The sequence below is a fragment of the Hypanus sabinus genome, chromosome 2 (assembly GCF_030144855.1).
Source record: "Hypanus sabinus isolate sHypSab1 chromosome 2, sHypSab1.hap1, whole genome shotgun sequence".
In the NCBI taxonomy this organism is placed as follows: domain Eukaryota; kingdom Metazoa; phylum Chordata; class Chondrichthyes; order Myliobatiformes; family Dasyatidae; genus Hypanus; species Hypanus sabinus.
The window spans coordinates 210,169,782-210,241,870 of NC_082707.1; the positions used below are offsets into that span (position 1 = coordinate 210,169,782).

A 72,089-nucleotide genomic window follows, 5' to 3' on the forward strand; every position below is an offset into this window, starting at 1 on the left:
CGGCACTGCCCACCGCCAGGACCCCGTCCGTCACTGGCCACCGCCCCGGCCATGTCCGTCACTGGCCACCGCCCCGACCACGTCCGTCACTGCCCACCGCCAGGACCCCGTCCGTCACTGGCCACCGTCCCGGCCATGTCCGTCACTGGCCACCGTCCCGACCCCGTCCGTCACTGCCCACCGCCCTGACCCCGTCCGTCACTGGCCACCGCCCCGACCCCGTCCGTCACTGCCCACCGTCCCGACCCCGTCCGTCACTGGCCCACCGTCCCGACCCCGTCCGTCACTGGACTCCCTCAGTCACTGGCCACCGTCCTGACTCCATCCGTCACTGGCCACCGTCCCGATCCAGTCCGTCACTGGCCACCGTCCCGACCCCGTCCGTCACTGGCCACCGTCCTCCCACAGTCCGTCACTGGCCACCGTCCTCCCACAGTCCGTCGCTGGCCACCGTCCTCCCACTGTCCGTCGCTGGCCACTGTCCTCCCACTGTCCGTCGCTGGCCACTGTCCTGACTCCCTCAGTCACTGGCCACCGTCCTGACTCCCTCAGTCACTGTCCACCATCCTGACCCCGTCCGTCACTGGCCACCGTCCCGACCCCGTCCGTCACTGGCCACCGTCCTGACTCCCTCAGTCACTGGCCACCGTCCTGACTCCCTCAGTCACTGTCCACCGGCCATCGTCCCGACCCCGTCCTTCACTGGCCACCGTCCCGACCCCGTCCGTCACTGGCCACCGTCCTCCCACAGTCCGTCACTGGCCACCGTCCTGACTCCCTCAGTCACTGGCCACCGTCCTGACTCCCTCAGTCACTGTCCACCATCCTGACCCCGTCCGTCACTGGCCATCGTCCTGACCCCGTCCGTCACTGGCCACCGTCCCGACCCCGTCTGTCACTGGCCACCGTCCCGACCCTGTCCGTCACTGGCCACCGTCCTCCCACAGTCCGTCACTGGCCACCGTCCTCCCACAGTCCGTCGCTGGCCACCGTCCCCCCACTGTCCGTCGCTGGCCACCGTCCTCCCACTGTCCGTCGCTGGCCACCGTCCTGACTCCCTCAGTCACTGGCCACCGTCCTGACTCCCTCAGTCACTGTCCACCATCCTGACCCCGTCCGTCACTGGCCATCGTCCTGACCCCGTCCGTCACTGACCACCGCCCTGACCCTGTCCGTCACTGACCACCGTCCTGGGGGTCTGTCACTGTCCAGAGTTCGGTTCTGACCATCAGTGCTGTCCTGGCTCTCTCCGTCATTGACCATTGTCCTGGTACTGTCCACCACTGACCAACCACAATCTATTCCAGCTACTACCATCCAGGAAGTGGTCCTGCAGCATAAAATCCCAGACCAACAGGCTCCAGGACATCTTCCCTCTGCCTCCCTCTCCCTCTCTTTCCCCCTCCCTTTCACCATTTTCTTCCTCTATCCTTCCCACCTTCCCTCTCCCCCTCTCTTTCCCCTTCCCCTCACCACTCTTTACCCCCACCCCTTTTCCCCTCCCTCTCACCACCCCTATTCCCCCCTTCCATTCTCTTCCCCAGCTCTCTATCCCTCCTTCCTCTCCCCTCTATTCCCACTTCCTCACCCCCTTCCCTCCCTCCCTCTCAATTCCCCTCCTCACCCCACCCCTCCTTCACCACCCTCCACCCCACCGCTCAACCCCACCCCCTCCTTCACCCCGACCCTCAACCCCTCCCCTCTTTCACCTCCACCCCTGAAACCTTACCCTCCTCCCCCTTCCCGTCCCCACTGCCCCTCCTTCACCCCTCCCCTCTCTCTATTCCCCCTCACCTCATTTTTCCTTCCCTCCTCTCTCTCTTACCCCCTCCCTCTGCCCGCTCCATCTCCCTCGTCCCTACTGCCCGGACGTGTTGTTTCCTCTCCGGCCGAGTTATGGAGACGGAGTGACGTGTTTGGGGGCGGACGGGTTCCGCATTCCCCCCGCTGTCGGCCCAGGCCGGACGATGGAGGGAGCGGGTCCGCGGGAGCGACGGCCAAGCGGGAGCCGGGATCGGGACCGGCCGGGAGTCCGTGGGCGGCGGACGGTGGTGGGGAGCGGTCTGGCAGGTATGGAACAAACTTTCTCCAAACTTTTCCGCTGCGTAAGCTTGAGCCGCAGATCAAGGTGTCCGGGCCCCGAGCCGGAGCGGGGTGGGTTCGATCCAGACTCGGACCCTCCGCCCCCTACCCATTTTCTCCCTTTCTCCTTCCTTTTCCCCTCCCCGCAGGGCGCCTCGAACACATTGCTGGGCAGAGAATTCAGGAACCCTCCCTCGGGAATAGGGGATCTCTCCCCATCTCGCTGCTGGTTAGTAATCTCCAGATCCACTGGTGGTCGAGGTGGTGTCATCCGCAGTCGCATGACTGTCCCAGCCGGTGGTGGTGGGGGCAGGTATAAGCGAGATCCCTTAAACCCTGGTGACCGTTGATCTGACCATTTCAATCTCTCCTGACACCCACCGTCTGCAGAACCTACTGGAGAAATCTTGCTGGGACCAGGACATGTACAACCCTCCCCTGATGCCCGGCGTTAGCTCTCTCCTGCAACCGGAGGGTATTCCTCGGAAAACAGGCCATGTCTAGTGGCGTTGGTGCTGGGACCCTTGTGATTTGTCATCCATATGCGATTTTGAAGGATGGCTAAGTGATATCTGTCCTTTTGCAGAAAGACCAAAATTAATTCAATATTCCAAATGCATTTCTATATTTCCCTCTAAATGCCTACAAGAAAATGAATCTGAAAGTTGTATATGATGATATGTAGCTACTTGATAAAAGTTCCCAGTAAATTTATTATCAAAGTGCTTATGTGTCACCTGAGGTAGCTGTTTTGTGGGTATTCACAGTAGAACAACAGAGTCAATGAAAAACTACATACAAGACTGACAAATAACCATTGTGCAAAATAAGACCTGAGGGGGATAGATCGAGTTGATGTGGATAGGCTTTTTCCACTCAGAGTAGGGGAGATTCAAACAAGAGGACATGATTTGAGAGGTGGAGGCAAAAGTTTAAGGGTAACATGAGGGGGAATTTCTTTACTCAGAGAGTGGTAGCTGTGTGGAATGAGCTTCCAGTAGAAGTGGTAGAGGCAGGTTCGGTATTGTCATTTAAAGTAAAATTGGATAGGTATATGGACAGGAAAGGAATGGAGGGTTATGGGCTGAGGGTGGGTCAGTGGGACTAGGTGAGTGTATGCGTTCAGCACAGAGTAGAAGGGCCGAGATGGCCTGTTTCCGTGCTGTGATTGTTATATGGTTAAGACAAAGGGCAAATACAGAAAAATTAAAAATAGTAAATAAATAACACAGAGAACATGAGTGTGGCATCACTCAGTGGTAGGAAGGGCTTTTCCTGTGAGGGACTGGGGTGGCTCAGGATGGTGCTGGGTTCCAGGAGGGGGAATTTCTGAAATGCCTACTAGATGGTTTTAGAACAGCTCGTGGTTGAACCCACTCGGGGATCAGCTGTTCTGGAATGGGTGTTGTACAATGAACCAGAGTTGATTACAGAACTTAAGGGGAAAGTGATCATAATGTTGAATAAGTTAGGCCTTTATTCCCTGGAGCGTAGGAGAATGAGGGGAGATTTGATAGAGGTATATAAAATTATGATGGGTATAGATAGAGTGAATGCAAGCAGGCTTTTTCCACTGAGGCTAGGGGAGAAAAAAGTCAGAGGTCATGGGTTAAGGGTGAAGGGGGAAAAGTTTAAAGGGAACATTGGGGGGGGGGGCTTCTTCACACAGAGAGTGGTGGGAGTGTGGAATGAGCTGCCAGATGAAGTTGTAAATGAGGGCTCACTTTTAACATTTAAGAAAAACTTGGACAGGTTACATGAATGCGAGTTGTATGGAGGGATATGGTCCAGGTGCAGGTCAGTGGTTTGGCACAGCCAAGAAGGACCAAAAGGCCTGTTTCTGTGCTGTAATATTCTATGTTTCTATGTGATCGAATTCACCCTGACATTTGAGAAGGAGAAGCTGAAGTCAGATGTATCAGTATTACAGTGGAGTAAAGGAAATTACAGAGGCATGAGAGAGCAGCTGGCCAGAATTGATTGGAAAAGAACACTGGCAGGGAAAATGGCAGAGCAGCAATGTCTGGAATTTCGGGAAGCAATTCGGAAGGCTCAGGATATACACATCCTGAAGAGGAAGAAGTATTATCAAGGCGAGATGACACAACCATGACTAACGAGAAGTCAAAGCCAACATTAAAGCCAAAGAAATGGCATATAATAGAGCAAGAATTAGTGGAAAGTTAGAGGATTGGGAAGCTTTTAAAAACTAACAGAAGGCAGTTTAAAAAAGTCATTAAGAAGGGAAAGATGGAAATGAAAGTAAGCTAGCCAATGGCCTGGGTACCAGCCTGTTGGGTAAGTGTTACATAAGCTAGCCAATAATATTAAAGACATCAAATGTTTCTTCAGATACATAAAATGTACAAAAGAGGCGAGGATGGATATCGGACCACTGGAAAATGACACTGGAGAGGTAGTAATGGGGGACAAAGAAATAGCAGACAAACTAAATAAGTATTTTGCATCAGTCTTCATGGTGGAAGACACAAGCAGTATGGTGAAGGTTTCAGGTGTCAAGAGTGATGAAGTATGTGACTACGATTGCTAGAGAGAAGGCGCTTGGAGAAACTGAAAGGTCTGAAGGACGATAAGTCACCTGAACCAGATGGTGTTGAGTTGAGGCCTCCATTGGTCAGAGTTGACTGTGATATTGTGTCCTGTCTAGTAACGCAAGTCTGGGCAGGATGTTATGAAGGGCGAGCTGTTGTCCATGTAGCAAGCTCTCTCTCTGCACATTTGATGAACCTAAAGGAACGGCAGAGACCAATACAGTTTGGAATCAGCAGCTTTGCTGTAGTTGCCAGTCAGTGTTGAACTCAATGTAGGGCTGACTGAGGGACTCCAGCTCCGGATTTTTCCCTCAGGGTTTACTCCCGAAGACGTCCTTATGAGTGGGTGTAGCCACAAGGCAGTGGAAGTTTGAGATCAGAGTTTTCCTTCTCCTGGATGAGCTAACAACCACAGCTGACAGGCTCCATCTGCTGAAGTGCCAGTAACCTGCCTTTGCCTCTTCTCCTGTCAGTAAAAACAGTTCTGTTGAGATTAGTAGCTAAACCACACGTGAAGACCAGGAGATGGGCTTGGTTGTCAGAGGCTCTTTTAGGCACACACCATTGGGAACATTTAATTGGAATTGGGAGCTTATTCCCATTACCACCCCCGGTTATAACAACCTTAAGAAATCCCCAGGGGTCTGAAGGAGGTGGCTGAAGAGATCGTGGACGCATTAGCAGTGACCTTTCAAGAATCACTAGATTGTGTAATGGTTCCGGAAGACTGAAAAATTACAAATGTCACTCCACTCTTCAAGAAAGGAGAGCTGCAGGAGAAAGGAAACATCAGGCTAATTAGTGTGATTGCACTGTTTGGGAAGATGTTACCGTTGGTTATTAAGGATGTGGTCCCATGGTACTTGGAGATACATGATAAAATAGGCCATGGTCAGCATGGCTCACGCAGGGAAAAATCTTGCCAGATCAATCTGTTGAAATTCTTTGTAGAAATAACAAGCAGGATAGACAATGGAGAATCCGTTGATGTGGTGTACTTGGATGTTCAGTAGGTCTTTCATGAGGGGCCACACGAGGCTACTTAACAAGCTACAAGCCCATGGTATTATAGGAACAATTCTAGCATGGATAAAGCTTTGGTTGATTAACAAGAGACAAAGAGTGGGAATAAAGGGAGCCTTTTAGAAACAGATAAACTTAGAAAACCTACAGCACAATACAGGCCTTTTGGCCAGCAATGCTGTGATGAACACGTACTTACTTTAGAAGTTACCTCGGGTTACCCACAGCCCTCTATTTTTCTAAGCTCCACGTACCTATCCAGGAGTTCTTAAAAAACCGTATTGTATCCGCTTCCATCACTGTTGCCGGCAGCCTGTTCCACGCACTCACCACTCTCTGTAAAAAACTTACCCCTGACGTCCCCTGTGTACCTACTTCCAAGCACCTGCTTAAAACTGTGCCCTCTCATGCTAGCCATTTCAGACCTGGGAAAAAGCCTCTGACTATCCACATGATCAATACCTCTCATTATCTTGTACACCTCTATCAGGTCACCTCTCATCCTCCATTACTCCAAGGAGAAAAGGCCAAGTTCACTCAACCCATTCTCATAAGGCATTCTTTCCTTGTCTCATTGGAACATACCTATGCAGAACACCTCACAGGTAGATTGGGTAGTTAAGAAAGCTTATGGGGTGTTAGCTTTCATAAGTCGAGGGATAGAGTTTAAGAGATGCGATGTAATGATGCAGCTCTATAAAACTCTAGTTAGGCCACACTTGGAGTACTGTGTCCAGTTCTGGTCGCCTCACTGTAGGAAGGATGTGGAAGCATTGGAAAGGGTACAGAGGAGATTTACCAGGATGCTGCCTGGTTTAGAGAGTATGGATTATGATCAGAGATTAAGGGAGCTAGGGCTTTACTCTTTGGAGAGAAGGAGGATGAGAGGAGACATGATAGAGGTGTACAAGATATTAAGAGGAATAGACAGAGTGGACAGCCAGCGCCTCTTCCCCAGGGCACCACTGCTCAGTACAAGAGCACATTGCTTTAAGGTAAGGGGAGGGAAGTTCAAGGGGGATATTAGAGGAAGGTTTTTCAGTCAGAGAGTGGTTGGTGCGTGGAATGCACTGACTGGGTCAGTGGTGGAGGCAGTTACACTAGTGAAGTTTAAGGGACTACTAGACAGGTATATGGAGGAATTTAAGGTGGGGGGTTATATGGGAGGCAGGGTTTGAGGGTCGGCACAACATTGTGGGCTGAAGGGCCTGTAATGTGCTGTACTATTCTATGTTCTATATACCCTGAACATTTGCCACATTTCTGCCGTACATTTCCCTGAGAACATTTATTCCCGATATATGTTTCCAAGTTCCTGCCTGATGATTTCATATTTCCCCTTACTGTTGGGTGGTCTATAAAAAACACCCAGTAAAGTTATTGACCCCTTCCTGTTCCTAACCTCCACCCACAGAGACTCTGTACACAATCCCTCCATGATTTCCTTCTTTTCTGCAGCTGTGACACTATCTCTGATCAACAGTGCCACACCCCCACCTCTTTTGCCTCCCTCCCTGTCCTTTCTGAAACATCTAAAACCCGGCACTTGAAGTAACCATTCCTGTCCCTGAGCCATCCAAGTCTCTGTAACGGCCGAAACGTCACAGCCCTAAGTACTGATCCATTCCCTAAGCTCATCTGCTTTGTTCACAACACTCCTTGCATTAAAATAAACAGATCTCAAGCCTTCGGTCTGAGCGCATCCCTTCTCTATCACCTGCCTATCCTCCCTCTCACACTGTCTACAAGCTTTCTTTATTTGTGAGCCAACCATCCCTTCCTCCGTCTCTTCAGTTTGGTTCCCATCCCCCAACAATCCTAGTTTAAATTCTCCCCAGTAGCCTTAGCAAACCTCCCTGCCAGGATATTGGTCCCCCGGGTTCAAGTGCAACCCGTCCTTTTTGTACAGGTCACTTGTGCCCCAAAAGAGGTCCCAATGATCCAGAAATCTGAATCCCTGCCCCCTGCTCCAATCCCTCAGCCACGCATTTATCCTCCACCTCACTCTCTTCCTATACTCACTGTTTTCTGGCTGGTTACCTGGCAACTTGTGGTGTTCCACAGGGGTCTGTGTTGGGTCGCTTTTTTAAAAAGTTATATGTCAATGATTTGGATGATGAAATTGATAGCTTTGTTGCAATGTTTGCAGACAAGATGAAGATTTGTGGAGAGGCAGGTAGTTTTGGGGAAGTAGGGAGGCTACAGACAGATTAGGAGAATGGGCAAAGAAATGGCAGATGGAATGTCTGTTGGGAAGTGTCTGGTCATGCACTTTGGTTGAAGAAATGAAAGGGCTGACTGTTTTCTAAATGGAGAGAAAATACAAAAAATTGAAATGCAAAGGGACTTGGGGGCCCTTGTGCAGGATTCCCCAAAGGTTAATTTGCAGATTGAGTCTCTGGTGTGGAAGGCAAATGCAATGTCAGCATTAATTCCAAGAGGACTAGAATATAAAAGCAAGGATGTGATGTTGAAACTTTATAAAGCACTGGTGAGGCCTCACTTGGAGTTTTGTGAGCAGATTTGGGCCCCTGATCTAAGAAAGGATGTGATGGAGCTGAAGAGAGTTCAGAGGAGGTTCATGAAAATAATTCCAGGATTGAATGGCTTGTCACATGAAGTAAGTCTGATGGCTCTGGGCCTCTATTCACTGGAATTCAGAAGAATGAGTGGTGACCTCATTGAAACCTATTGAATGGTGAAAGGCCTTGATAGAGAGGATGCTTCCTGTGGAGGGAGAGTCTAGAATAGAGGGACGTTGTTTTAGAATGGAGATAAGGAATTTCTTTAACCAGAGGGTGGTAAATCCATGGAATTTGTTGCCACAGGTGGCTGTGGAGGTCAAGTCACAGGGTGTATTTAAGGCAGTGATAGATTCTTGATTGATCAGGGCATGAAGGGAATGAGGGCTACAGGGGTGGGTGGGGGGAAGCAGAAAATTTGGGGCTGAGAGGAATTATAGATCAGCCATGACAAAATGGCAGAGCAGACTTGATGGGCTGAATGGTCTTCTTCTGCTCCCATGTCTTATGGTCTTGTGGAGAAGGTGCCACACATGAAACTGTTTAAGAAGATAAGAGCCTGAGGTATTACAGGAAAGTTACTTGCATAGGTAGGACTGACTGACTAACAAGAGGCAAAGGATGTGGGAATGAAGGGAGCCTTTTCTGGCTGGCTGCTGATGACTCATTGTGTTCCACAGGGGTCTGTGTTGGGACCGCTTCTTTTTATGTTATATGTCAATGATTTGGATGATGGAATTGATAGCTTTGGACCAAGTTTGCAGACGATACCAAGTAAGGTGGAGGAGAAGGTAGTGTTGAGGAAGCAGAGAGGCTGCAGAAGGTCTTACACAGATTTGGAGAATGGACAAAGACATGGCGGATGGAATACAATGTTGGGAAGTGTATGATCATACACTTTGGCAGAAAGAATAAAGGTGTGGACTGTTTGCTAAATGGGCATGTGTGGCTTCAGCAGCATCCTGAAAATTGCATCGTGATCTCCAACACTTGCACTCAGACTGACCAAAGCTGCCTTTACCACGTTTTCTACCTGTGAACCCTGAACCCACTTTCAGGGATCCGTGTAATCTCCCCAAAGTCTCCATTTGATAACATTTCCCAGGGCCCTGCCATTCACTGCCAAAATCCCAGCCTCAACTGACTTCACCTTGTATTTATCTGGATTAAAATTGATTTGCCATTCCTTTGCCCACTTACCCAACTGAACAATATCTCTCTTTAATTTGATAACCTTTTCCCTTGTCCACAATACCATTTATCATCTGCAAGCATCTGTAAAGTCAAAGAAAATTTATTATCATTTTGGTGCATTCATTTTAGATGATCTGTCATGGGAACAGCATCTAACTGCCATTTCAAAAAAGGCACAACAGTGCCTCTACTTTTTTAGAAGTTTCTGCACGCCTTCTAAAACTGACAAGCTTCTACAGTAGCGCAGTGGAGAGTACACTGGCTGGTTGCACCACGGCCTAGGATGGAAACAACAATGCTCAAAAAGTGGGGGATGCCATAAGGCCACAAAATATACTCGTAGAAATAGGCCATTTGGCCCATGAGCCTGCTCTGCCATTTCAGAATCAGAATCAGGTTTATTATCACCGGCATGTGTGGTGAAATTTGTGAACCTAGCAGCAGCAGTTCAATGCAGTACATAATATAGTAGAGGAATAATGATAAATAAATAAATAAATAAATCGATTGCAGTATACGTATACTGAATAGATTAAAAATCATGCAAAGAAATAATATATATTTAAAAAGTGAGTTAGTGTCCAAGGCGTCAATGTCCATTTAGGAATTGGATGACAGAGGGGAAGAAGCTGTCCCTGAATCACTGAGTGTGCGCCTTCAGGCTTCTGTACCTCCTTCCTGATGGTAACAGTGAGAAAAGGGCTTGCCCTGGGTGCTGGGGGTCTTTAGTAATGGACGCTGCCTTTCTGAGACACCGCTTCCTGAAGATGTCCTGGGTACTTTGTAAGCTAATGTCCAAGCTGACTGGATTTACAACCCTCTGCAGACTTCTTTGGTCCTGTGCAGTAGCCCCCCGCCCCCCCGCACCCCTATACCGGAGAGTGAGGAAACCTGTCAGAATGTTCTCCACGGTACATCTATAGAAGTTTTTGAGTGTTTTTTGTTGACATAGCAAATCTCTTCAAACTGCTAATGAAGTATAGTTGCTGTCTTGCCTTCTTTATGACTACATCAACATGTTGGGACCACATTAGTTTCTCAGAGATCTTGACACACGGGAACTTGAAGCTGCTCACTCTCTCCACTTCTGATCCCTCTTTGAGGACTGGTATGTATTCCTTCGTCTTACCCTTCCTGAAGTCCACGATCAGCTCTTTCATCTGACTGATGTTGAGTGCCAGGTTGTTGCTGTGACACCACTCCAAGTGTTGGATATCTCGCTCCTGTATGCCCTCTTGTCTCCATCTGAGATTTTAGCAACAATGGTTGTATCATCAACAATCCAATTGCAGAGGTACAGAGGCCCAGGTTCTGTAACTTCTCTATCAGGATTGTGGGAATGATGGTGTTAAAGGCTGAGCTATAGTCGATGAACAGCATCCTGATGTAGGTGTTTGTGTTGTCCAGGTGGTCTAAGATGTGTGGAGAGCCATTGAGATTGTACCTGCCATTGACCTATTGTGGTGATGAGCAAATTGCAGTGGGTCCAGGTCCTTGCGGAGCCCGGAGTTTAGTCTAGTTATGACCAACCTCTCAAAGCATTTCATCACTATATATGTGAGTGCTACTGGGCAAAAGACATTAAGGCAGATCCTATTATTCTTAGAAACATAGAAAACATAACAGCACAATACAGGCCCTTTGGCCCACAAAGCTGTGTTGAACATGTCCCTACCTTAGAATTACCTAAGCTTTACCCATAGCCATAGAACCATAGAACATTACAGCACAGAAACAGGCCTTTTGGCCCTTCTTGACTGTGCCGAACCATTTTTCTGCCTAATCCCACTGACCTGCACCTAGACCATATTGTCCCATACCCCTCTCATCCATGTACCTGTCCAAGTTTTTCTTAAATGTCAAAAGTGAGCCCGCATTCACCACTTCATCTGGCAGCTCATTCCACACTCTCACCACTCTCTGTGTGAAGCAGCCCCCCCATAATGTTCCCTTTAAACTTTTCCCCTTTCACCCTTAACCCATTTCCTCTGGTTTTTTTCTCCCCTAGTCCCAGTGGAAAAAGCCTGCTTGCATTCACTCTATCTATATCCATCATAATTTTATACACCTCTATCAAATCTCCCCTCATTCTTCTATGCTCCAGGGAATAAAGTCCTAACTTATTCAACCTTTCTCTGTAACTCAGTTTCTCAAGTCCTGGCAACATCCTTGTAAACCTTCTCTGCACTCTTTCAACCTTATTAATATCCTTCCTGAAATTTGGTGACATTCGGCCTCACCAATACCTTATACAACCTCACCATAACATTCCAACTCTTATACTCAATACTTTGATTTATAAAGGCCAATGTACCAAAAGCTCTCTTTACTACCCTATCTACTTGTGATGCCACTTTTAGGGAATTATGTATCTGTATTCCCAGATCCCTCTGTTCTACTGCACTCCTCAGTGTCCTACCATTTACCTTGTATGTTCTACCTTGGTTTGTCCTTCCTTAGTGCAATTCCTCACACTTGTCCATATTAAACTCAATCTGCCATTTTCATCCCATTACTCCAGCTGGTCCAAATCCCTCTGCAAGGTTTGAAAACTGTCCACTACACCTCCAATCTTTGTATCATCAGCAAAATTACTGATCCAATTTGCCACATTATCATTCAGATCATTGATATAGATGACAAATAACAATGGATCCAGCACTGACTCCTGTGGCACACCACTAGTCACAGGTCTCCACTCAGAGTAGCAATCCTCCACTACCACTCTCTGGCTTCTCCCATTGAGCCAATGTCTAATCCAATTTACTACCTCACCATGTATACCTAGAGACTGAACCTCCCATGCTGAACCTTAATGAAAATAGCCCTCTGTTTTTCTAAGCTCCATGTAGCCATCCAGGATCACTTAAAAGACCCTATTTTATTGGCCTCCACCACTGTCGCTGACAGCCCATTCCACACACTCACCACTCTGCGTAAAAAACTTACCCCTGACATCTCCTCTGTACCTACTTCCAAGCACCTTAAACCTGTGCCCTCTCATGCTAGCCATTTCAGCCTTGGGGAAAAGCCTCTGACTATCCACACAATCAATGCCTCTCATCATCTTATACACCCCAATCAGGTCAACTCTCATTCTCCGACTTACCCAATTGAACGACAGCTGTTGAGAGATAAAACAATTTTACATTCACGGGGATAGAACTGGTAGTTTATTAGCCAATCGCTTACAATCTTTTACAGTTAATCGTCAAATCACAGAAATTTTTAAAGATAATGGAACTAAGACATCCGACCATTCTGAAATTAACAACGTATTTAAAGACTTTTACCTTAAGTTGTATCAGTCTGACTCTTCTTCAGATGATACCTATATGAATGCTTTTTTCAGTAATATCAACATTCCTACATTGTCTGCTGATAGTCTAACACAGTTAGATCTGCCTATTTCCAATGAAAAAGTGGCTGAGGCTATACGTGCTTTACATTCTGGTAAGACCCCAGGACCTGATGGCTTTCCTGGGGAGTTTTATAAAACTTTCACTACGTTTCTTACACCTTATTTATCCTCTGTTTTATCAGAGTCCTCTAAATCAGGTAAACTCCCTCAATCTTTTTATGAAGCTTTTATTTCTCTTATTCTTAAAAAAAAAATCCAGCTGAATGTTCTTCATACAGACCGATTTCTTTATTAAATGTTGATGCAAAAATTTTAGCCAAAATCTTAGCTCAAAGACTTGAAAATATTCTACCATCTATTATATCACATGACCTGACAGGATTTATTAAAAATCATTACTCACATTTTAATATACGTCAGTTATTGAATGTGATATATTCACCATCCAAAAAAATTCCAGAGTGTATATTATCCTTAGATGCAGAAAAAGCCTTTGATAGGATTGAGTGGATTTATCTTTTTAAGACCTTTTTAAAGTTTAATTTTGGGCCTAATTTTATTCGTTGGGTTAAATTAATCTACTTGTCTCCTACCGCTCAGGTTATTACTAACTCCCAAATTTCTAAGCCCTTTAAATTACAGCGGGGAACTAGACAAGGATGTCCTCTTAGTCTTTTACTTTTTGCTTTAGCTATAGAACTCTTAGCAATAGCATTTCAAGAAGCTAAGGACATTTCTGGTATACTAAGGGAAGGTATGACTCATAAAATTTCATTATACGCTGATGATATTTTACTTTTTATCTCTAACGCTGAAACTTCTTTACCTTCGGTTCTTTCTTTAATCTCCCAGTTTAGTTCTTTTTCAGGACATAAGCTGAACCTACATAAAAGTGAGCTACTTCCTTTAAATGACCTAATGTCATCAAATGCCAAATTTCCGTTCAAAGTTGTTACAAGTCAATTTACATATTTAGGTGTAACAATTACTAAAAACTTCAAGAATTTATTCAAAAAAAAACAAACCCCTTATTGAATTATGTGAAAAAGATGCTTTCTAAATGGTCCCCTCTTTCTTTATCCCTAATTGGCCGAATTAATTCGATTAAAATGAAGATTCTTCCTAAATTTTTATATCTTTTTCAGGCCTTACCTATTTTTATTCCTAAGACGTACCTTGATTCTTTAGATTCAATTTTAACCTCCTATATCTGGAATAATAAACAAGCTCATTTAAGTAAAGTTTATTTACAAAGAAATAAAGAGATGGGTGGACTAGCCCTACCCAATTTTAGGTTTTACTATTGGGCTGCCAATATAAGGAATATTACTTTCTGGTCCTATTATATTTATCGTAAAGATTGCCCATTATGGGTCTCCTTAGAAGTTAATTCTGTAAAAAAATTCCTCTATTGTCTCTCTTCTTGGATCATACTCTTTTTTTTCAGCAAATAAAACAACAGATAACATAATTGTTAAGCAAACTTTAAGGATCTGGTCTCAATTTATAACCATATATAACCATATAAACCATATAACAATCACAGCATGGAAACAGGCCATCTCAGCCCTCCTAGTCCATGCCGAACTCTTAATCTCACCTAGTCCCACCTACCCGCACTCAGCCCATAACCCTCCACTCCTTTCCTGTTCATATACCTATCCAATTTTACCTTAAGTGACACAACTGAACTGGCCTCTACTACTTCTACAGGAAGCTCATTCCACACAGCTATCACTCTCTGAGTAAAGAAATACCCCCTCGTGTTTCCCTTAAACTTCTGCCCCCTTTATGATTTATGTCAACGATTTAGATGAGGGCATTGAAAACTATATCAGCAAGTTTGCTGACGATACTAAACTGGGTGGCAGTGTGACATGCGAAGAGGACGTTAGGAGAATACAGAGAGACTTGGATAGGCTGGGTGAGTGGGCAGATACTTGGCAGATGACATTCAATGTGAATAAATGTGAAGTTATCCACTTTGGAAGCAGGAACAAGAGGGCAGAGTATTGTCTGAACGGTGTAGAGTTAGGTAAGGGAGAAATGCAAAGAGACCTAGGAGTCCTAGTTCACCAGTCAATGAAGGTGAATGAGCAAGTGCAACAGGCAGTGAAGAGGGCAAGTGGAATGTTGGCCTTTGTTACAAGGAGAATTGAGTACAAGAGCAAGGATGTCCTTTTGCATTTGTACAGGGCCCTGGTGAGACCACACCTGGAATATTGTGTACAGTTTTGGTCTCCAGGTTTAAGGAAGGACATTCTGGCAATTGAGGAAGTGCAGCGTAGATTCACTAGGTTGATTCCTGGGATGGCAGGGCTGTCTTATGCAGAGAGATTGGAGAGATTGGGCTTGTACACGCTGGAATTGAGGAGATTGAGAGGGGATCTGATTGAAACATTTAAGATAATTAAAGGATTTGATAGGATTGAGGCAGGAAATATGTTCCAGATGTTGGGAGAGTCCAGTACCAGAGGGCATGGATTGAGAATAAGAGGTCAGTTATTTAAAACAGAGTTGAGGAAGAGCTTCTTCTCCCAGAGAGTTGTGGAGGTATGGAATGCACTGCCTCGGAAGACGGTGGAGGCCAATTCTCTGGATGCTTTCAAGAAGGAGCTAGATAGATATCTGATGGATAGGGGAATCAAGGGATATGGGGACAAGGCAGGGACTGGGTATTGATAGTGAATGATCAGCCATGATCTCAGAATGGCGGTGCAGACACGAGGGGCCGAATGGTCTACTTCTGCACCTATTGTCTATTCTCTATTGTCTAACTCTCAAATCATGTCCTCTCGTTTGAATCTCCCCTACTCTCAATGGAAACAGCCTATTCACGTCAACTCTATCTATCCCTCTCAAAATTTTAAATACCTCGATCAAATCCCCCCTCAACCTTCTACACTCCAATGAATAGAGACCTAACTTGTTCAACCTTTCTCTGTAATTTAAGTGCTGAAACCCAGGTAACATCCTAGTAAATCGTCTCTGCACTCTCTCTAATTTATTGATATCTTTCCTATAATTCGGTGACCAGAACTGTACACAATATTCCAAATTTGGCCTTACCAATGCCTTGTACAATTTTAACATTACATCCCAACTTCTGTACTCAATTCTTTGATTTATAAAGGCCAGTGTTCCAAAAGCCTTCTTCACCACCCTATCTACATGAGACTCCACCTTCAGGGAACTATGCACTGTTATTCCTAGATCTCTCTGTTCCACTGCATTCCTCAATGCCCTACCATTTACCCTGTATGTTCTATTTGGATTATTCCTGCCAAAATGTAGAACCTCACACTTCTCAGCGTTAAACTCCATCTGCCAATGTTCAGCCCATTCTTCTAACCGGCATAAATCTCCCTGCAAGCTTTGAAAACCCACCTCATTATCCACAACACCTCCTACCTTAGTATCATCGGCATACTTACTAATCCAATTTACCACCCCATCATCCAGATCATTTATGTATATTACAAACAACATTGGGCCCAAAACAGATCCCTGAGGCACCCCGCTAGTCACCGGCCTCCATCCCGATAAACAATTATCCACCACTACTCTCTGGCATCTCCCATCTATCCACTGTTGAATCCATTTTATTACTCCAGCATTAATATCTAACGACTGAACCTTCTTAACTAACCTTCCACGTGGAACTTTGTCAAAGGCTTTGCTGAAGTCCAAATAGACTACATCCACTGCCTTACCCTCGTCAACATTCCTCGTAACTTCTTCAAAAAATTCAATAAGGTTTGACAAACATGACCTTCCACCCACAAATCCATGCTGGCTACTTCTAATCAGATCCCGTCTATCCAGATAATTATAAATACTATCTCTAAGAGTACTTTCCATTAATTTACCCACCACTGATGTCAAACTGACAGGTCTATAATTGCTAGGCTTACTTCTAGAACCCTTTTTAAACAATGGAACCACATGAGCAATACGCCAATCCTCCGGCACAATCCCCGTTTCTAATGACATATTAAAGATCTCCGTCAGAGCTCCTGCTATTTAGAAAATTTTGGTTTAGCGAATTTTTCATTATCATCTCCCATTCTCCTTAATTTTTTTTTATGCCTTCCATGACTGATAAAGTCTTCAAAGATTGGGATGAACTAGGTATCAAGTGTTTTTGGGACTTGTTTATCTCAGGACCTCTTGCTTCATTTGACCAATTGTCAGCTACATTTGCACTCCCAAAAACATATTTTTACAGATAGCTTCAAATTAGAGATGTTCTACGTTTCCAATTAGCTACTTTTCCTAAAGGTCCTGATAAAAATTTACTGGACAATCTTTTAAATTTAAAACCTTTTGTTAATGGTTCTATTACTGGTATCTATAACTTGTTGATTGATTCTAGACAAGACTTTTTAGATAAAATAAAAAAATGCTTGGGAGGATGACCTAAATTGTCAGATTTCTGATGATAGATGGAATAAAATTCTTAAACGGGTTAATAAATCATCTTTCTGTGCTTGTCATTCTCTTCTACAATTTAAAGTGGTTCATAGAGCTTACATTTCTAAACAGAAGCTCTCCAGTTTTTATCCGAATGTTTCTCCACTTTGTAATAAATGCAACTCTGCTGATGCCTCTTTAATTCATATGTTTTGGTTTTGCCCTACAATTGAAAAGTTTTGGCAGAAAGTATTTCATACCTTCTCTCAACTTTTTAGGGTCCAATTTGATCCAAATCCCCTTACTGCCTTGTTTGGTATTATTGCAAATGAAGATATAACTTTAAATACTCCTAACCTACAGGTTTTAGTTTTTACCTCTTTTTTAGCAAGAAGAGCAATCTTGCTTAAATGGAAGGAGTCTACCCCTCCTACACATCTTCAATGGCTACGTGATATTATGTCGTATTTAAATTTAGAAAAGATCCGCTGCTCAGTCTTAAATTCAAAACAATCTTTTTATGATATTTGGGGACCTTTCCTAAATTACTTTTCCAATTTATAAGGTTTAACAGTGCACAGACATTTATGTATATTTTTATCTTCTCTTCTTAAGTGAATACCGTAGATTCCGGACTACAGAGCGCACCTGATTAAAAGCTGCACGCTCTAATTTTAGAAAGAAAATCAACTTTGTACTTGTACAGGCCGCACCAGATTTTAAGCCGCAGGTGTCCCACGTTGTAATATGAGATATTTACACAGAAAGATATTACACGTGAGGATTTTTTAACTTTTAATTAAATCCGTATGGTAACATAAACAAATACATATTGCAAATGCTTTTTTTCGAACAGTGCCTGTAACACAGCTACTTTTAAATATACGTACGTATCAGTAACACACGAATTACGTTGCGTATACTTTTTTACTGAACAGTGCACGAACAAAATTCCAATATCTCCTAACGACTGGTAAAAAAATATATATATACTGCAGCCTATCAGGAAAAGTTATTGATTGCCTTCTTCATCTTCCTCCTGCGCAATAAAACCATCAAAGTCCTCTTCTTCAGTGTCCGAATTGAACAACCTCAGGATCTCGTCACTCACTTCAGTCTCTTCGTTGTCGCTCTCACTTGAGCGCACGCGGTCCTCTTCATCACGCAGCAGTCCAGCCTTTCGAAACCCGTTGGTGATGGTGGATGTTGTGACACAGCTCCTCGCATTTAGGATCCACTGGCAGACTTGAGTTAAAGATGCTCTTCGCATGTCCTGTTTTGGTAAAGGATTTCTCGCCACTCGTCATCAAAGCCTCCCACTCAACGCGCAGCGCCACTTTAAATGCCCGGTTCACGCTGATGTCCAGTGGCTGCAAATACTTCGTGGTGCCCCCAGGAATCACAGCTGGAATTGAGTTTGTACTCTTGATGGCAGCTTTCACTGAATTTTCATTGTCAGCCGCTTAAAAATCACCATCATTGGAAGCTTTAGTCCGGATGCTGTGCAGCTCAGAACACAAGTAAAATGCGTTCTCTCATGGCCACTTGTTTTCAGTGTGATGGACGAGTCACCTTTTTTATTAACAGTCCGAGTGAGAGGCAGGTCAAACGTCAAAGGTACTTCATCCATATTTATGATATCATCTGGCCCGATGGAATTCTCCGCTATCTTTGTTTGAGTGAATGTGCGGAAGTTAGCAAGTTGTTCCTCGTGGTCGGGAGGGAGCTGCTGATACAGAGTCGTGCGTACCCTGACGGACAGGCCTTTTCGTCTCATAAATCTAAAACACCACGATGGCCCACCTCTAAAGTCTTTGATTTTCATTTTGGTGGCGATTGCTTTAGCCTTCAGTCTGATCTGCACGGTGGAAACACCGCGGCCGCCTGCTCTCTGTGTGTTAACCCAGTCTTCAAGAAAGTTTTCAAGTTCGGGCCATCTGCTATGATTACCTCTGAAAGCTTTTGTCGTCTTTTTGCATTGACTCAGTTCTTCACGCTAGCGTCTCCACCGTCTCACCATCGATTCATTTATGCCAAGATTATGTGCAGCAGCTCGATTTCCTTCTTCAACCGCCAGATTGATCGCCTTTAACTTAAAAGCTGCATCATATGCTTTTCTTCGAGTGTTTTCCATGTTGATGAGGGTGAGTACAAATGACTGATTTACAATAATTTAATTGTGAAAGTGCGCTTGATTTATCGTACAATTTCATTGGACCTCTGTGAACTACTCATCAATTTTATTGGTCTACTGTTACGAGGCAAAATGTTTTTGGCGGCATGAAAAAAAAGCATGCATTAGCCGCACCGTAATATAGGCCGCAGTGTTGCCGCAGTGTTCAAAGCGTGGGAAAAAAGTAGCGGCTTATAGTCCGGAATTTACGGTATGTTTTTTTTTCTAATTATCCATTGTCATCCATCAGCTTTTTTCTTTGGTACTTGGTAGGGGGTTGACTTTTTTTATATAAAAAATTTCTTTTATGATGTATGACCTATCTTTAAATTTTTGATTACAGAGTGGTATACCTTTATGTGTTATGCTATAACATTTTGATCAATTTTATTACAATATATGAACGTACACAAGTTATGTTGAGTTCTATGTGTTGCACTCTGTAAATCTTTTTTTTTGTTAAAAAAAAACTCTCATTCTCCATCGCTCCAAGGAGAAAAGGCCGTGTTCACTCAACCAATTCCCATAAGACATGCTCCCCAATCCAGGGAACATCCTTGTAGATCTCCTCTGCACCCTTTCTATGGTTTCCATGTCCTTCCTGTAGTGAGGTGACCAAAACTGAGCACAGTGTTTCAAGTGGGGTCTGACTTGGGTCCAATATAGCTGCAACATTACCTCTCGGCTCCTAAACTCAATCCCACGATTGATGAAGGCTAATACACCATATGCCTTCTTAACCACAGAGTCAACCTGCACAGCAGCTTTGAGTGTCCTATGGACTCAGACCCCAAGATCCCTCTGATCCTCCACTCTGCCAAGAGTCTTACCATTAATACTATAGTCTGCCATCATATTTGACCTACCAAAATTAACTACCTCTAGCTTATCTGGGTTGTACTCCATCTGCCACTTCTCAGCCCAGTTTTGCATCCTATCAACGTCCCATTGTAACCTCTGACAGCTCTCCACACTATCCACAATACCCGCCACCTTTGTGTCATCAGCAAACTTACTAACTCATTCCTCCACTTCCTCAGCCAGGTCATTTATAAAAATCACAAAGAGAAGGGGTCCCAGAACAGATCCCTGAGGCACACCACTAGTCACCGACCTCCATGCAGAATATGACCCATCTACAACCACTCTTTGCCTTCTGTGGGCAAGCCAGTTCTGGATCCACAAAGCAATGTCCCCTTGGATTCCATGCCTCCTTACTTTCTCAATGTCTTGCATGGGGTACCTTATCAAATGCCTTGTTGAAATCCATATACACTACATCTACTGCTCTTCCTTCATCAATGTATTTAGTCACATCCTCAAAAAATTCAATTATGTTTCTTAAGGCATGACCTGTCTTTAACAAAGCCATGCTGACTATTCCTAATTATATTACGCCTCTCCAAATGTTCATAAATCCTGCCTCTCATGATCTTCTCCATCAACTTACCAACCACTGAAATAAGACTCACTGGTCTATAATTTCCTGGGCTATCTCTGCTCCCTTTCTTGAAAAAGGGAACAACATCCGCAACCCTCCAATCCTCTGGAACCTCTCCCGTCCCCACTGATGATGCAAAGATCATCGCCAGAGGCTCAGCAATCTCCTCCCTCACCTCCCACAGTAGCCTAACCCTTAACACCTCTCCATTAATGATGCAAAGATCATTGCCAGAGGCTCAGCAATCTCCCCCCTCGCCTCCCACAATAACCTGGGGTACATTTCATCTGGTCCAGGTGACTTATCCAACTTGATGCTTTCCAAAAGCTCCAGCACATCCTCTTTCTTAATATCTACATTCTGAAGCTTTTCAGTCCGCTGCAAGACATCACTACAATCGTCAAGATCCTTTTCCGTAGTGAATACTGAAGCAAAGTATTCACTAAATACCTCTGCTGTTTCCTCCAGTTCCATACACCCTTTTCCATTGTCTCACTTGATTGGTCCTATTTTCTCACATTTTATCCTCTTGCTCTTCACATACTTGTAGAATGCCTTGGGGTTTTTCTTAATCCTGCCCGCCTAGGCTTTCTCATGGCCCCTTCTGGCTCTCCTAATTTCATTCTTAAATACTCCTTCCTGCTAGCCTAATAATCTTCTAGATTCACACCATTACCTAGTTTTTTTGAACCTTTCATAAGCTCTTTTCTTCATGACTAGATTTACCTTTGTGCACCACGGGTTTTGTACCTTACCATCCTTTCCCTCTCTCATTGGAACGTACCTACTCAGAACCCCATGCAAATAGCCCCTGAATATTTGCCACATTTCTTTGGTATGTTTCCCTGAGAACATATGTTTCCAATTTATGATTCCAAGTTCTTGCCTGATAGCCTCATGGTTCCCCTTATTGCAATTAAACGTTTCCCAAACTTGTCTGTTCCTATCCCTCTCCAAGGCTATGGTAAAGGAGATAGAATTATGATCACTATCTCCAAAATGCTCTTCAACTGAGAGACCTGACACCAGACCAGGTTCATTTCCAAATACCGGATCAAGTACAGCCTCTCCTCTTGTAGGCTTATCTACATATTGTGTCAAGAAACCTTCCTGAACACACCTAACAAACTCTACCCCATCTAAACCCCTCACTCTAGGGAGATGCCAATCAATATTTGGGAAATTAAAACCTCCCACCACAACAACCCTGTAATTATTATCCTTTCCAGAATCTGTCTCCCTATCTGCTCCTCGATGTTCCTGTTACTGTCGGGTGGTCTAAAAACAACACCCAGTAGAGTTATTGACTCCTTCCTATTCCTAACCCACAGAGGAACTGGTAAAATTGATGCCTTTTTGAAGCAAGTGGGAACTTGCGCCCCTAGCAGTGAGAGGTTGAAAATGTCCTTCAATACTCCCACCAGTTGGTTGGCACAAGTTTTCAGAGCCTTACCAGGTACTCCTTTGGGACCTTTTGCCTTGTGAGGGTTTACTTTCTTTAAAACAATCTAACTTTGGCCTCTGAGATGAAAATCACAAGGTCATCAGGTGCAGCAGGGATCTTCAGAGCTGTAGTTGTGTTCTCCCTTTCAAATCGGACATAGAAGGCATTGAGTTCATCTGGTAGTGAAACATTCATGTTATTGGGTTTCATTTTGTAGGAAGTAATGTCTTGCAAACCCTGCCTGTGTTGTCGTACATCCAACGTCATTTGAAATTGTCTCTTTGCCCTTCAAATAGCCCTTCGCAAATCATGCCTGATCTTCTGGTACAGACCTGGGTCACCAGACTTGAATGCCACAGATCTGGCCTTCGGCAGATGGCGTACCTTCTGGTTCATCCACAGCTTTTGGTTTGGGAATGTACAGTGAGTCTTTGTAGGCACCCACTCATCCACACAGATTGTAATGAAGTCGGTAACAACTGCAGTGTACTCATCCAGATTTGAAGATGAATCCCTGAATACAATCCAGTCCACCCATTCAAAGCAGTCCTGTAGGCGTTCCTGTGCTTCCCTTGTCCAAACCTTCTTCATCCTCACCACTGGTGCTGCAGACTTCAGCCTCTGCCTATACTCAGGGAGTAGAAGTACAGCCGGGTGATCAGACTTCCCAAAGTGAGGGTGTGGATAGCATGGTAGGTATTCTTGATGGTGGTGTAGCAATGGTCCAGTGTGTTGTTACCTTTGGTATTGCAAGTGACCTGTTGATGGTAATTGCTTAGTGATTTTTTCAGAATGGCCTGGTTAATAGAAACATAGAAAACCTACAGCACAATAGAGGTCCTTCGGCCCACAAAGTTGTGCTGAGCATGTCCCTACCTTAGAAATTACTAGGCTTACCTATAGCCCTCTATCTTACTAAGCTCCATGTACCTATCCAAAAGTCTCTTAAAAGACCCTATTGTAAAAAACTTACCCCTGACATCTCCTCTGTACCTACTCCCCAGCACCTTAAACTTGTGTCCTCTTGTGGCAACCATTTCAGCCCGGGGGAAAAGCCTCGGGCTATCCACACGATCAATGCCTCTCATTATCTTGTACACCTCTGTCAAGTCACATCTCATCCTCCTTCGCTCCAAGGAGAAAAGGCCGAGTTCACTCAACCTGTTTTCATAAGGCACGCTCCCCAATCCAGGCAACATCCTTGTAAATCTCCTCTGCATCCTTTCTGTGGCTTCCACATCCTTCCTATCATGAGGTGACCAGAACTGAGTACGGTACTCCAAGTGGGGTCTGACCAGGGTTCTCTATAGCTGCAACATTACCTCTCGGCTCCTAAATTCAATCCCACGGTTGATGAAGGCCAATCCAACGTTCGCCTTCTTAACCACAATGTCAACCTGCGCAGCTGCTTTGAGTGTCCTATGGATTCGGACCCCAAGATCCCTCTGATCCTCCACACTGCCAAGAGTCTTACCATTAATACTATGTCAATTTGAGAAAACATTCAACTGAGGTATGGGGAAATATGATGCTATTGGACAGGAACTTGGGAACATAAATTGGGAACAGATGTTCTCAGGGAAATGCATGGCAGAAGTGTGGCATGGAGTTTTCAGCATGGGTATGTTCCATCGAGGCAGGGGAATGTGGTAGGATTAAAGAACTGCCAGCCAAGGATGTAGAAAATCTAGTTAAGAAAAGCTTATTAAAGGTTCAAGAAATCAAGTACGGTTAGAGCTCTAGAAAATTACACGGTTGTCAGGAAGGTTCTTCAGAATGGAATTAGGAGAGCTAGAAGGGGCCATGAGAAGGCCTTGGCAAGCAGAATTAAGGAAAACGCCAAGGCATTCTACAAGTATGTGAAGAACAAGAGGATAAGCCGTGTGGGAATAGGACCAACCAGGTGTGATAGTGGAAATGTGCATGGAGTTGGAGGAGGTAATGAAGGTTTCTTAATTAATACCTTGCTTCAGAATTCACTAGTGAAAAGGACTTTGACGATTGTGGGGACGTCTTACAACGGACTGAAACGCTTGAGTGTACAGACATTAAGATGTGCTGGAGCTTTTCGAAGGTATTAAGTTAGTTAACCAGGACCAGACGAGATATACTCCAGGCAGCTGTGGGAAGTGAGGGAGGGGATTGTTGAGCCCCTGGTGATGATCTTTGCATCATCAACAGGGACGGGAGATGTACTGGATGATTGGAGGGTTGCAAATGTTGTTCCCTTGTTCAAGAAAGGGAGTAGAAATAGCCCAGGAAATTATAGACCAGTGAGTCTGACTTCAGTGGTGGGCAAGTGGTTGGAGAAGATCCTGAGAGGCAGGATTTACGAGTATTTGGAGAAAAACAATCTGATTAGGGATAGTCAGCATGGCTTTGTCAAGGGGGGTCATGTCTTACGAGCTTAATTCAATTCTTTGAGGAGGTAACAAGACACATGAAGGTAGAGCAATGGATGTAGTGTATATGGATTTCAGTAAGGCATTTGATAAGGTTCCCCTTGCAAGGCTCATTCAGAAAGTAGTGAGGCTTGGGATCCAAGAGCACCTAGCTTTATGGATCCAGAACTGGCTTGCCCAAAGAAGGCAAAGGGTGGTTGTAGATGGGTCATATTCCGCATGAAGGTTGGTGACCAGTGCTGTGCCTCAGGGATATGTTCAGGGACCCCTCCTCTTTGTGAGTTTTATAAATGACCTGGATGAGGAAGTGGAGGGATGGGTTAGTAAGTTTGCTGATGACACAAAGGTTGGAGGTGTTGTGGATAGTGTGGAGGGCTGTCAGAGGTTACAACAGGACAATGATAGGATGCAAAACTGGGCTGAGAAGTGGCAGATGGAGTTCAACCCAGATAAGTGTGAAGTGGTTCATTTTGGTAGGTCAAATAGGAAGTCAGAATATAGTATTAATGGTAAGTCTCTTGGCAGTATGGAGGATCAAAGGGATCTTGGGGTCCATGTCGGTGGGACACTGAAACCTGCTGTGCAGGTTGACAGTGTTGTTAAGAAGGCGTATGGTGTGATGGCCTTTTTCAACTGTGGGATTGAGTTCAAGAGCTGTGAGGTAATGTTATAGCTATATAAAACCTTGGTCAGACCCCACTTGGAGTACTGAGCTCAGTTCTGGTCACCTCACTACAGGAAGGATGTGGATACTATAGAGAGGATGCCGAGGAGATTTACAAGGATTGGAGAGTATACCACATGAGAATAGGTTTTCCTCCTTGGAGTGATGGAGGATGAGAGCTGACTTGATAGAGGTGTATAAGATGATGAGAGGCATTGCTGGTGTTCATAGCCAGAGGTGTTTTCCCAGGGCCGAAGTGGCTAACACCAGAGGGCACAGTGCTTGGAAGCAGGTTCAAGAGGGATGTCAGATGTAAGTTTTTTACTCAGAGTGGTGAGTGTGTGGAATGGGTTGCCACCAATGGTGGTGGAGGTGGATAGAATAGGGTGTTTTAAGAGACTGAGAAAGGTACATGGAGCTTAGAAAAATAGAGGGCTGTGCAGTAGGGCAGTTCTAGAATAGGTTACATGGTTGGCACAACATTGTGGGCTAAAGGGCCTGTATTGTGCTGTAGATTTCTATGAATCCACCATGACACCCATGCACCTTAATCTGGATGAGCCTCTCAGGAGGGAACGTCAAACTGCTTATGAAAATCCTTGTAGACAACATCTACAGGTCTACCTTCATCAATCACCCTCGTCACCTCACCAAAAAACTCAATCAAGTTAGAGAGGGACCTTGTCAAAGGCCTTCCTAAAATCCATATCGACTACATCCACAGTTCATCAGATTCGGGAGGAACCTTGTTAAATGCTGGGTTTGAGGGAAACTTTCTAAACGCACAGATGTAAGAGGCCTCTGTGTAGCAAACTTCACTGGTGTGGTCCCTTCACTCACCTCAGCTAGGTCCTTCTGTTTCAGGTGGTAGACCATGTCTCAAAGTTAGGGCTCAAAGATCATTCACACATCACTAGTTTGTGTTGTCATTCTCCCTTGTTAATTGTTAAGGATCACAATGGCAGTTTTCTTGGTTAATGCTCGTTAGTCAGGTCACTTGGGTAATGCTGGTTATGTGAAGTCACAAGGTCACTGCCAGTGAGGGAGCTCCCTCGGTCACAGTTGGGGAGGGAGCTCTTTGGGTCTGATTGGTACTAGTGGAGTGGATCAGGGCCTGTCTTCCTGAGTCTGTAATTTTCTCTCTTTCCCCCAAATCTCTCCCTCCAATGTTCTTCCTCTCTCCCTCCCTCCTTCCCCTCCTCCCTCCAACATCCCTCTTCTCTCCCTTCAACCTCCCTCTCTCTCCTTCCCTCCTCACTCACTTGTGTCTCCCTCAACTTCACATCCATCCTCCTCTGTCCTCTCAAGCTGTCTTCTCTCTCTCTCCTTCCACCAATATCCCTCCTCTACCCTCCACTCTCCTCCACTACCTTTAACCCCTCCACCCCCTCCCCTCCCCCACTCTCCCCTCTCCCCTCCCCTCCACCTTCTCCATTCTCTCTCCTACTCTCCCCTCTCTCCCCAATCTCTGTCTGGACATTTTTCCTCCTGCCCTGCCCCTGCCCCTGCCCCAGCCTCCCCGACCCGACCCGAAACCTGTTGTTTACTGCAGATGCTGCCCGTGGAATCAGGACGTTCACTGGTGACTGGAACCCTTCCCACGCTCAGCACGTTAACTGGCTTTCCCATCGACACGCTCAGCACGTTAACTGGCTTAACGCCGGGAAGTAAGGGGTTGAAGCTGGGTGACCTGTGTCAGGTCCCAGCAGTGATCTCGCCCCTGCAATGCCTGGCCCTCCACTACAACAGGCAGCCACATGCGCTCAAGTCAGAGGTGAGTGCAGTTCACGCACACAAGTCCACGCGCGCAGTTGCCCCTTGCGGTGCCCCTGCACAGTCACCCTGTACACAGTTGCTCAGTAAAAGGGTCTCACTGCAGCTTGGACTGACCAAAGAGCTGAGCGACATCACACGGAGTGAACAGCTCAGACACGAGCTGCTGGAAATCCAAAGCATCACGCTGGAGGGACAGCAGGTCAGGCAGCTTAATATGGAGGAGAATGAAGAGCAGGTGTTTTGGGCCAAGACCCTTCATCAGGACTGTAAAGGAAGGGCCAGAGGCCAGAAAACCCCCAGTCCATGAGAGAGCCAATGCGGCCTCCCTGAGCCGGTCCCTGGGTGTTTGAGAGAGGTGATGTGGCCTCCCTGAGCCGGTCCCTGGGTGTTTGATAGAGTGGATGCGGCCTCCCTGAGCCGGTCCCTGGGTGTTTGATGGAGTGGATGTGGCCTCCCTGAGCCGGTCCCTGGGTGTTTGATGGAGTGGATGTGGCCTCCCTGAGCCTGTCTCTGGGTGTTTGATAGAGTGGATGTGGCCTCCCTGAGCCGGTCCCTGGGTGTTTGATAGAGTGGAAGTGGCCTCCCTGAGCCGGTCCCTGGGTGTTTGATAGAGTGGATGTGGCCTCCCTGAGCCGGTCTCTGGGTGTTTGATGGAGTGGATGTGGCCTCCCTGAGCCGGTCCCTGGGTGTTTGATAGAGTGGATGTGGCCTCCCTGAGCCGGTCTCTGGGTGTTTGATGGAGTGGATGTGGCCTCCCTGAGCCGGTCCCTGGGTGTTTGATAGAGTGGATGTGGCCTCCCTGAGCCGGTCCCTGGGTGTTTGATGGAGTGGATGTGGCCTCCCTGAGCCGGTCCCTGGGTGTTTGATAGAGTGGATGTGGCCTCCCTGAGCCGGTCCCTGGGTGTTTGATGGAGTGGATGTGGCCTCCCTGAGCCGGTCCCTGGGTGTTTGATAGAGTGGATGTGGCCTCCCTGAGCCGGTCTCTGGGTGTTTGATGGAGTGGATGTGGCCTCCCTGAGCCGGTCCCTGGGTGTTTGATAGAGTGGATGTGGCTTCCCTGAGCCGTTCCCTGGGTGTTTGATGGAGTGGATGTGGCCTCCCTGAGCCGGTCCCTTGGTGTTTGATGGAGTGGATGTGGCCTCCCTGAGCCGGTCCCTGGGTGTTTGATAGTGGATGTGGCCTCCCTGAGCCGGTCTCTGGGTGTTTGATAGAGTGGATGTGGCCTCCCTGAGCCGGTCTCTGGGTATTTGATAGAGTGGATGTGGCCTCCCTGAGCCGGTCCCTGGGTGTTTGATGGAGTGGATGTGGCCTCCCTGAGCCGGTCCCTGGGTGTTTGATGGAGTGGATGTGGCCTCCCTGAGCCGGTCTCTGGGTATTTGATAGAGTGGATGTGGCCTCCCTGAGCCGGTCCCTGGGTGTTTGATGGAGTGGATGTGGCCTCCCTGAGCCGGTCCCTGGGTGTTTGATGGAGTGGATGTGGCCTCCCTGAGCCTGTCTCTGGGTGTTTGATAGAGTGGATGTGGCCTCCCTGAGCCGGTCCCTGGGTGTTTGATAGAGTGGATGTGGCCTCCCTGAGCCGGTCCCTGGGTTTTTGATAGAGTGGATGTGGCCTCCCTAAGCCGGTCTCTGGGTGTTTGATGGAGTGGATGTGGCCTCCCTGAGCCGGTCCCTGGGTGTTTGATGGAGTGGATGTGGCCTCCCTGAGCCTGTCTCTGGGTGTTTGATGGAGTGGATGTGGCCTCCCTGAGCCGGTCCCTGGGTGTTTGATAGAGTGGATGTGGCCTCCCTGAGCCGGTCCCTGGGTGTTTGATAGAGTGGATGTGGCCTCCCTGAGCCGGTCCCTGGGTGTTTGATGGAGTGGATGTGGCCTCCCTGAGCCTGTCTCTGGGTGTTTGATGGAGTGGATGTGGCCTCCCTGAGCCGGTCCCTGGGTGTTTGATGGAGTGGATGTGGCCTCCCTGAGCCGGTCACTGGGTGTTTGATAGAGTGGATGTGGCCTCCCTGAGCCGGTCCCTGGGTGTTTGATAGAGTGGATGTGGCCTCCCTGAGCCGGTCGCTGGGTGTTTGAGAGAGTGGATGTGGCCTCCCTGAGCCGGTCCCTGGGTGTTTGATGGAGTGGATGTGGCCTCCCTGAGCCGGTCCCTGGGTGTTTGAGAGAGTGGATGTGGCCTCCCTGAGCAGGTCTCTGGGTGTTTGATAGAGTGGATGTGGCCTCCCTGAGCCGGTCCCTGGGTGTTTGATAGAGTGGATGTGGCCTCCCTAAGCCGGTCTCTGGGTGTTTGATAGAGTGGATGTGGCCTCCCTGAGCTGGTCTCTGGGTGTTTGATGGAGTGGATGTGGCCTCCCTGAGCCGGTCCCTGGGTGTTTGATAGAGTGGATGTGGCTTCCCTGAGCCGGTCTCTGGGTGTTTGATAGAGGTGATGTGGCCTCCCTGAGCCGGTCCCTGGGTGTTTGATAGAGTGGAGGTGGCCTCCCTGAGCCGGTCCCTGGGTGTTTGATGGAGTGGATGTGGCCTCCCTGAGCCTGTCTCTGGGTGTTTGATGGAGTGGATGTGGCCTCCCTGAGCCGGTCCCTGGGTGTTTGATAAAGTGGATGTGGCTTCCCTGAGCCGTTCCCTGGGTGTTTGATGGAGTGGATGTGGCCTCCCTGAGCCTGTCTCTGGGTGTTTGATAGTGGAGTGGATGTGGCCTCCCTGAGCCGGTCTCTGGGTGTTTGATGGAGTGGATGTGGCCTCCCTGAGCCGGTCTCTGGGTGTTTGATAGAGTGGATGTGGCCTCCCTGAGCCGGTCGCTGGGTGTTTGATAGAGTGGATGTGGCCTCCCTGAGCCGGTCGCTGGGTGTTTGATAGAGTGGATGTGGCCTCCCTGAGCCTGTCTCTGGGTGTTTGATGGAGTGGATGTGGCCTCCCTGAGCCTGTCTCTGGGTGTTTGAGAGAGTAGATGTGGCCTCCCTGAGCCGGTCCCTGGGTGTTTGATGGAGTGGATGTGGCCTCCCTGAGCCGGTCCCTGGGTGTTTGAGAGAGTGGATGTGGCCTCCCTGAGCCGGTCTCTGGGTGTTTGAGAGAGTGGATGTGGCCTCCCTGAGCCGGTCCCTGGGTGTTTGATAGAGTGGATGTGGCCTCCCTGAGCCGGTCCCTGGGTGTTTGATAGAGTGGATGTGGCCTCCCTAAGCCGGTCTCTGGGTGTTTGATAGAGTGGATGTGGCCTCCCTGAGCCGGTCTCTGGGTGTTTGATGGAGTGGATGTGGCCTCCCTGAGCCGGTCCCTGGGTGTTTGATAGAGTGGATGTGGCTTCCCTGAGCCGTTCCCTGGGTGTTTGATAGAGTGGAGGTGGCCTCCCTGAGCCGGTCCCTGGGTGTTTGATGGAGTGGATGTGGCCTCCCTGAGCCGGTCCCTGGGTGTTTGATGGAGTGGATGTGGCCTCCCTGAGCCGGTCCCTGGGTGTTTGATAGAGTGGATGTGGCCTCCCTGAGCCGGTCTCTGGGTGTTTGATAGAGTGGATGTGGCCTCCCTGAGCCGGTCCCTGGGTGTTTGATAGAGTGGATGTGGCCTCCCTGAGCCGGTCCCTGGGTGTTTGATAGAGTGGATGTGGCCTCCCTGAGCCGGTCTCTGGGTGTTTGATAGAGTGGATGTGGCCTCCCTGAGCCGGTCTCTGGGTGTTTGATGGAGTGGATGTGGCTTCCCTGAGCCGGTCTCTGGGTGTTTGAGAGAGGTGATGTGGCCTCCCTGAGCCGGTCCCTGGGTGTTTGATAGAGTGGAGGTGGCCTCCCTGAGCCGTTCCCTGGGTGTTTGAGAGAGGTGATGTGGCCTCCCTGAGCCGGTTCCTGGGTGTTTGATAGAGTGGATGTGGCCTCCCTGAGCCGGTCCCTGGGTGTTTGATAGAGTGGATGTGGCCTCCCTGAGCCGGTCCCTGGGTGTTTGATGGAGTGGATGTGGCCTCCATGAGCTGGTCCCTGGGTGTTTGATAGAGTGGATGTGGCTTCCCTGAGCCGTTCCCTGGGTGTTTGATAGAGTGGATGTGGCCTCCCTGAGCCGTTCCCTGGGTGTTTGATAGAGTGGATGTGGCCTCCCTGAGCCGTTCCCTGGGTGTTTGATGGAGTGGATGTGGCCTCCCTGAGCCGGTCCCTGTGTGTTTGAGAGAGTGGATGTGGCCTCCCTGAGCCGGTCCCTGGGTGTTTGATAGTGGATGTGGCCTCCCTGAGCCGGTCCCTGGGTGTTTGATGGAGTGGATGTGGCCTCCCTGAGCCGGTCCCTGGGTGTTTGATGGAGTGGATGTGGCCTCCCTGAGCCGGTCCCTGGGTGTTTGATAGAGTGGATGTGGGTTCCCTGAGCCGGTCTCTGGGTGTTTGATAGAGTGGATGTGGCCTCCCTGAGCCGGTCTCTGGGTGTTTGATGGAGTGGATGTGGCCTCCCTGAGCCGGTCCCTGGGTGTTTGATAGAGTGGATGTGGCCTCCCTAAGCCGGCCTCTGGGTGTTTGATGGAGTGGATGTGGCCTCCCTGAGCCGGTCCCTGGGTGTTTGATGGAGTGGATGTGGCCTCCCTGAGCCGGTCCCTGGGTTTGCACGCTGTCCCTGCACTTTGGTGGGGATGGGGAAGTGGCGCTGCTGGCCTGGTGCTGCCTCCCCTGTGAATGGCCTGTAACCTGGCTGACTCTCTCACAACGGCACTTTCTACCCCCACCCCCCAGGACGACCAGGAGGAGGACGAGCGGCGCAGACGGCGGCGCGAGAAGAACAAGGTGGCGGCAGCACGGTGTCGCAACAAGAAGCGGGAGCGAACCGAGTTCCTGCAGAAGGTGAGGGGGCTGTGACTGACACTGGGCTCTTCTCCCGAACCCACACGTTCTCTTGCACCAGGGCTTCAATGCCCCTCTGGGACACCCCATTCAGAACCCTGCCCCCACCCACCACAGGCATCCCTGCCCCCACCACCCCATTCAGAACCCTGCCCCCACCCACCACAGGCATCCCTGCCCCCACCACCCCATTCAGAACCCTGCCCCCACCCACCACAGGCATCCCTGCCCCCACCACCCCATTCAGAACCCTGCCCCCACCCACCACAGGCATCCCTGCCCCCACCACCCCATTCAGAACCCTGCCCCCACCCACCACAGGCTACCCTGTCACTGACCACACTATCCCCTGTCCAGTGCTGAGCCTCCTACCACCGGTCACTCATTGCCCCTCTCCCCATCGGTTACTCACTGCCCCTCCTCCCACCAGTCACTCACTGCCTCTCACCCCACCGTCCACTCAACTCCCTCTCCCCACCAGTCACTTACCCCCTCCCCCACCAGTCAATCACCGCCCCTCCACCACTGGTTTCTTATCCCCTCTCCCCTCACCAGCCCTCCCCACTGGTCACTCACTGCCCCTCTGGTCTGGTCTCCGCAGGAGTCCGAGCGGCTCGAGATGATGAACGGGCAGCTGAAAACACAGATCGAGGAGCTAAAACGGGAGAGACAAGAACTGATTCATCTGCTGAACCTGCACCGGCCCACATGTATCGTCAGGACAGACAGTGTCCGGAGCCCCGACACACTCCTCACACAGTGACTAACCTGTAGTGGCAACAGCCTACCTACCAGCTCCCTACTGCTGCCTAGCGCTGGCCGCTGGGTTAATGAGCTGCTCTGTGAGAGATGCTGGCCACGCTGACCCCTGCTCCCTGAGACCCCGACTGCAGAGGCCAGGATAGGCCGTACACTCAGGGCTAAGCAACAGCATCTCAGATCCACAGAGAGATACTAGGCCTGGGTAGTGACCCCTGGCGGAGGATCCAGTGAGATATACTTGTCCCTCTGGGTAGTGAACCTGGTCCCCTGGTGGAGGAGCTGGGTAGTGTCGCTGGTCCCCTGGTGGAGGAGCTGGGTAGTCAACCTGGTCCCCTGGTGGAGGCGCCGGGTAGTGTCGCTGGTCCCCTGGTGGAGGAGCTGGGTAGTGTCGCTGGTCCCCTGGTGGAGGAGCTGGGTAGTCAACCTGGTCCCCTGGTGGAGGCGCCGGGTAGTGTCGCTGGTCCCCTGGTGGAGGAGCTGGGTAGTCAACCTGGTCCCCTGGTGGATGAGCTGGGTTGTGAATCTGATCCCCTGGTGGAGGAGCTGGGTAGTCAACCTGGTCCCCTGGTGGAGGAGCTGGGTAGTCAACCTGGTCCCCTGGTGGAGGAGCTGGGTAGTCAACCTGGTCCCCTGGTGGAGGAGCCGGGTAGTGTCACTGGCCCGCTAGTGGAGGAGCTGGGTAGTCAACCTGGTCCCCTGGTGGATGAGCTGGGTTGTGAATCTGATCCCCTGGTGGAGGAGCTGGGTAGTCAACCTGGTCCCCTGGTGGAGGAGCTGGGTAGTCAACCTGGTCCCCTGGTGGAGGCGCCGGGTAGTGTCGCTGGTCCCCTGGTGGAGGAGCTGGGTAGTCAACCTTGTCCCCTGGTGGAGGAGCCGGGTAGTGTCGCTGGTCCCCTGGTGGAGGAGCCAGGTTGTGTCACTGGTCCCCTGGTGGAGGAGCCAGGTTGTGTCGCTGGTCCCCTGGTGGAGGAGCTAGGTAGTGTCGCTGGTCCCCTGGCGGAGGAGCCTGGGTGTGACGCTGGTCTGGCGGAGGAAGCCAGGTGTGACGCTGGTCCCCTGGCGGAGGAAGCCAGGTGTGACACTGGTCCCCTGGCAGAGGAGTCTGGATGTGACACTGGTCCCCTGGTGGAGGAGCCGGGTTGTGAATCTAGTCCCCTGGTGGAGGAGTCGGGTTGTGAATCTAGTCCCCTGGTGGAGGAGCCGGGTTGTGAATCTGGTCCCCTGGTGGAGGAGCCGGGTAGTGTCACTGGCCCGCTAGTGGAGGAGCTGGGTAGTCAACCTGGTCCCCTGGTGGATGAGCTGGGTTGTGAATCTGATCCCCTGGTGGAGGAGCCGGGTAGTCAACCTGGTCCCCTGGTGGAGGAGCTGGTTAGTCAACCTGGTCCCCTGGTGGAGGCGCCGGGTAGTGTCGCTGGTCCCCTGGTGGAGGAGCTGGGTAGTCAACCTTGTCCCCTGGTGGAGGAGCCGGGTAGTGTCACTGGCCCGCTAGTGGAGGAGCTGGGTAGTCAACCTGGTCCCCTGGTGGATGAGCTGGGTTGTGAATCTGATCCCCTGGTGGAGGAGCCGGGTAGTCAACCTGGTCCCCTGGTGGAGGAGCTGGGTAGAGACGCTGGTCCCCTGGTGGAGGAGCCAGGTTGTGTCACTGGTCCCCTGGTGGAGGAGCCAGGTTGTGTCACTGGTCCCCTGGTGGAGGAGCCAGGTTGTGTCGCTGGTCCCCTGGTGGAGGAGCTAGGTAGTGTCGCTGGTCCCCTGGCGGAGGAGCCTGGGTGTGACGCTGGTCTGGCGGAGGAAGCCAGGTGTGACGCTGGTCCCTTGGCGGAGGAAGCCAGGTGTGACACTGGTCCCCTGGCAGAGGAGTCTGGATGTGACACTGGTCCCCTGGTGGAGGAGCCGGGTTGTGAATCTAGTCCCCTGGTGGAGGAGCCGGGTTGTGAATCTGGTCCCCTGGTGGAGGAGCCGGGTTGTGAATCTAGTCCCCTGGTGGAGGAGCTGGGTTGTGAATCTGGTCCCCTGGTGGAGGAGCTGGGTTGTGAATCTGGTCCCCTGGTGGATGAGTTGGGTTGTGAATCTAGTCCCCTGGTGGAGGAGTCGGGTTGTGAATCTGGTCCCCTGGTGGAGGAGTCGGGTTGTGAATCTGGTCCCCTGGTGGAGGAGCCGGGTTGTGTCGCTGGTCCCCTGGTGGAGGAGCTAGGTAGTGTCGCTGGTCCCCTGGTGGAGGAGCCGGGTTGTGTCGCTGGTCCCCGGTGGAGGAGCTGGGTTGTGAATCTGGTCCCCTGGTGGAGGAGCCGGGTTGTGTCGCTGGTCCCCTGGTGGAGGAGCTAGGTAGTGTCGCTGGTCCCCTGGTGGAGGAGCCGGGTTGTGTCGCTGGTCCCCGGTGGAGGAGCTGGGTTGTGAATCTGGTCCCCTGGAGGAGGAGGCCAGGTGCGACGCTGGTCCCCTGGCGGAGGAGCCTGGGTGTGACGCTGGTCCTCTGGCGGAAGAAGCCAGGTGTGACGCTGGTCCCCTGGCGGAGGAGTCTGGATGTGACGCTGGTCCCTTGGCGGAGGAGGCCAGGTGCGACGCTGGTCCCCTGGCGGAGGAGCCTGGGTGTGACGCTGGTCCTCTGGTGGAAGAAGCCAGGTGTGACGCTGGTCCCCTGGCGGAGGAAGCCGGGTTGGTCCCCTGGCAGAGGAGTCTGGATGTGACGCTGGTCCCTTGGCGGAGGAGGCCAGGTGCGACACTGGTCCCCTGGCGGAGGAACAGGTTGGGATTGGATATGGAGAGGTGGGAGAGGACAGAGCAGTGTGCAGCTTCACACGTGACAGGCTGGGGTATGAGCCACATATACCAGATGTGTGAGCAGCTACTGAGCCCTGAACCGCCACACACATCTGGCCAGCCTGCAAGCTAGCACAACATCCGCATTTATCACTTTATTATACTCTTGAACTGACATTAATATCAGTAAAGGTTGAAATGGTGTCTCTGTGACGTGCGCACCTTATTCCAAACAGAGCAGATGGATTCCATCATCAGGGTGAGATACAACCACGCCACCCCTCACGGACCTCCTCCGCTGCCTCACATAGTCACGGAAAGTCCCATCGATTGGAAAACAGCAAACCTCAAAATTGCATTTCATGAAACAGCTAAGATTCGATGGGGTAGAACCTTACGGTGATTGGGGGGGGGGGATGTCAGAGGTAAGATTTTTTACACAGAGAGTGGTGGGTGTATGGAACACGATACCGGGGCAGATACATGAGGGACTTTTAAGTGACTCTTTGATTAACACATGGATGACAGAAAAATTAAGGGTTATGTGGGAGGGAAAGGTTTATGTTGAACTTGGACTAGGTTTAAAGGTCGGCACATCGTGTAGTGTGCTGTAATGTTCTGTGTCAAACCCCAATATTTTAAATATTTTCTGGGGAGTTGTGACAGCTGATGACGAGGCTACAAAGGGATGCAGGTCAGGGAAGTGAGTGGATGTAGAGCTGCTAAGAGGGTGAATGGTAACTGAATCATGATAACTAAATGATAATATAAACAGTAATGACTATAACAGCCAGCAGGTGGAGCAGCATGCAAATGGCCAGCGTTCTGTCGGACGCTTCGTGTGGAGGAAGGAAGCTCATTAGACCTGGGTGCTGAGCGTGAGGATCTCTGCCGCTGGCTGTCAGCAACAAGGTTCTCCAGTGAGGCTGTGAATGGGAGCGGGGGTAGGTGAAGGTGGGAGCAGATCAGGCTGGGAATGACATCTGCTCCCGGAGGTGGTGGGACCAATGTGACCTGGTGAGCCAGGAGCCAGGATTGGGAATTCCGGATAGCAGGGCAAAAGGTTTCTGAGTCCGAGTGCAGTAACGGTGGGAATTGGGGAAGGGAACGTGACGAGTCTGGGTTGGAGAGGAACAGGAATAAAACCTCACCATCAACTGCTACCTTGTCCTATTGGAAAGATAACAGACTTCGTCCTCCCTGCTTTCCCCATCGACATCACCCTTCCCCTCTCCTTTCCCCTCCCCTGCCCTCCCATCCTCCCTCCTATCCTCCCTAACCCCTTTTCCCTTCCCCCTCCCCTCTCCCTTACTCCTACCCCTTACCCTCCACTTTCCTTCATCATCCCCTCCTCCCTCCCCCTCTCCTCCCCACACTTCCCACACATCTACTCCCTCCCCTTCCCCCTCCCCCTCCATCCCCTCCCCTTACCCCTGGCCTCCCCTCCCTTCACCCCCCTCACCCCTCCCCCATCCCCTACCATCTCCCCACTTGTTTCCCCCTAACATCTCCTTAGGCCCTTCCCCACTTACTGACTCCCCACCCTCTACCCCACACACCCTCTCTTCTGCGAATATACCCACTACCTGACTGCCTCCCCATCCCCAAACCCTTACCCCACCATCAGCTTCACGCTCACCCTCCCCTTCCCTCATCCCATTCCCCCTTCCCTCTCACCCTTCCTCCTCTCCCTACCCACAACCCATTTCCCATCCCCTCCCCGCTCCCTCCCCCCACCTCCCACTCCCCTCCACCGCTTCATCTCTCTTTCACCTGCCCCATCCCCATCATCTTCCCCCTCTCCCTACCTGCTCCCCATCCCCCTACCCCAACCCAATCCCCATCCCCAACCTTCCTCCCCAACCCCATCCCCGTCCCCATCCCATCCCTGTCCCCAACCCCGTCCCCATCCCCGTCCCCAACCCCGTCCCCATCCCTGTCCCCAACCCCGTCCCCATCCTGTCCCCAAACCCGTCCCCATCCCTGTCACCAACCCCGTCCCCGTCCCCGTCCCTGTCCCCATCCCTGTCCCCAACCCCGTCCCCATCCCTGTCCCCAACCTCATCCCCATCCCCATCCCCATCCCCGTCCCCATCCCCTTCCCCAACCCCGTCCCCATCCCTGTCCGCAAACCCGTCCCCATCCCCAACCCCGTCCCCATCCTGTCCCCATCCCCGTCCCCAACCCCTTCCCCATCCCCGTCCGCAACCCCGTACCCATCCCCGTCCCCAACCCCGTCCCCATCCCCGTCCTCAACCCCGTCCCCAAACCCGTCCCCGTCCTCGTCCCCATCCCCGTACCCATCCCTGTCCCCAACGCCGTCCCCATCCCTGTCCCCAACCCCTGTCCCCATTCCTGTCCCCAACCCCGTCCCCATCCCCATCCCCAACCCCGTCCCCATCCCCATCCCTGTCCCCAACCTTATTCCCAACCCATCCCATCCCATCCTCGTCCCCAACCTCAACCCCAACCCCCTACCCCATCATAATCCCCATCGCATCCAGACCCCAACCCCATCCTCAACCCTGTCCTCATCCCCGTCCCCAACCTCGACCCCATTCCCATCCCCGTTCCCCGTCCCCAACCCTGTCCCCCAACCATCCCCCGTCCCCACCCCAACCCTGTCCCTGTCCCCCATCCCAACCCCGTCCTCATCTGCATCCGCGTCCCCATCCCAACCGCGTCCACGTCCCCATCCCAACCCCATCCCCCTACCCCGTCCCCACCCCCTCCCCGACCCATCCCAACCCCATCCCCCTACCCCGTCCCCAGCCCCACCCCGTTCCCTGTCCCCCATCCCCATCCCAACCGTCCCCTGTCCCAACCCAACCCCGTCCTCATCTGCATCCCCGTCCCCATCCCAACCCCATCCCCCTACCCCGTCCCCACCCCCACCCCGTTCCCCGTCCCCAACCCTGTCCCCATCCCAACCCCGTCCTCATCTGCATCCCCGTCCCCATCCCCCTACCCCGTCCCCATCCCCCTACCCCGTCCCCACCCCCTCCCCGTCCCCATCCCAACCCCATCCCCCTACCCCGTCCCCAGCCCCACCCCGTTCCCCGTCCCCAACCCTGTCCCCCATCCCCATCCCAACCGTCCCCCGTCCCCATCCCAACCCCATCCCCCTACCCCGTCCCCACACCCTCCCCGTCCCCATCCCAACCCCATCCCCCTACCCCGTCCACACCCCCACCCCGTCCCCAACCCCAATCCCCGTCCCTGTCCCAAACCCCGTCCCCATCCCTGTCCCCAACGCCGTCTGCATCCCCGTCCCCATCCCTGTCCCCATCCCCGTCCCCATCCCTGTCCCCATCCCCGTCCCCAATCTCCACCCCATCCCCTTCCCAAACCCCAATCCCTGTCCCCAACCCCGTCCCCAACCTCATTCCCAACCCATCCCCATCCCATCCTCGTCCCCAACCTCAACCCCAACCCCCTACCCCATCATAATCCCCATCCCATCCAGACCCCAACCCCATCCTCAACCCCGTCCCCATCCCTGTCCCCAACCCCGTCCCCGTCCCCGTCCCAACCCTAACCCCATCGCCCTTCCCCGACCCCATTCCCCTTCCCCAACCCCATCCCCTTTCCCCGTTCCCCGTCCCCATCCCTGTCCCCATCCCCGTCCCCATCCCTTTCCCCAACCCCGTCCCCATCCCTTTCCCCAACCCCGTCCCCATCCCTGTCCCCAACCTCATTCCCAACCCCCACCCCATCCCCGTCCCCAACCCCAATCCTCATCCCCATCACATCCCCGTCCCCAACCCCCACCCCATCCCCGTCCCAAACCCCAATCCCTGTCCCCAACCCCATCCCTGTCCCCAACCTCATTCCCAACCCATCCCCATCCCATCCCATCCTCATCCCCAACCTCAACCCCAACCCCCTACCCCATCATAATCCCCATCCCATCCAGACCCCAACCCCATCCTCAACCCCATCCCCAACCCCGTCCCCATCCCTGTCCCCAACCCCGTTCCCATCCCTGTCCCCAACCCCGTCTCCATCCCTGTCTCCAAACCTGTCCACGTCCCCGTCCCCAACCCCGTCCTCATCCCCGTCCCCAACCCGTCCTCATCCCCGTCCCCAACCCCCTCCCCATCCCTGTCCCCAACCCCAATCCCCATCTCCATCCCATCCCCGTCCACAACCCCATCCCGTCCCCATCCCTGTCCCGAACCCCGTCCCCATCCCTGTCCCCAACCCCATCCCCATCCCTGTCCCCATCCCCATCCCCAACCCCAATCCCCATCCCCATCCCCGTCCCCAACCCCCACCCCATCCCCGTCCCCATCCCTGTCCCCATCCCCCTCCCCAACCCCGTCCCCATCCCCGTCCCCAACCCCGTCCCCATCCCCGTCCCCAACCCCGTCCCCATCCCCGTCCCCAACCCATCCCCATCCCCGTCCCCATCCCCATCCCAACCCTAACCCCATCCCCCTTCCCCGACCCCATTGCCCTTCCCCGACCCCATTCCCCTTCCCCAACCCCATCCCCTTTCTCCGTTCCCCGTCCCCAACCCTGTGCCCCGTCCCCATCCCCATCCCAACCCTGTCCCTGTCCCCCGTCCCCACTCCACCTGTCCCTGTCCCCATCCTCATCACCCCATCCCCATTCCCCCTACCCCGTCCCCAACCTCGACCCCATCCCCATCCCCGTTCCCCGTCCCCCATCACCATATCAACCGTCCCCCGTCCCCACCCCAACCCTGTCCCTGTCCCCATCCCAACCCCGTCCTCATCTGCATCCCCGTCCCATCCCAACCCCATCCCCCTACCCTGTCCACACCCCCACCCTCCCTGTTCCCTGTCCCCATCCCCATCCCAACCCTGTCCCCCGTCCCCACCCCAACCCTGTCCCTGTCCCCATCCCTGTCCCCAACCCCGTCCCCATCACTGTCCCCAACCCCGTCCCCATCCTGTCCCCAACCCTGTCCCCAACCCCGTCCCCATCCTGTCCCCAACCTCATTCCCAACCCCGTCCCCAACCCCCACCCCATCCCCGTCCCCAACCCCAATCCCCGTCCCTGTCCCCAACGCCGTCCGCATCCCTGTCCCCAACGCCGTCCGCATCCCTGTCCCCAACCCAGTCCCCATCCCTGTCCCCAACCCCGTCCCCATCCCCGTCCCATCCACGTCCCCAACCCCCACACCATCCCCTTCCCAAACCCCAATCCCTGTCCCCAACCTCATTCCCAACCCATCCCAATCCCATCCCATCCTCGTCCCCAACCTCAACCCCAACCCCAACCCCCTACCCCATCATAATCCCCATCCCATCCAGACCCCAACCCCATCCTCAACCCCATCCCCAACCCCGTCCCCATCCCTGTCCCCAACCCCGTCCCCATCCCTGTCCCCAAACCCGTCCACATCCCCGTCCCCGTCCCCAACCCCGTCCCCATCCCCATCCCCGTTCCCGTCCCCGTCCCCATCCCCATCCCAACCCTAACCCCATCGCCCTTCCCTTACCCCATTCCCCTTCCCCAACCCCATCCCCTTTCCCCGTTCCCCGTCCCCAACCCTGTGCCCCGTCCCCATCCCCATCCCAACCCTGTTCCTGTCCCCCGTCCCCACCCCAACCCTGTCCCTGTCCCCATCCTCATCACCCCATCCCCATCCACATCCCCGTCCCCATCCCGACCCCATCCCCCTACCCCGTCCCCAACCTCGACCCCATTCCCATCCCCGTTCCCCATCCCAACCGTCCCCCGTCCCCACCCCAACCCTGTCCCTGTCCCCATCCCATCCCCATCCTCATCTGCATCCGCGTCCCCATCCCAACCGCGTCCCCGTCCCCATCCCAACCCCATCCCCCTACCCCGTCCCCACCCCCACCCCGTTCCCCGTCCCCAGCCCTGTCCCCCATCCCCATCACAACCGTCCCCCGTCCCACCCCAACCCTGTCCCTGTCCCCATCCCAACCCCATCCTCATCTGCATCCCCGTCCCCATCCCAACCCCATCCCCCTACCCCGTCCCCACCCCCACCCCATTCCCCATCCCCAACCCTGTCCCCTGTCCCCATCCCCATCCCAACCCTGTCCCCCGTCCCCACCCCAACCCTGTCCCTGTCCCCATCCCCATCCCAACCCCGTCCTCATCCGCATCCCCGTCCCCATCCCCCTATCCCGTCCCCACCCCCACCCTGTTCCCCGTCCCCATCCCAACCCTGTCCCCACCCTGTTCTCCGTCCCCATCCCCGTTCCCAACCCTGTCCCCCGTCCCCACCCCAACCCTGTCCCTGTCCCCATCCCCATCCCAACCCCGTCCCCATCCGCATCCCCGTCCCCATCCCAACCCCATCCCCCTATCCCGTCCCCACCCCCACCCCGTTCCCCATCCCCATCCCAACCCTGTCCCCACCCCGTTCTCCGTCCCCATCCCCGTTCCCAACCCTGTCCCTGTCCCCCGTCCCCAACACCAACCCCGTCCCCAACCTCAACCCCATCCCCAAACTCCATCCCCAATCCCAAACCCGTCCTCATCCCCACCCTGTCCCCTCCCCAACCCCCATCCCCTCCCAACCCTACCCCGTCCCCAACCCCATCCCCACCCTGTCCCCTCCCCAACCCCCATCCCCTCCCAACCCCACCCCGTCCCCAACCCTCATCCCCTCCCAACCCTACCCCGTCCCCAACCCTCATCCCCTCCCAACCCCACCCCGTCCCCAACCCATCCCCCATCTCCGACCCCTTTCCCTTCACTCTCACCCTACCCTTTGCCATCCAGTTCCCCCTCCTCACTCACTTCCTCACCCTTCCCCCCTTCCCAACACTGCCCCATTCCCCATCCCATCTCCGCTCCCTTCCTCCTCCTCCCCTCTAAGCCCCCTTTCCCCTCCCCTTTCACCCGCCCCTTACCCCTCCCCTTCGCACACCCAGTCCCACTTCGCACTCCTGTTCGCCCTCCCCTTCTCATCCCCCTCCTCTCTGCTCCCCTCCCCCTCCCCTATGCACCCCTCTCCCCAACACTACACACCCTCTCTTCCGCTCCTGTACCCATTAACCGCCCCCATTTCGCTTCCCATTCCCTACAATTCCCCTGCCCTTCTCCTTTGCCCTCCTGACCCTCCTCTTCCCCTCCCCCCTCTGCCAACCTTCCCTTCCCCTCTTCTCACACTAGCCCCTTCCCACCCCCTACCACCGCCCCTCTCCCTGCCTCCTCCCCTCTTTTCCTCCCTACTCCCTCCCCTTTCCCTGTCCCCTCACCCTTCCCCTTGCCTACCCACTCCCCTCTCTCTACACCCAACACTCTACTCCAGCCCCGTACCCTTTACCTGACCCCTACCGCCTGGAGGATTCAACCCAGCAGATCTCACCGCCACGCAAGGGGATCGCCTCCCACACGGGCTCGGCGGCTGCTGGTGCATTCCCTCCACCGATGGTGCACCGCGACCAGCTCCTTTAGCTGTGCCACTTTACCCTCCCCTCCCTACACTCTCCTGCTACTTACCCCACACCCCTTCAACCATCCCCTTCCCCCCTCCCTACCCTTTCCCCTCATCTCCTCCCCCTCACCATTGTTCCATTCCCACTTACCCCACCCTTTCATCTACCCTCCTCTGCTTTTCCACCCCAAGGTGCCCCTCCCTCCCCCCCCTTTCCTATGTGGAGAGTTTTGATAAACTGGACTTTTCTCCCTAGAGGGCTGAGCTGAGAGGTGAGGGAGAATAGTAGAGACATAGATAGGGTAGATGGTCAAATCTTTTCCCCAGGTTTGCGGTATCTGTAACAAAACTACATTTAGAAAATGTTCACAAACGAGAGAATCTGCAGATGCCGGAGATCCGAGCAACACACACAAAATGCTGGAGGAACTCAGCAGGCCAGGCAGCACCTATGCAGCAAATACAGTCGACGTCTTGGCAGGGTTTCAGTCCAAAACGTCACTGTACTGTTTTCCAGAGATGCTGCCTGGCCTGCTGAGTTCCTCCAGCATCTTGTGTGACTTAGAAGATGGTAATGCATATGAATGCAGCCATCACTGTCTCCAACCAATGGTGAAATTTCTTGACCTGTTAGTCTCGATTCCTGCATGCTCACACTCCCATCGATTCTATTCGCTGATGTCCAATCACCACAGACTAAAATGGATTACCTGCATCTGAGCCAGTAGGAGATGAGGGACTATTGCTCACTTGATCTGACTGAAGTGAGGCTCGGCCAGCCAGCTAGAAGGCCTAATCTCCTTTCAACTGGACAGAAACACTACAACCTCCGGTAAGACCTGTGGAGGAGGTCTGTGTGTCTACATCAATAGGAAATGGCGTATGATCGCCTCAACCCACTGCTCACTGCAGGTAGAGGTTTTAATGGTGAAGAGCGGGGACTTCGTTGTCATGGTGATCATCCCCCTCCCCTGTGCTGCAGGAGCTCAATGGCACAGTCTCAACTTCAAAGCCACTCACCCCAATGGTGTCTTCATTGTTGCTGCTGACATCAATCATGCCAGCATAAAAACAGGAACTTAGATTTGTAAAGTCAGATCACAATAAGCTTGAAGAGGGCTGTTGATTATTGTCACATGTACCAAGATACAATGAAAAGTTTTCTTCATGGGCCATCCAGACAGACCACTGTATACATAGGGACATCAAAGTGTAGAGGGGACAACAGTAACCATGCAGACTATCGTTACAGTTACAGAGGAAGTGAAATGCAGGTAGACAACCAGTAAGGTAGTTTGAAAGTTTAGGTGACAGACAGAAGTGGAAGGTTTAAAGGGTATGTGAGTGGAAAGTTTTTAGAGTGGGTGATACCTGGAACTCACTCCCAGAGGAGGTGGTGGAGTCAGATATGATAACTGTTTGTAGAAATGTAGACAGACAGAGAAAAGGAAGTCGAGGGGATATAGGGCAAATAGGATTAGTACAGAGTATGGGTGGGGAAGGGAGGTATAAACATTTTAATATTCAAGGGATGTGGGCCGCAGAGATGGAGCCCAGCCTCAGCTGCTCTTGAGCAGCCTCCTTGAACTTGAGGTGTGGGATAGAGCTCCAGGATTGGATCCAGCAATGGTGAAGGGAAAGTGATATATTTAAAGCACACACAAATACTGGAGGAACACAACAGGTCAGACAGCATCTATTGGGGGAATAAGCAGTTGACACTTCCACAGCTGTGTGGGTAGGAGGCAGCTTTCCAGGGCATGGTATTTGTTCCCTGTGTCCTTGCCCATGTAGCTGGTAGAGGTGGTGGGTATGGAAGATGCTATTTCAGGAATCGCGGTGCATTGCTGCAGTGTGTCCTGTATGTGGTAACAACTGCTGCTACCCTATCACGGTGGAGAGACTGAGTGGTTGTGGACTGGGTGAGTACTGAGCAAACTGCTGTGTCCTGCATGTTATCGAGCTTCTTGACTGTTGTTGAAGCTGTGCTGGTCCAGACACATGCAGATTGTTTATTCACACTCCTGTTTCAACCCTTGTAGACAGTGGACAGGCTTTGGGGAGTTATTCACTACAGGATTTCCAGCCTCTGACCTGCTCTTATAGATACACTGGGTACATGAGGGACACTTAGGCACAAGGATGAGAGAAAACTGGGTGGCTATGTAAGGGAAGGGTCAGACAGCTCATGGAGTGGGTGGGAGGATTTGTACCTGGCTTAGTGTTCTATGGGCTCTCTAGATCAGTTTCTGGTTAGTGGTGACCCCCAGGCTATTGATGGTAGGAGATTCAGTGACGGCAATGCCATTGAAAGTCAGGGGTGAGACCGGGACTTCCTGTTGTTCAATATTGTCATTGCCTGCCGCTGGTGAGGTGTGAATGATACTTGTCACGAATCAACCAGCCGGGATGTTATCCAGGTCCTGCTGTGGACTGCTTCATTATCTGAGGAGTGGTAAAAGATGCTGTACGTGGTGCAGTCACCAGAGACTGTCCCCACCTCTGACCTTACAACTGAAGGAAGGTCATAGACAAAGATAGTTGGGCTGAAGACACTGGTTGGGGGACCGCTGCAGAAATGTCCAGTGGCTACAACCACCACAGCCTCTGTAATGGGTATGATTCCAGTCAGTGAAGGGTTTGCCCTGATTCCTCATTGACTCCAGTTTAAATCGTGCTTCCTGAGGTCAGATGATCAAACACTGCCACGATGTTGAGGACAGTGATTCGCATTTCAACTCTGAACTTCAGCAATATTGCTCGTGTTTGAACCAAGGCGGTGGTGAGGTCAGGAGCTAAGTGACTGTCAAACCCAAACTGATCTTCCGTGAGCAATTTGTTATAAACAAGAGCTTTCTGACAGTGCCTTTGGTTATCCCTTCCATCACTGTGCTGATGGTGGAGAGCAGACTGATGCTCTGTCACTCTGCCGATGACACAAAGCTGGGTGGCAGTGTGAAATGACAGGAGGATGTTATGAGAATGCAGGGTGACTTGGACAGGTTGGGTGAGTGGGCAAATGTATGGCAGATGCAGTTTAATGTGGATAAATGTGAGGTTATCCACTTTGGTGACAAGAACAGGAAGGCAGATTACTATCTGAATGGAGTCAAGTTAGGAAAAGGGGAAGTACAACGAGATCTAGGTATTCTTGTACATCAGTCAATGAAAGCAAACATGCAGGAAAAGCAGGCAGTGAAGAAAGCTAATGGCATGCTGGTTTTTATAACAAGAGGAATTGAGTATAGGAGTAAAGAGGTCCTTCTGCAGCTGTACAGGGCCCTGGTGAGACCACACCTGGAGTATTGTGTGCAATTTGGTCTCCAAATTTGAGGAAGGATATACTTGCTATTGAAGGAGTGCAGTGTAGGTTCACAAGGTTAATTCCCGGAATGGCGGGACTGTCATATGTTGAAAGATAGGAGCGACTGGGCTTGTATACACTGGAATTTAGAAGGATGAGAGGGGATCTGATTGAAACATATAAGATTACTAAGGGATTGGACACACTGGAGGCAGGAAGCATGTTCCCGCTGATGGGTGAGTCCAGAACTAGAGGCCACAGTTTAAGAATAAGGGGTAGGCCATTTAGAACAGAGTTGAGGAAAAACTTTTTCGCCCAGAGAGTGGTGGATATGTGGAATGCTCTGCCCCAGAAGGCAGTGGAGGCCAAGTCTCTGGATGCATTCAAGAGAGAGTTAGATAGAGCTCTTATAGATAGCGGGGTCAAGGGATTCGGGGGGAGGGCAAGAACAGGGTACTGATTGCGTATGATCAGCTATGATCACAGTGAGTGGTGGTGCTGGCTAGAAGGGCCGAATGGCCTATCCCTGCACCTACTGTCTATTGTCTGTTGCTCTCCAGCATCACCACGGTGATGGAGCAGGTGGTAAGTGGCTGGATTGCATTTGCCCTGCATCTTGTGGACAGGACAAACCTGGACGATGATCTACACCGTCAAGACATCGGCAGGGTTGCACCTGCCCTAGAAAAGCTTAGAAATAGTGCGGCAAGTACAAGGCAAAAATCAGTTGCCATGTTGTTAGGACCATGGTCTTGGCCCTGACTGATGACATTAGAATGTTGTTGGGCTAGGGGCCTTTACTGTGTCCGATGACATTAGAATGTTGTTGGGCTAGGGGCCTTTTCCATGTCCGATGACATTAGAATGTTGTTGGGCTAGGGGCCTTTTCCATGTCCGATGACATTAGAATGTTGTTGGGCCAGGGGCCTTTTCCATGTCCGATGACATTAGAATGTTGTTGGGCTAGGGGCCTTTTCCATGTCGGATGACATTAGAATGTTGTTGGGCCAGGGGCCTTTTCCATGTCCGATGACATTAGAATGTTGTTGGGCTAGGGGCCTTTTCCATGTCCGATGACATTAGAATGTTGTTGGGCTAGGGGCCTTTTCCATGTCTGATGACATTAGAATGTTGTTGGGCTAGGGGCCTTTTCCATGTCCGATGACATTAGAATGTTGTTGGGCTAGGGGCCTTTTCCATGTCCGATGACATTAGAATGTTGTTGGGCTAGGGGCCTTTTCCATGTCCGATGACATTAGAATGTTGTTGGGCTAGGGGCCTTTTCCATGTCTGATGACATTAGAATGTTGTTGGGCTAGGGGCCTTTTCCATGTCCGATGACATTAGAATGTTGTTGGGCTAGGGGCCTTTTCCATGTCCGATGACATTAGAATGTTGTTGGGCTAGGGGCTTTCCCCATGTCCGATGACATTAGAATGTTGTTGGGCTAGGGGCCTTTTCCATGTCCGATGACATTAGAATGTTGTTGGGCTAGGGGCTTTTTCCATGTCCGATGACATTAGAATGTTGTTGGGCCAGGGGCTTTTTCCATGTCCGATGACATTAGAATGTTGTTGGGCCAGGGGCCTTTTCCATGTCCGATGACATTAGAATGTTGTTGGGCTAGGGGCTTTTTCCATGTCCGATGACATTAGAATGTTGTTGGGCTAGGGGCCTTTTCCATGTCCGATGACATTAGAATGTTGTTGGGCTAGAGGCCTTTTCCATGTCCGATGACATTAGAATGTTGTTGGGCCAGGGGCCTTTTCCATGTCCGATGACATTAGAATGTTGTTGGGCTAGGGGCTTTTTCCATGTCCGATGACATTAGAATGTTGTTGGGCCAGGGGCCTTTTCCATGTCCGATGACATTAGAATGTTGTTGGGCCAGGGGCTTTTTCCATGTCCGATGACATTAGAATGTTGTTGGGCTAGGGGCCTTTTCCATGTCCGATGACATTAGAATGTTGTTGGGCCAGGGGCTTTTTCCATGTCCGATGACATTAGAATGTTGTTGGGCTAGGGGCCTTTTCCATGTCCGATGACATTAGAATGTTGTTGGGCTAGGGGCTTTTTCCATGTCCGATGACATTAGAATGTTGTTGGGCCAGGGGCCTTTTCCATGTCCGATGACATTAGAATGTTGTTGGGCTAGGGGCCTTTTCCATGTCCGATGACATTAGAATGTTGTTGGGCTAGGGGCTTTCCCCATGTCCGATGACATTAGAATGTTGTTGGGCTAGGGGCCTTTTCCATGTCCGATGACATTAGAATGTTGTTGGGCTAGGGGCTTTCCCCATGTCCGATGACATTAGAATGTTGTTGGGCTAGGGGCCTTTTCCATGTCCGATGACATTAGAATGTTGTTGGGCTAGGGGCCTTTTCCATGTCCGATGACATTAGAATGTTGTTGGGCCAGGGGCCTTTTCCATGTCGGATGACATTAGAATGTTGTTGGGCTAGAGGCCTTTTCCATGTCCGATGACATTAGAATGTTGTTGGGCCAGGGGCCTTTTCCATGTCCGATGACATTAGAATGTTGTTGGGCCAGGGGCCTTTTCCATGTCCGATGACATTAGAATGTTGTTGGGATAGGGGCCTTTTCCATGTCGGATGACATTAGAATGTTGTTGGGCTAGAGGCCTTTTCCATGTCCGATGACATTAGAATGTTGTTGGGCTAGGGGCTTTTTCCATGTCCGATGACATTAGAATGTTGTTGGGCCAGGGGCTTTTTCCATGTCCGATGACATTAGAATGTTGTTGGGCTAGGGGCTTTTTCCATGTCCGATGACATTAGAATGTTGTTGGGCCAGGGGCCTTTTCCATGTCCGATGACATTAGAATGTTGTTGGGCTAGGGGCCTTTTCCATGTCGGATGACATTAGAATGTTGTTGGGCTAGAGGCCTTTTCCATGTCCGATGACATTAGAATGTTGTTGGGCCAGGGGCCTTTTCCATGTCGGATGACATTAGAATGTTGTTGGGCTAGAGGCCTTTTCCATGTCCGATGACATTAGAATGTTGTTGGGCCAGGGGCCTTTTCCATGTCGGATGACATTAGAATGTTGTTGGGCTAGAGGCCTTTTCCATGTCCGATGACATTAGAATGTTGTTGGGCCAGGGGCCTTTTCCATGTCCGATGACATTAGAATGTTGTTGGGCTAGGGGCTTTCCCCATGTCCGATGACATTAGAATGTTGTTGGGCTAGGGGCCTTTTCCATGTCCGATGACATTAGAATGTTGTTGGGCCAGGGGCTTTTTCCATGTCCGATGACATTAGAATGTTGTTGGGCTAGGGGCTTTTTCCATGTCCGATGACATTAGAATGTTGTTGGGCTAGGGGCCTTTTCCATGTCCGATGACATTAGAATGTTGTTGGGCTAGGGGCCTTTTCCATGTCCGATGACATTAGAATGTTGTTGGGCCAGGGGCTTTTTCCATGTCCGATGACATTAGAATGTTGTTGGGCTAGGGGCCTTTTCCATGTCCGATGACATTAGAATGTTGTTGGGCCAGGGGCTTTTTCCATGTCCGATGACATTAGAATGTTGTTGGGCTAGGGGCTTTCCCCATGTCCGATGACATTAGAATGTTGTTGGGCTAGGGGCCTTTTCCATGTCCGATGACATTAGAATGTTGTTGGGCCAGGGGCCTTTTCCATGTCCGATGACATTAGAATGTTGTTGGGCTAGGGGCCTTTTCCATGTCCGATGACATTAGAATGTTGTTGGGCCAGGGGCCTTTTCCATGTCCGATGACATTAGAATGTTGTTGGGCCAGGGGCTTTTTCCATGTCCGATGACATTAGAATGTTGTTGGGCCAGGGGCTTTTTCCATGTCCGATGACATTAGAATGTTGTTGGGCTAGGGGCCTTTTCCATGTCCGATGACATTAAAATGTTGTCAAGGCCCGGGCCTTTTCTCTGCAGTCTCTGCAGTGGTCTTGAGTCTCCCAGTTGGTGGTGTGTGTACGTACACGTTTGGCAGCTCTCCGCCTCAGCACTGCAGAGATTCCTGTATGCCAATCACCCTCCCAGGTGGCATGTGTTGGCAACTTTCTTCCTCCAGAGGGGCTGCTGTCTTCACAAAAAAATGCAGCTATCACTGGCAGGCGTCAGCCGTGCTGCTTTGCGGAGTCTGTCTGGCTTCTATCAGGATGGGAATCCCCTCCTCTGGTAGTGGGCGGAGTCCTGGCCGACCCTTGCCCTGCCTCAACGGATGTCGGTGCCTCTCAGGTGTGTGAAGCGACTCAGGCTGAACTGCTTGTCGGGCCCAGGCCTTGGAACCTTACCTGAGAGCCAAGTCCACACAATTTGAGCCGTATCTCCTTGACACTCACAATCCCATTCAGGGATGAAAGGAGGGGGTACCTCTATGGGCTGCTGCTCCACACCCTCCACTTCCTAGCCCTTGTCCACTGTCCTGACATGTCATGGCGGTCAGTCTTTCCACCTGTAGGTGAGGGAGGTCCCCAATGGAAGTCCCTTTATGAGGTAGTTCTTCCCTTGCACTTTGGGGATCTGGGGTGGAGGCTGCTGCATAGGGCATTGCCTTGTAATAAATTCTTTAGTTTGTACACAGATCTTCCAGCCGCATGACACTTCTGCGGCTGGAGGAGACCGTGTACCACATGTACATGGATTGTGTGAGGCTGCAGCTTTTTTGTGTATCTGCATGGGCTGCTTTTCACCTTCTGGTTGCATTTTAGCCTCACCCTATTTATATACGATCATCCAGTGAGGTGGGGGGCTTTGAAGGATGAGGATGTCCTTGTCAACTTGCTCCTGGGGCTGGCGAAAACAGCCATCTGTGGGTCTTGGAAACGGTGGCGGGAGAATCTGCCCGGGCAGACTGTTTGGCAATGTTTAGGGTGAATGTTCGTGACTGGGTAAATGTTGAGAGAGAAGGAACATGCATAGTCCACAGCGGACTTAGAGTTCTTCTGAGACCGTTGGGCTCTGCCGGGTGTAATTGCCATCGTTGATAGAGATGGGAATATTTTGGTTTAATGTGTATTGTCTATTTGTGATGGTGTAATTGTGTTAGTCACTGTTTTGTATGCACTGTATAGCATTGAATTTGTAATAAAGAAAGTTTTGTATTAAAAATGAAGGCCTTTGCCGTGTCCGATGACATTAGAATGATGTCAGGACGATGGTCGTTCCCGTGTCCGATGACATTAGAATATTGTCAGGACCACGGTCGTTCCCGTGTCCGATGACATTAGAATGTTGTCAGGACCACGGTCGTTCCCATGTCCGATGACATTAGAGTGTTGTCAGGACCACGGTCGTTCCCGTGTCCAATGACATTAGAATGTTGTCAGGACCACGGTCGTTCCCGTGTCCGATGACATTAGAATGTTGTCAGGACGATGGTCGTCGCCGTGTCCGATGACATTAGAATGTTGTCAGGACCACGGTCGTTCCCGTGTCCAATGACATTAGAATGTTCTCAGGACCACGGTCGTTCCCGTGTCCGATGACGTTAGAATGTTGTCAGGACGATGGTCGTCCCCGTGTCCGATGACGTTAGAATGTTGTCAGGACGATGGTCGTTCCCGTGTCCGATGACATTAGAGTGTTGTCAGGACGATGGTCGGCGCCATGTCCGATGACATTAGAATGTTGTCAGGACGATGGTCGTCCCCGTGTCCGATGACATTAGAGTGTTGTCAGGACGATGGTCGTTCCCGTGTCCGATGACATTAGAGTGTTGTCAGGACGATGGTCGTTCCCGTGTCCGATGACATTAGAATGTTGTCAGGACCACGGTCGTTCCCGTGTCCGATGACATTAGAATGTTGTCAGGACGATGGTCGTCGCCGTGTCCGATGACATTAGAGTGTTGTCAGGACGATGGTCGTTCCCGTGTCCGATGACATTAGAGTGTTGTCAGGACGATGGTCGTTCCCGTGTCCGATGACATTAGAATGTTGTCAGGACGATGGTCGTCCCCGTGTCCGATGACATTAGAGTGTTGTCAGGACGATGGTCGTTCCCGTGTCCGATGACATTAGAGTGTTGTCAGGACGATGGTCGTTCCCGTGTCCGATGACATTAGAATGTTGTCAGGACCACGGTCGTTCCCGTGTCCGATGACATTAGAATGTTGTCAGGACGATGGTCGTCGCCGTGTCCGATGACATTAGAATGTTGTCAGGACGATGGTCGTCGCCGTGTCCGATGACATTAGAATGTTGTCAGGACGATGGTCGTCGCCGTGTCCGATGACATTAGAGTGTTGTCAGGACGATGGTCGTCGCCGTGTCCGATGACATTAGAGTGTTGTCAGGACGATGGTCGTCGCCGTGTCCGATGACATTAGAGTGTTGTCAGGACGATGGTCGTCGCCGTGTCCGATGACATTAGAGTGTTGTCAGGACGATGGTCGTCGCCGTGTCCGATGACATTAGAGTGTTGTCAGGACGACGGTCGTCGCCGTGTCCGATGACATTAGAATGTTGTCAGGACGACGGTCGTCGCCGTGTCCGATGACATTAGAATGTTGTCAGGACGACGGTCGTCGCCGTGTCTGATGACATTAGAATGTTGTCAGGACGACGGTCGTCGCCGTGTCTGATGACATTAGAATGTTGTCAGGACGATGGTCGTTCCCGTGTCCGATGACAATTACAAAAATCAAAAAAAGATGGTGGTTTAGCTTTACCCAATTTTAGATTTTATTATTGGGCAAATAATATTCGTAATTTATTGTATTGGAAACAAGATTTGGTTTCACCACTGTGCCCACAGTGGGTAAATTTGGAACGTAATGAGGTAAAGGGATATTCTCTATTCTCTGTTCTTGGTTCTTGTCTTCCTGCGGATTTAGTTAAATTTAATAAACAAATATTTAATCCTGTTATTAAACATACATTACGAATTTGGTTTCAATTTCGTAAGTTTTTTAGTTTGAAAAACTTTGTTCTTGATAGCCCTATCTTATTTAATTTCTTTTTCAAACCTTCCTGGACAGATCAAGCTTTTAACATATGGAAAAGGAAAGGTATAAAATGTTTTCGTGATCTTTTTTTTGAAGATACTTTGATGTCATTTGATCAACTTTCCAACAAATTTGAATTACCTAAATCTAATTTTTTTAGATATTTACAAATTAGAAATTTCTTGCATAAAGTTTTACCATCTTTTCCTAATTCAACTTTGGTGGACATTACAGATTTGATCTTTACCCTAAATCCTTGTCAAAAGGGATTAGTAGCTTTTATTTATAATATGATTATGAAGATACAACCAGAAATATCAGTTAGAATTAAACAAGAATGGGAAAAAGAACTTCAATATAACATATCAACAGATAAATGGGGAAAAATTTTGCAGATGGTTAATTCTTCTTCTATATGTGCTAAACATGCTTTAATACAATTTAAAATTGTACATAGAGCTCATATGTCTAAAGATAAACTTGCTCGATTCTATTCTCATATTAACCCTCAATGTGACAGATGTCATTGAGAAGTGGCCTCATTGACCCATATGTTCTGGTCATGTCCCACTTTACATAATTATTGGAAGGACATATTTACTACTATTTCCTCAATTTGGAATATAGATTTACAACCTCATTCTATTACTGCAATTTTTGGCATACCAAATGAAGATGGTAATCAGTTTTCTCCTTCAATCAGACGAATGATTGCTTTTGTAACATTAATGGCCAGAAGGTCTATATTACAAAATTGGAAAGAAGTAAATCCTCCTACCACATTTCAATGGCTTTCTCAAACTATTTCTTATCTGAGCTTGGAAAAAATTAGAAGCACTATCTTTGACTCATCAATTAAATTTGAAGAAACTTGGAGACCGTTTATTAGACATTTTCATATGAATTAATTTGGCCTTTTCCAGACCTTTTCTCTGCTTATTCATGTTCAGGTATGGAGTTCCGGAGTTCTTTGACACTATCATATACTTGTAAACTGTTATTATTGCCCAGGTTAGTTTTGTTTAGTGTTTTTTTTTATATATTTTTTTTCACATATTTTCAATATATTTTTTTCTTTTTTAATGGTTATTTTTGTTTTTTTTTCATATAATCATGTGGACTTGATTGATTAAGGTATTCTTTTCTGTTGATGTTTAGTAGGATATTGTTATCAATGCGATTTCAAGTCTATTGTATTCACAACTTACTTATTACTATGTTATTTTTTTGTGTATATATGAAAATCAATAAAAAGATTGAAAAAGAAAAAAGAATGTTGTCAGGACGATGGTCGTCGCCGTGTCCGATGACATTAGAGTGTTGTCAGGACGATGGTCGTCGCCGTGTCCGATGACATTAGAGTGTTGTCAGGACGATGGTCGTCGCCGTGTCCGATGACATTAGAGTGTTGTCAGGACGATGGTCGTCGCCGTGTCCGATGACATTAGAATGTTGTCAGGACGACGGTCGTCGCCGTGTCCGATGACATTAGAATGTTGTCAGGACGACGGTCGTCGCCGTGTCTGATGACATTAGAATGTTGTCAGGACGACGGTCGTCGCCGTGTCTGATGACATTAGAATGTTGTCAGGACGATGGTCGTTCCCGTGTCCGATGACAATTACAAAAATCAAAAAAAGATGGTGGTTTAGCTTTACCCAATTTTAGATTTTATTATTGGGCAAATAATATTCGTAATTTATTGTATTGGAAACAAGATTTGGTTTCACCACTGTGCCCACAGTGGGTAAATTTGGAACGTAATGAGGTAAAGGGATATTCTCTATTCTCTGTTCTTGGTTCTTGTCTTCCTGCGGATTTAGTTAAATTTAATAAACAAATATTTAATCCTGTTATTAAACATACATTACGAATTTGGTTTCAATTTCGTAAGTTTTTTAGTTTGAAAAACTTTGTTCTTGATAGCCCTATCTTATTTAATTTCTTTTTCAAACCTTCCTGGACAGATCAAGCTTTTAACATATGGAAAAGGAAAGGTATAAAATGTTTTCGTGATCTTTTTTTTGAAGATACTTTGATGTCATTTGATCAACTTTCCAACAAATTTGAATTACCTAAATCTAATTTTTTTAGATATTTACAAATTAGAAATTTCTTGCATAAAGTTTTACCATCTTTTCCTAATTCAACTTTGGTGGACATTACAGATTTGATCTTTACCCTAAATCCTTGTCAAAAGGGATTAGTAGCTTTTATTTATAATATGATTATGAAGATACAACCAGAAATATCAGTTAGAATTAAACAAGAATGGGAAAAAGAACTTCAATATAACATATCAACAGATAAATGGGGAAAAATTTTGCAGATGGTTAATTCTTCTTCTATATGTGCTAAACATGCTTTAATACAATTTAAAATTGTACATAGAGCTCATATGTCTAAAGATAAACTTGCTCGATTCTATTCTCATATTAACCCTCAATGTGACAGATGTCATTGAGAAGTGGCCTCATTGACCCATATGTTCTGGTCATGTCCCACTTTACATAATTATTGGAAGGACATATTTACTACTATTTCCTCAATTTGGAATATAGATTTACAACCTCATTCTATTACTGCAATTTTTGGCATACCAAATGAAGATGGTAATCAGTTTTCTCCTTCAATCAGACGAATGATTGCTTTTGTAACATTAATGGCCAGAAGGTCTATATTACAAAATTGGAAAGAAGTAAATCCTCCTACCACATTTCAATGGCTTTCTCAAACTATTTCTTATCTGAGCTTGGAAAAAATTAGAAGCACTATCTTTGACTCATCAATTAAATTTGAAGAAACTTGGAGACCGTTTATTAGACATTTTCATATGAATTAATTTGGCCTTTTCCAGACCTTTTCTCTGCTTATTCATGTTCAGGTATGGAGTTCCGGAGTTCTTTGACACTATCATATACTTGTAAACTGTTATTATTGCCCAGGTTAGTTTTGTTTAGTGTTTTTTTTTATATATTTTTTTTCACATATTTTCAATATATTTTTTTCTTTTTTAATGGTTATTTTTGTTTTTTTTTCATATAATCATGTGGACTTGATTGATTAAGGTATTCTTTTCTGTTGATGTTTAGTAGGATATTGTTATCTTATCAATGCGATTTCAAGTCTATTGTATTCACAACTTACTTATTACTATGTTATTTTTTTGTGTATATATGAAAATCAATAAAAAGATTGAAAAAGAAAAAAGAATGTTGTCAGGACGATGGTCGTTCCCGTGTCCGATGACATTAGAATGTTGTCAGGACGATGGTCGTCGCCGTGTCCGATGACATTAGAGTGTTGTCAGGACGATGGTCGTTCCCGTGTCCGATGACATTAGAGTGTTGTCAGGACGATGGTCGTTCCCGTGTCCGATGACGTTAGAATGTTGTCAGGACCACGGTCGTTCCCGTGTCCGATGACATTAGAATGTTGTCAGGACGATGGTCGGCGGAGTGTCCGATGACATTAGAATGTTGTCAGGACGATGGTCGTCGTCGTGTCCGATGACGTTAGAATGTTGTCAGGACGACGGTCGTCGCCGTGTCCGATGACATTAGAATGTTGTCAGGACGATGGTCGTTCCCGTGTCCGATGACATTAGAGTGTTGTCAGGACGACGGTCGTCGTCGTGTCCGATGACGTTAGAATGTTGTCAGGACGACGGTCGTTCCCGTGTCCGATGACATTAGAATGTTGTCAGGACGATGGTCGTCGCCGTGTCCGATGACGTTAGAATGTTGTCAGGACCACGGTCGTTCCCGTGTCCAATGACATTAGAATGTTGTCAGGACGATGGTCGTTCCCGTGTCCGATGACATTAGAATGTTGTCAGGACGATGGTCGTTCCCGTGTCCGATGACATTAGAATGTTGTCAGGACGATGGTCGTTCCCGTGTCCGATGACATTAGAATGTTGTCAGGACGATGGTCGTTCCCGTGTCCGATGACATTAGAATGTTGTCAGGACGATGGTCGTTCCCGTGTCCGATGACATTAGAATGTTGTCAGGACGACGGTCGTCGCCGTGTCCGATGACATTAGAATGTTGTCAGGACGATGGTCATTCCCGTGTCCGATGTCATTAGAATGTTGTCAGGACGATGGTCGTTCCCGTGTCCGATGACATTAGAATGTTGTCAGGACGATGGTCGTTCCCGTGTCCGATGACATTAGAATGTTCTCAGGACCACGGTCGTTCCCGTGTCCGATGACATTAGAATGTTGTCAGGACGATGGTCGTTCCCGTGTCCGATGACATTAGAATGTTGTCAGGACGATGGTCGTTCCCGTGTCCGATGACGTTAGAATGTTGTCAGGACGATGGTCGTCGCCGTGTCCGATGACGTTAGAATGTTGTCAAGACGATGGTCGTCGCCGTGTCCGATGACGTTAGAATGTTGTCAGGACGATGGTCGTCGCCGTGTCCGATGACGTTAGAATGTTGTCAGGACGATGGTCGTCGCCGTGTCCGATGACATTAGAATGTTGTCAGGACGATGGTCGTCACCGTGTCCGATGACGTTAGAATGTTGTCAGGACGACGGTCGTTCCCGTGTCCGATGACATTAGAATGTTGTCAGGACGATGGTCGTTCCCGTGTCCGATGACATTAGAATGTTGTCAGGACGATGGTCGTTCCCGTGTCCGATGACATTAGAATGTTGTCAGGACGATGGTCGTTCCCGTGTCCGATGACATTAGAATGTTGTCAGGACGATGGTCGTTCCCGTGTCCGATGACATTAGAATGTTGTCAGGACGACGGTCGTCGCCGTGTCCGATGACATTAGAATGTTGTCAGGACGATGGTCGTTCCCGTGTCCGATGACATTAGAATGTTGTCAGGACGATGGTCGTTCCCGTGTCCGATGACATTAGAATGTTGTCAGGACGATGGTCGTTCCCGTGTCCGATGACATTAGAATGTTCTCAGGACCACGGTCGTTCCCGTGTCCGATGACATTAGAATGTTGTCAGGACGATGGTCGTTCCCGTGTCCGATGACATTAGAATGTTGTCAGGACGATGGTCGTCGCCGTGTCCGATGACATTAGAATGTTGTCAGGACCACGGTCATCGCCGTGTCCGATGACATTAGAATGTTGTCAGGACGACGGTCGTTCCCGTGTCCGATGACATTAGAATGTTGTCAGGACGATGGTCGTTCCCGTGTCCGATGACATTAGAATGTTGTCAGGACGATGGTCGTTCCCGTGTCCGATGACATTAGAATGTTGTCAGGACGATGGTCGTCGCCGTGTCCGATGACATTAGAATGTTGTCAGGACGATGGTCGTTCCCGTGTCCGATGACATTAGAATGTTGTCAGGACGATGGTCGTCGCCGTGTCCGATGACATTAGAATGTTGTCAGGACGATGGTCGTCGCCGTGTCCGATGACGTTAGAATGTTGTCAGGACGACGGTCGTCGCCGTGTCCGATGACGTTAGAATGTTGTCAGGACGATGGTCGTCGCCGTGTCCGATGACGTTAGAATGTTGTCAGGACGACGGTCGTCGCCGTGTCCGATGACGTTAGAATGTTGTCAGGACGATGGTCGTTCCCGTGTCCGATGACATTAGAATGTTGTCAGGACGACGGTCGTTCCCGTGTCCAATGACATTAGAATGTTGTCAGGACGACGGTCGTTCCCGTGTCCGATGACATTAGAATGTTGTCAGGATGACGGTCGTTCCCGTGTCCGATGACATTAGAATGTTGTCAGGACGACGGTCGTTCCCGTGTCCGATGACATTAGAATGTTGTCAGGACGATGGTCGTTCCCGTGTCCGATGACATTAGAATGTTGTCAGGACGATGGTCGTTCCCGTGTCCGATGACATTAGAATGTTGTCAGGACGATGGTCGTTCCCGTGTCCGATGACATTAGAATGTTGTCAGGACGATGGTCGTCGCCGTGTCCGATGACATTAGAATGTTGTCAGGACGATGGTCGTCGCCGTGTCCGATGACGTTAGAATGTTGTCAGGACCACGGTCGTTCCCGTGTCCGATGACATTAGAATGTTGTCAGGACGATGGTCGTCGCCGTGTCCGATGACATTAGAATGTTGTCAGGACGATGGTCGTCGCCGTGTCCGATGACGTTAGAATGTTGTCAGGACGATGGTCGTTCCCGTGTCCGATGACATTAGAATGTTGTCAGGAAGATGGTCGTTCCCGTGTCCGATGACATTAGAATGTTGTCAGGACGATGGTCGTTCCCGTGTCCGATGACATTAGAATGTTGTCAGGACGATGGTCGTTCCCGTGTCCGATGACATTAGAATGTTGTCAAGACCACGGTCGTCGCCGTGTCCGATGACGTTAGAATGTTGTCAGGACGATGGTCGTCGCCGTGTCCGATGACATTAGAATGTTGTCAGGACGATGGTCGTCGCCGTGTCCGATGACATTAGAATGTTGTCAGGACGACGGTCGTCGCCGTGTCCGATGACATTAGAATGTTGTCAGGACGATGGTCGTTCCCGTGTCCGATGACATTAGAATGTTGTCAGGACGATGGTCGTTCCCGTGTCCGATGACATTAGAATGTTGTCAGGACGATGGTCGTCGCCGTGTCCGATGACATTAGAATGTTGTCAGGACGATGGTCGTTCCCGTGTCCGATGACGTTAGAATGTTGTCAGGACGATGGTCGTTCCCGTGTCCGATGACGTTAGAATGTTGTCAGGACGATGGTCGTTCCCGTGTCCGATGACATTAGAATGTTGTCAGGACGATGGTCGTCGCCGTGTCCGATGAGATTAGAATGTTGTCAGGACGATGGTCGTCGCCGTGTCCGATGACATTAGAATGTTGTCAGGACGATGGTCGTCGCCGTGTCCGATGACATTAGAATGTTGTCAGGACGATGGTCGTCGCCGTGTCCGATGACGTTAGAGTGTTGTCAGGACGATGGTCGTCGCCGTGTCCGATGACGTTAGAATGTTGTCAGGACGATGGTCGTCGCCGTGTCCGATGACATTAGAATGTTGTCAGGACCACGGTCGTTCCCGTGTCCGATGACATTAGAATGTTGTCAGGACGATGGTCGTCGCCGTGTCCGATGACATTAGAATGTTGTCAGGACGATGGTCGTTCCCGTGTCCGATGACGTTAGAATGTTGTCAGGACGATGGTCGTCGCCGTGTCCGATGACATTAGAATGTTGTCAGGACCACGGTCGTTCCCGTGTCCGATGACATTAGAATGTTGTCAGGACGATGGTCGTCGCCGTGTCCGATGACATTAGAATGTTGTCAGGACCACGGTCGTTCCCGTGTCCGATGACATTAGAATGTTGTCAGGACGACGGTCGTCGCCGTGTCCGATGACGTTAGAATGTTGTCAGGACGATGGTCGTCGCCGTGTCCGATGACGTTAGAATGTTGTCAGGACGATGGTCGTCGCCGTGTCCGATGACATTAGAATGTTGTCAGGACGATGGTCGTTCCCGTGTCCGATGACATTAGAATGTTGTCAGGACGATGGTCGTCGCCGTGTCCGATGACATTAGAATGTTGTCAGGACGACGGTCGTCGCCGTGTCCGATGACGTTAGAATGTTGTCAAGACCACGGTCGTTCCCGTGTCCGATGACATTAGAATGTTGTCAGGACGATGGTCGTCGCCGTGTCCGATGACGTTAGAATGTTGTCAGGACGATGGTCGTCGCCGTGTCCGATGACATTAGAATGTTGTCAGGACGATGGTCGTTCCCGTGTCCGATGACATTAGAATGTTGTCAAGACCACGGTCGTCGCCGTGTCCGATGACATTAGAATGTTGTCAAGACCACGGTCGTTCCCGTGTCCGATGACGTTAGAATGTTGTCAGGACGATGGTCGTCGTCGTGTCCGATGACATTAGAATGTTGTCAGGACGATGGTCGTCGTCGTGTCCGATGACATTAGAATGTTGTCAGGACGATGGTCGTTCCCGTGTCCGATGACATTAGAATGTTGTCAGGACGACGGTCGTCGCCGTGTCCGATGACATTAGAATGTTGTCAGGACGATGGTCGTCGCCGTGTCCGATGACATTAGAGTGTTGTCAGGACGACGGTCGTCGCCGTGTCCGATGACATTAGAATGTTGTCAGGACGATGGTCGTTCCCGTGTCCGATGACATTAGAGTGTTGTCAGGACGACGGTCGTCGCCGTGTCCGATGACATTAGAATGTTGTCAGGACGATGGTCGTCGCCGTGTCCGATGACGTTAGAATGTTGTCAGGACGATGGTCGTCGCCGTGTCCGATGACATTAGAATGTTGTCAGGACCACGGTCGTTCCCGTGTCCGATGACATTAGAATGTTGTCAGGACGATGGTCGTCGCCGTGTCCGATGACATTAGAATGTTGTCAGGACCACGGTCGTTCCCGTGTCCGATGACATTAGAATGTTGTCAGGACGACGGTCGTCGCCGTGTCCGATGACGTTAGAATGTTGTCAGGACGATGGTCGTCGCCGTGTCCGATGACGTTAGAATGTTGTCAGGACGATGGTCGTCGCCGTGTCCGATGACATTAGAATGTTGTCAGGACGATGGTCGTTCCCGTGTCCGATGACATTAGAATGTTGTCAGGACGATGGTCGTCGCCGTGTCCGATGACATTAGAATGTTGTCAGGACGACGGTCGTCGCCGTGTCCGATGACGTTAGAATGTTGTCAAGACCACGGTCGTTCCCGTGTCCGATGACATTAGAATGTTGTCAGGACGATGGTCGTCGCCGTGTCCGATGACGTTAGAATGTTGTCAGGACGATGGTCGTCGCCGTGTCCGATGACATTAGAATGTTGTCAGGACGATGGTCGTTCCCGTGTCCGATGACATTAGAATGTTGTCAAGACCACGGTCGTCGCCGTGTCCGATGACATTAGAATGTTGTCAAGACCACGGTCGTTCCCGTGTCCGATGACGTTAGAATGTTGTCAGGACGATGGTCGTCGTCGTGTCCGATGACATTAGAATGTTGTCAGGACGATGGTCGTCGTCGTGTCCGATGACATTAGAATGTTGTCAGGACGATGGTCGTTCCCGTGTCCGATGACATTAGAATGTTGTCAGGACGACGGTCGTCGCCGTGTCCGATGACATTAGAATGTTGTCAGGACGATGGTCGTCGCCGTGTCCGATGACATTAGAGTGTTGTCAGGACGACGGTCGTCGCCGTGTCCGATGACATTAGAATGTTGTCAGGACGATGGTCGTTCCCGTGTCCGATGACATTAGAGTGTTGTCAGGACGACGGTCGTCGCCGTGTCCGATGACATTAGAATGTTGTCAGGACGATGGTCGTTCCCGTGTCCGATGACATTAGAATGTTGTCAGGACGATGGTCGTTCCCGTGTCCGATGACATTAGAATGTTGTCAGGACGATGGTCGTCGCCGTGTCCGATGACATTAGAATGTTGTCAGGACGATGGTCGTTCCCGTGTCCGATGACATTAGAGTGTTGTCAGGACCACGGTCATCGCCGTGTCCGATGACATTAGAATGTTGTCAGGACGACGGTCGTAGCCGTGTCCGATGACATTAGAATGTTGTCAGGACCACGGTCGTCGCCGTGTCCGATGACATTAGAGTGTTGTCAGGACGATGGTCGTCGCCGTGTCCGATGACATTAGAATGTTGTCAGGACGATGGTCGTTCCCGTGTCCGATGACATTAGAATGTTGTCAGGACGATGGTCGTCGCCGTGTCCGATGACATTAGAATGTTGTCAGGACGATGGTCGTTCCCGTGTCCGATGACATTAGAGTGTTGTCAGGACCACGGTCATCGCCGTGTCCGATGACATTAGAATGTTGTCAGGACGACGGTCGTAGCCGTGTCCGATGACATTAGAATGTTGTCAGGACCACGGTCGTTCCCGTGTCCGATGACATTAGAATGTTGTCAGGACCACGGTCGTTCCCATGTCCGATGACATTAGAGTGTTGTCAGGACGACGGTCGTCGCCGTGTCCGATGACATTAGAGTGTTGTCAGGACGACGGTCGTCGCCGTGTCCGATGACATTAGAATGTTGTCAGGACGACGGTCGTCGCCGTGTCCGATGACATTAGAATGTTGTCAGGACGACGGTCGTTCCCGTGTCCGATGACATTAGAGTGTTGTCAGGACGACGGTCGTCGCCGTGTCCGATGACGTTAGAATGTTGTCAGGACGACGGTCGTCGCCGTGTCCGATGACATTAGAATGTTGTCAGGACGATGGTCGTCGCCGTGTCCGATGACATTAGAGTGTTGTCAGGACGATGGTCGTTCCCGTGTCCGATGACATTAGAATGTTGTCAGGACGATGGTCGTTCCCGTGTCCGATGACATTAGAATGTTGTCAGGACGATGGTCGTTCCCGTGTCCGATGACATTAGAATGTTGTCAGGACGATGGTCGTCGCCGTGTCCGATGACATTAGAATGTTGTCAGGACGATGGTCGTTCCCGTGTCCGATGACATTAGAGTGTTGTCAGGACCACGGTCATCGCCGTGTCCGATGACATTAGAATGTTGTCAGGACGACGGTCGTAGCCGTGTCCGATGACATTAGAATGTTGTCAGGACGATGGTCGTTCCCGTGTCCGATGACATTAGAATGTTGTCAGGACCACGGTCGTCGCCGTGTCCGATGACATTAGAGTGTTGTCAGGACGATGGTCGTCGCCGTGTCCGATGACATTAGAATGTTGTCAGGACTATGGTCGTTCCCGTGTCCGATGACATTAGAATGTTGTCAGGACGATGGTCGTTCCCGTGTCCGATGACATTAGAGTGTTGTCAGGACGACGGTCGTTCCCGTGTCCGATGACATTAGAATGTTGTCAGGACGATGGTCGTCGCCGTGTCCGATGACATTAGAATGTTGTCAGGACGATGGTCGTTCCCGTGTCCGATGACGTTAGAATGTTGTCAGGACGATGGTCGTTCCCGTGTCCGATGACGTTAGAATGTTGTCAGGACGATGGTCGTCGCCGTGTCCGATGACATTAGAATGTTGTCAGGACGATGGTCGTCGCCGTGTCCGATGACATTAGAATGTTGTCAGGACGATGGTCGTCGCCGTGTCCGATGACATTAGAGTGTTGTCAGGACGATGGTCGTTCCCGTGTCCGATGACATTAGAATGTTGTCAGGACGATGGTCGTTCCCGTGTCCGATGACATTAGAATGTTGTCAGGACGATGGTCGTCGCCGTGTCCGATGACATTAGAATGTTGTCAGGACCACGGTCGTTCCCGTGTCCGATGACGTTAGAGTGTTGTCAGGACGATGGTCGTTCCCGTGTCCGATGACATTAGAATGTTGTCAGGACGATGGTCGTTCCCGTGTCCGATGACATTAGAATGTTGTCAGGACGATGGTCGTCGCCGTGTCCGATGACATTAGAGTGTTGTCAGGACGACGGTCGTTCCCGTGTCCGATGACATTAGAATGTTGTCAGGACGATGGTCGTCGCCGTGTCCGATGACATTAGAGTGTTGTCAGGACCACAGTCGTCGCCGTGTCCGATGATATTAGAGTGTTGTCAAGACCACGGTCGTTGCCGTGTCCGATGACATTAGAGTGTTGTCAGGACGATGGTCGTTCCCGTGTCCGATGACATTAGAATGTTGTCAGGACGATGGTCGTCGCCGTGTCCGATGACGTTAGAATGTTGTCAGGACGATGGTCGGCGCCGTGTCCGATGACATTAGAATGTTGTCAGGACGACGGTCGTCGCCGTGTCCGATGACATTAGAATGTTGTCAGGACGATGGTCGTTCCCGTGTCCGATGACATTAGAATGTTGTCAGGACGATGGTCGTTCCCGTGTCCGATGATATTAGAATGTTGTCAGGACGATGGTCGTTCCCGTGTCCGATGATATTAGAATGTTGTCAGGACGATGGTCGTTCCCGTGTCCGATGACATTAGAATGTTGTCAGGACGACGGTCGTTCCCGTGTCCGATGACATTAGAATGTTGTCAGGACGATGGTCGTTCCCGTGTCCGATGACATTAGAATGTTGTCAGGACCACGGTCGTTCCCGTGTCCGATGACATTAGAATGTTGTCAGGACGATGGTCGTTCCCGTGTCCGATGACATTAGAATGTTGTCAGGACGATGGTCGTCGCCGTGTCCGATGACATTAGAATGTTGTCAGGACGATGGTCGTTCCCGTGTCCGATGACATTAGAATGTTGTCAGGACCACGGTCATCGCCGTGTCCGATGACATTAGAATGTTGTCAGGACGATGGTCGTCGCCGTGTCCGATGACATTAGAATGTTGTCAGGACCACGGTCGTTCCCGTGTCCGATGATATTAGAATGTTGTCAGGACGATGGTCGTTCCCGTGTCCGATGACATTAGAATGTTGTCAGGACCACGGTCATCGCCGTGTCCGATGACATTAGAATGTTGTCAGGACGATGGTCGTCGCCGTGTCCGATGACATTAGAATGTTGTCAGTACCACGGTCGTTCCCGTGTCCGATGACATTAGAATGTTGTCAGGACGATGGTCATTCCCGTGTCCGATGACATTAGAATGTTGTCAGGACGATGGTCGTCGCCGTGTCCGATGACATTAGAATGTTGTCAGGACGATGGTCGTCGCCGTGTCCGATGACATTAGAATGTTTTCAGGACGATGGTCGTCGCCGTGTCCGATGACATTAGAATGTTGTCAGGACGACGGTCGTCGCCGTGTCCGATGACATTAGAATGTTGTCAGGACGATGGTCGTCGCCGTGTCCGATGACATTAGAATGTTGTCAGGACGATGGTCGTCCCCGTGTCCGATGACATTAGAATGTTGTCAGGACGATGGTCGTCGCCGTGTCCGATGACATTAGAATGTTGTCAGGACGATGGTCGTTCCCGTGTCCGATGACATTAGAATGTTGTCAGGACGATGGTCGTCGCCGTGTCCGATGACATTAGAATGTTGTCAGGACGATGGTCGTCGCCGTGTCCGATGACATTAGAATGTTGTCAGGACGATGGTCTTTCCCGTGTCCGATGACATTAGAATGTTGTCAGGACGATGGTCGTCGCCGTGTCCGATGACATTAGAATGTTGTCAGGACGATGGTCGTTCCCGTGTCCGATGACATTAGAATGTTGTCAGGACGATGGTCGTCGCCGTGTCCGATGACATTAGAATGTTGTCAGGACGATGGTCGTTCCCGTGTCCGATGACGTTAGAATGTTGTCAGGACGATGGTCGTCGCCGTGTCCGATGACATTAGAATGTTGTCAGGACGATGGTCGTTCCCGTGTCCGATGACGTTAGAATGTTGTCAGGACGATGGTCGTTCCCGTGTCCGATGACGTTAGAATGTTGTCAGGACGATGGTCGTTCCCGTGTCCAATGACGTTAGAATGTTGTCAGGACCACAGTCGTCGCCGTGTCCGATGATATTAGAGTGTTGTCAAGACCACGGTCGTTGCCGTGTCCGATGACATTAGAATGTTGTCAGGACGACGGTCGTCGCCGTGTCCGATGACATTAGAATGTTGTCAGGACGATGGTCGTTCCCGTGTCCGATGACATTAGAATGTTGTCAGGACCACGGTCGTCGCCGTGTCCGATGACATTAGAATGTTGTCAGGACGATGGTCGTTCCCGTGTCCGATGACATTAGAATGTTGTCAGGACCACGGTCGTTCCCGTGTCCGATGACGTTAGAATGTTGTCAGGACGACGGTCGTCGCCGTGTCCGATGACGTTAGAATGTTGTCAGGACGACGGTCGTCGCCGTGTCCGATGACATTAGAGTGTTGTCAGGACGATGGTCGTTCCCGTGTCCGATGACATTAGAATGTTGTCAGGACCACGGTCGTTCCCGTGTCCGATGACATTAGAATGTTGTCAGGACGATGGTCGTCGCCGTGTCCGATGACGTTAGAATGTTGTCAGGACGATGGTCGTCGCCGTGTCCGATGACGTTAGAATGTTGTCAGGACGATGGTCGTCGCCGTGTCCGATGACGTTAGAATGTTGTCAGGACGACGGTCGTCGCCGTGTCCGATGACATTAGAATGTTGTCAGGACGACGGTCGTCCCCGTGTCCGATGACATTAGAATGTTGTCAGGACGACGGTCGTTCCCGTGTCCGATGACATTAGAGTGTTGTCAGGACGACGGTCGTCGCCGTGTCCGATGACGTTAGAGTGTTGTCAGGACGATGGTCGTCGGCGTGTCCGATGACGTTAGAATGTTGTCAGGACGATGGTCGTCGCCGTGTCCGATGACATTAGAATGTTCTCAGGACCACGGTCGTTCCCGTGTCCGATGACGTTAGAATGTTGTCAGGACGACGGTCGTCGCCGTGTCCGATGACGTTAGAATGTTGTCAGGACGATGGTCGTCGCCGTGTCCGATGACATTAGAATGTTGTCAGGACGATGGTCGTCGCCGTGTCCGATGACATTAGAGTGTTGTCAGGACGATGGTCGTTCCCGTGTCCGATGACGTTAGAATGTTGTCAGGACGACGGTCGTCGCCGTGTCCGATGACGTTAGAATGTTGTCAGGACGATGGTCGTCGCCGTGTCCGATGACATTAGAATGTTGTCAGGACGACGGTCGTCGCCATGTCCGATGACGTTTGCCGATGCTTCATATTGCAATGGAATCGATATCGAGACTTCTCTCTCCTTTCTTCGAAACCAAAGCAGAAATGGAAACTACAAGGAAGTACAATTTTAAGGTGACTGATGGAACATACGGGAAATGTGGTGAGTGGGTAGAACACACTGTCAGGCTTTGTGGTGGAAGCAGATAGAACATAGAAAACCTACAGCACAATACTGGCCCTTTGGCCCACAAGGCTGTGCCAAAATTCACTTACTTTAGAAATTACTAGGGTTACCTATAGCCCTCTATTTTTCTAAGCTCCATGTACCTATCTAGGAGTCTTTTAAATGACCCTATCGTATCCGTCTCCACCACCATTGCCGGCAGCCCATTCCACACAGTCACCAGACTGCATAAAAAACTTACCCCTGACATCTCCTCTGTATCTACTTCCAAGCATCTTAAAATGTGCCCTCTCATCTTAGCCATTTCAGCCCTGGGAAAAAGCCTCTGACTATGATCAATGCCTTCCTCTGACTATCCACACGATCAATGCCTCTCATCATCTTACACGCCTAATTAGGACATTTAAGAAACTCTGAGATAGGCACATGTATGATAGAAAAAATGGAGGGCTGTGTAGGAGGAACGGGTTAGACTGACCATCGAGTGGGTTAGAAGGTCAGCACAACATTGTGAACAAAGGGCTGTATCTGCTGTAAAGTTCTGCATTCATGGTGTGTCCTGCACCTAATAAAATGGGTACTGTTTGTATGTTTGTGACCACCTTCTGCTGTTCCCCGTCCACTTCAAGGTTCAAGGTGTTGTACATGAAGAGATGCTCTTCTGAACACCACTGTTGTAACGTGTGTTTATCTGAGTTAATGTCAGCTTGAACCAGTCTGGCCATTCCCCTCTGATCTCTCTCATTAACAAGGTGTTTTCCCCCACAGAACTGCGACTCACTGGGTGATTTTTTCCCCCACACTATTCTCTGTAAACACTAGAGAATATTATGTGTGAAATTCCCTAGAGGTCAACAGTTTTCGAGATACTCAAACCACCACATCTGGCACCAACAATCATTCCACGGTCAAAGACCCCTGGATCAGTGGCTCTCAACCGTTTTCTGCTCATGGCCCACTTGTGACTTTCATTTATCTCTGTGATACTCACCTTCCGTCGTCTCCATTAGTTACTAAAGTTTTGTTTGCTCAACTGTACTAATTATTCTAATATACAGTCAATATTTGTTTTAACAGGTTGTAGGTATTATTAAATGTTAAATTTAATGTTACAGATGTATATTAAAAACTATTTTGAAGTTCTGAATAGGATACTTTATTTACAATGTATATAACAACTATATAACAATTACAGCACGGAAACAGGCCATCTTGGCCCTTCTAGTCCATGCTGAACACTTATTCTCACCTAGTCCCACCTACCTGCACTCACCCCATAACCCTCCATTCCTTTCCTGTCCATATACCTATCCAATTTTACTTTAAATGACAATACCGAACCTGCCTCTACCACTTCTACTGGAAGCTTGTTCCATACAGCTACCACTCTCTGAGTAAAGAAGTTCCCACTCTTGTTACCCCTAAACTTTTGCCCCTTAACTCTCAACTCATGTCCTCTTGTTTGAATCTTCCCTACTCTCAATGGAAAAAGCCTATTCACGTGAACTCTATCTATCCCCCTCATAATTTTAAATACCTCAATCAAGTCCCCCCTCAACCTTCTACACTCCAAAGAATAAAGACCTAACTTGTTCAACCTTTCTCTGTAACTTAGGTGCTTAAACTCAGGTAATATTCTAGTAAATCTCCTCTGTACTCTCTCTAATTTGTTGATATCTTTCCTATAATTCAGCGACCAAAACTGTACACAATACTCCAAATCTGGCCTCACCAATACCTTGTATAATTTTAACATTACATCCCAACTCCTATACTCAAGCTTTCTTCACCACCCTATCCACATGAGATTCCACCTTCAGGGAACTATGCACCATTCTTCCTAGATCACTCTGTTCTACTGCATTCTTCAATGCCCTACCATTTACCATGGATGTCCTATTTTGATTATTCCTACCAAAATGTAGCACCTCACACTGATCAGCATTAAACTCCATCTGCCATCGTTCAGCCCACTCTTCTAACTGGCCTAAGTCTCTCTACAAGCTTTGAAAACCAACTTCATTATCCACAATGCCACCTATCTTAGTATCATCTGCATACTTACTAATCCAATTTACCACCCCATCATCCAGATCATTAATGTATATGACAAACAACATTGGACCCAGTACAGATCCCTGAGGCACACCACTAGTCACCGGCCTCCAACCTGACAAACAGTTATCCACCACTACTCTCTGGCAGCTCCCATCCAGCCACTGTTGAATCCATTTTACTACTTCAATATTAATACCTAACGATTGAACCTTCCTAACTAACCTTCCATGTGGAACCTTCTCAAAGGCCTTACAGAAGTCCATATAGACAACATCCACTGCTTTACCTTGGTCATCTTTCCTAGTAACCTCTTCAAAAAATATTCCATCTTCATTCTGGAAATGTCCTCCTTTTTCCCTTCCTCTACCATCAATGTTGCCCTCAGCCAAGGGGACCCAAGGGGACATTGCTTTGTGGATCCAGACCTGGCTTGTTCACGAAAGGCAAAGAGTGGTTGTAGACAGGTCGTAATCTGCATGAAGATCGGTGACCAGTGGTGTGCCTCCGGGATCTGTTGTGGGACCCCTACCCTTCGTAATTTTTATAAATGACCTGGATGAGGAAGTGGAGGGATGGGTTAGTAAATTTGCTGATGACACAAAGGTTGGAGGTGTCGTGGATAGTGTGAAGGGAAGTCAGAATTTACAGCGGGACATCGATAGAATGCAAACTGGGCTGAGAAGTGGAAGATAAAGTTCAACCCAGATAAGTGTGAAGTGGTTTACTTTGGAAGGTAAAATTTGATGGCAGAATGTAGTATTAATGGTAAGACTCTTGGCAGTGTGGAGGATCAGAAGGATCTTGGGGTCTGAGTCCATAGCTGCTGCACAGGTTGACTCAGTGGTTGAAAAAGCATACAGTGTATTGGCCTTCATCAACTGTGGGATTGAATTTAAGAGCCAAGAGCTAATATTACAGCTATATAGGACCCTGGTCAGACCCCACAGAGTACTGTGCTAATTTCTGGTTGCCTCACTACAGGAACGATGTGGAAACTATAGAAAGGATGCAAAGGAGATTTACAAGGATGTTGCCTGGATTGGGGAGCATGCCTTATGAAAACAGGTTGAGTGAACTTGGCCTTTTCTCCTTGGAGCGATGGAGGATGAGAGGTGACCTGATAGAGGTGTGTAAGATGATGAGAGGCATTGATAGTGTGGATAGTCAGAGGCTTTTTCCCAGGGCTGAAATAGCTAGCATCAGAGGGCACAATTTTGAGGTGCTTGGAAGTAGGTACAGAAGAGATGTCAGGGGTAAGTTTTTTTACACAGAGAGTGGTGGGTGAGTGAGTGGAATGGGATGCCTACAACGGTGGTGGAGGTGGATACAATAGGGTCTTTTAGGAGACTCCTGGATAGTTACATGGAACTTAGGAAAATAGAGAGATATAGATAACCGTAGGTAATTTCTAAGTAAGTACATGTTTGGTGCAGCTTTGTGGGCCAAAGGGCCTGTACTGTGCTGTAGATTTTCTATGTTTCTAATCACATCTCTTCCATTTCACACATGTCTGCTCTTACCCCATCCTCCCACCATCCTACCAGGGATAGGGTTCCTCTTGTCCTGACCTCCTGTCCTGCCTCAGTGTCCAGCACATAATTCTCCAGAGCTTCTGCCATCTCCATGAGATCCCAGCACCAAGCACATTTTTCCCTCCTCCTCCCCTCTGCCCACAGTTTATGCTTTCCACAGGGAATGTTCCCTATGTGACTCCCTTGTGCATTCGTCCGTCCCCACCAATCTCCCTCCTGGGACTTATCCTTCCAAGCGGCACAAATCTTCACCTCCTCCCTCACTACCATCCAGGGACCCAAATGGTCCTTCCGGGTGAGGTAACATTTCACCTGTGAGTCTGCTGGGATCAGTTATTGTGGCCAATGCTCCTGGTGCGGCCTTAGTGAGACCGACGTAATTGGGAGACTGCTTCGCCGAGCACTACACTCCGGCTACCAGAAGAAGTGGGATCTCCCACTTTTATTTTTCATAGATGCTGAGTTCCTCCAGCATTTTGTGCGTGTTGTTTGGATTTCCAGCATCTACCAATTTTCTCTTGTCTGTCATCTAGATAAGGGGTTGAAAATCCAATTATAAGCAACTTTGCATTCTCTCAGAGCTGTGGAAACATATTTTGAATATCACTAGTGATGCACCATCAATAACTCACTCTGAGACGTAAAGGCAAGATATCGGCTTTTATTGACTGGAAGAAGGAACAAGCAGTGAGTGACCACCATACTACATCCTGGAGACCGAGAGGCCGGGCTCAGGCCTTG

The 72,089-nt window shown here is 49.9% G+C and overlaps 2 protein-coding genes across 2 annotated transcripts; both read left to right on the forward strand.

The window, feature by feature from the left end:
- The first annotated feature begins 1,733 nt into the window (after positions 1-1,733).
- On the forward strand, positions 1,734-32,961 carry jdp2b (Jun dimerization protein 2b). The gene is made up of 4 exons (XM_059962878.1): positions 1,734-2,070; positions 26,786-27,045; positions 31,734-31,841; positions 32,443-32,961. The coding sequence occupies exons 1-4, from the start codon at positions 1,968-1,970 to the stop codon at positions 32,602-32,604; spliced, it is 633 nt and encodes a 210-aa protein (XP_059818861.1). The 5' UTR covers positions 1,734-1,967; the 3' UTR covers positions 32,605-32,961.
- On the forward strand, positions 32,835-35,585 carry LOC132404153 (microtubule-associated protein 6-like; the record flags this gene model as incomplete). Its single annotated transcript, XM_059988224.1, has 1 exon — positions 32,835-35,585. A coding segment is annotated over one exon (2,091 nt), but the record flags the coding sequence as incomplete, so codon positions are not given.
- Between the last annotated feature and the right edge of the window lie 36,504 nt (positions 35,586-72,089).

Coding starts and splice junctions, on each gene's coding strand:
- jdp2b (XM_059962878.1), top strand. CDS start 1,968: ATGGAGGGAGCGGGTCCGCGGGAGCGACGGCCAAGCGGGAGCCGGGAT. Junction 2,071..26,785: donor GGTGGGGAGCGGTCTGGCAG/GTATGGAACAAA, acceptor CCCCTGCCCCAG/CCTCCCCGACCCGACCCGAA. Junction 27,046..31,733: donor CACATGCGCTCAAGTCAGAG/GTGAGTGCAGTT, acceptor CCCACCCCCCAG/GACGACCAGGAGGAGGACGA.